We start from the raw sequence: 63889 nt of genomic DNA, 5'->3' as shown, positions 1-63889 counted from the left end.
TTCTAACATATAGGATCCTTGCACTGGGCAAATGATAAGAATGTGATAAATGTCTTCGATCTGGGCCTGACATAGGCGGCAATTAGGGGGTAGGCCTAAAAGCATATGTAACATTATTATGTTACATGTGCTAAAAGTGATAGATGGCGCTACTCGTGGATAGAGTGGAGTGCGCCGACTCGAAATTTCAGAATTTGTTTCGCGAAACCACGACTCCCGAACACGCCTATGTCATTCTAGTGGTATTATTCCCAATTCAATGGCCCTTCCTCTCTTTTAACCTCAGACTATAATTTAAGCAGCTTATATAGTCTTTGGACATGGACTGTTGGTTCTTGGATTAATAATAGAAGCTTCGTTCGCTTCTATTATTATTCCAAGGCTGGTTAATACGACAACGGCATAAATGACTGAGTAAGAGAGTTGGTTTTTGGCAGCGGGAGTGTTCAGTTCGTTGCGTTTTTGTCTCCTTTGTTCCTTATAGATTAGCTTGTGTTTTCTTTAGTTTTAGGCCGCTCCTATTCTCTGAACCTTTGTACCGACCCGCGGCCGGTGCGAGAAGATAACAGTTCGTACGTTTTATTAACTTCTTTTGAGTTCTATCTGTGTTCCTGTCTATTTGTATTTGTTTTTTTGACTTCTCTTTTTCTTTTCCATCCCGGAGGGGGCTGGCTTATGGCGCCATGGGAAAGCATAAAGTCCGTAAAAATTCGGCTCTCTCGCCACCACCGAAGAAGAAATCCACGATTTTTCCACATCATTCTAAGCTTTTTTCGAATTCGAATTCTGACGATGCTATTGAGGTGGATGAGACTCCTCCTATCTGTCCAGTGCTTTATAACGGTTCAATCCTCCAGTTCTGTTGAAGTTACTCCAAGAGAGACTTGTGTGGCGTTCGTCACAGCCAACGTGGGTAAGGTTTCTGATATCCGTGTACTTTCAGGGCCGTGTTTCGATTGTGCCTTCTGATGAAGCGCAGCGACAGGCTATTCTTACAATTCCTCCGACGATCGACGATCTGGTTTTCGTTGTGTCCTCCGCCGATTCCCCACGTCTATTTCGGCGTAAGATACTTGGCGTCCCGGTATCGTATTCTCAGGAGGATTTGTCATCTGAGTTGGACAATGGGGAGAATGATTCTCTTAGGGAAATCCGACGTCTTGGCTCTGCCAGTAAGCTCATCCAATTGGGTTTTTCCTCAGAATCGAACATTCCTGATTATGTCTATATCTTCAGTCAGCGCTTTGCGGTTCTTCCCTTCGAAGAACGTCCACTGCAATACCGTCAATGTCTCCGATTTGGACAGTCTGTTCGTAACTGTCGTTCGTCACGTCGTTGCTCCCGTTGTGAGACTCTCGTGAGTCTGTTGGGTGCACGGCTGCATCGCATTGTGTTAATTGTAATGGTCACCATTCCAGTACATCCCGTTCTTGCCCGGTATTCCGGAAAGAAATGGAAATTAAACAGGTACAGTCGGAACGCCGGATTTCGTTTCCCGAGGCTAGGGCTTTTGTGTCTTATGCCTCGGCAGTTTCCTCGCGGCAGCCGGCTCCGAAGGTTACGGACAACAACTATCCCACTCTCCCAAAAGTATCTGGAACACCTGTGCTCCCTTCCGTCTCTTCAGTATCTCCACAGCCCCCCCCCCCCCCCCGTGACTCCGTCTGGAGCTGCTTCAATCCCTCCGGTCTTTTTGTCGACCCTTATCTCATTCCTTGGCGCGGTTCTCATGGAGAACCCGTCGTCGGGTGTTCCCTCGAATAAAGCCATGCATATCGCTGCGTGTGCGGATAAGTATCTGCGCCCCTCTCCGTGGGGTAAGCTTCTTTGGACTGAGCGTAATGCTGTTTTGTTTCCCATCGACTACACCTCGGGTGGGTCGGCTGACGGTCTTTACGTTTAATTATGGACGGTTTCCCACTATCAGTGTTGGACTGGAATGTGGCTGGAATTGGTACTCTTTTCCGTGCTCTGGCCAACCTTGTCTTGGAGGTTTCGCCTACTGTAGTGGGGTTACAAGAGACTTATCTCCACAGCACGTCTCGGTCTAATTTGAGTTTTGCCATGTATCAAGTCTATCGACAAGACCGCCCACAGCGTACGCATGGCGGGGTGGCTCTCCTTGTTCATAATCATTTCCCGCAGTACCGTTTGTCTAGCCCCCTCTTCAGAATCTGGAGGTGATTGCGGTTCGAGTCCATTTCTCTTTCGGCTGGTGTACCATTGTTAATGTTTACAATCCTCATGGTACCGCTCCAGCCGCAGACTATGCGGCACTGACTCCTTTCTTGACTGGAACGTATTGTGTTTTGGGTGATTTTACCGCGCACAACTCCTTTTGGGGAGATCTGCAAGATGATTTAGCGGGCCGTATTCTAATTGATTGGTATCTGGTCCAGAACTCCATGGTGCTCCTCAACAACGGGTCCTTTACCCGTATCGGTCAACATGGTCAGAGAGATTCTGCCATTGATCTAACGTTCGTCAGTAGCGATCTCGCCCCTCATGCTTTTTGGAAGCTCTTGCCGGCCTCTGGCAGTGATCATTTCCCGATCTCTGTTACTTTTGGTGAGATATCATCTCCAGAGTTATCCACGCCATTGCGTTGGGACTTCTCTGGGGCCGATTGGGTACAGTATCGGTCTCTCCTTCACGCAGTGGACTGGTCACCAATATTGAATCTGGAGTCCGATCAGGCGGTGAATTGGTTTACCTGTACGCTCATTGGGATGGCAGAGCAAGCTGTCCCTCGTTGCGGGGGTGCTTCTCCGTCCGGCCGTCCTCGCCCACCTCCCTGCTCTTCGCAGCTGCTCGTCGTCGCGTTTCCCGTTCTCATAGTGATGCGGCTCTCCTTCTTGCTCGTCGTTTGACAGCCCGAGCTAAATGTCTCGTCCGAGACGCTCGTACTCGTTCCTGGCGCACGGTCTGTTCCACAATGTCTAGTACTTCTCCCCTTCCAGTCCTTTGGCGTCGAGTTCGTTGGTTCAAGGGTGCCTCCGTCCCTCAGTCTCCCATCCCGCCGCTTGTGCATGATGGCGTTCGAGTCGTTTCTGCGGCGGCTGCCGCCTCGACTCTGGCTGGTCATTATGAGCGAACAGCTTCGGCGGATGATCCCCGCCCTCCTCCTGTGGTTTTGTCGGACGGCAGTCCGGAACGTCCGTTTACCCCGTCGGAGTTCTCTTGTCCTCAAACGGCTGAAGAACACTGCTCCGGGGGGAGGACATGGTTAAGGCGTTACTATTACGTAATCTCCCGTCGTGGGCTCAAGATGCCTAGCTGTCTCTGTATAACTTGTGCTGGCGTTCAGCCTATATGCCTTCCCGCTGGAAGTCCGGAGTGGTGTTGGCGTTCCTCAAACCCGGAAAGGATCGTGGAATGGCGTCATCATATCGCCCGATAACTTTGCTCTCTGTTCTTGGTAAACTATTTGAACATTTGCTTAAAGCTCGCCTGGATTGGTGGTTGGAAGCTACTGATAAACGTACGCCGTCAAAATCGGGCTTCCGTCGCGGCCGTCGGGGAGCTGACAATCTCATGTATCTATTCCACACCGCTCGCCACTCGGTCTCTCTCAAGGGAGCTTGCTTGGCAGTCTTCCTGGACATCAAGGACGCGTTTCGTAGTGTCCGGCATTCTCATCTTCTCCTCAAGCTTACGATGTTAGGACTTTACGATCACTATCTTCGCTTTTTCGTCTCCTACCTGACCGATCGGTCGTCTCTGGTCCGGGTGGCTGGTACTATGTCTCCTGATTTTGCCGTCACCCAGGGTGTTCCGCAGGGGGCGGTTCTTAGCCCTCCTCTCTTCAGCTTGCTACTCGATGACCTTCCTGAGGCCCTCCCTGATGGTACTCTGATTACTATATATGCTGATGATATTGTCTTGTTCCTGACTGGTTTCTCTCTGTCTCTGTTGCGTAGACACATGAAGGAAGCTCTGAATTGTGCTGTCTCGTTTTTACATGCCTTGGGCTTTGTCCTGTCGCCTGATAAATGTGTATGTATGTGTTTCTCGAAGAAGCGCGATATCTCGGAAGCAGGTCCCTTGCGTATTTCCGGTGTTGCTCTCCCATTTACACCTCAGTGCCGCTACTTGGGTGTCATTTTCGACAGTCATCTCACTTGGCGCCCCTATATTGATGACTTGAGGGCTCGTTGTCTTCGACGCCTGTCTCTTCTTCGCACCATTGTCGGGGCTCATTGGGGACCTGATCAGGTCACCATGCGGTTACTTTATTCTGCGTTGATTCGCAGCCTCCTTGATTACGCTGCAGTAGTCTATCGTACAGCTTTGCCTTCTGTTCTCCAGCGTCTGGACGTTCTGCAAAATGCGGCGTTGCGTCTGATTTTCGGTGTCCCGCGGTCGACGGCAGTGTCGGCTTCGGAAGTGGAATCGCACATCCCTCCGCTTTCTCTTCGGTGGGATTCGCAGTGTTTGCAATACGCCTTGTATTGTCTTCGGGCCCCACCTTCCCATTTGACTCAGAGCTGGTTTCGCGAACAAGCCTTGCCGTACATGCATATTCGGGGTACTGTCACACTCCTGGCGCAAAGGTGGGACCTGGAGGACCTGTTCCACAGCGTTGTCCCGCAGTCTCTATGCTCCTCCTGGCCTCCGGGTACACAGTCTCCATTCGTCCTCGATATACGTTGGTTGCCAGGGCCAAAAGCAGATTATACCTCCCACTCTTTGGCTTCAGCCTTTTACTGTCATCTCGATTATCTTCGTTTAGAGTGGTGTCATGTATATACAGATGGCTCCTTCGTCCCGTCCTCCAATTTTGGTTGATTCGCATTTGTTATTCCGAGTCGGGGTGTTAGCCATAGAAATCTTATACTCCAACCTAGAATGCTCCCGTTTACGGGAGAACCTGACGCCAAGTCATTTTGTAGCAACGACTAGTGATTATATAGTCTTTGCTTAAGCTTCAGCCAATCAGCGGCCATTAATTGACTGCGGCAAGCCGCTAGCGCCATAGCACGGCGGTTAAAAATAGTAGAATCTCAAAGGATGTTTACAGGATCCATCCGATACAAGCTCGCAGAATTCCCATAGGTTTTTGCTGGAGTTTTTCACATGAACCACTTCAACGTTTTTGGATTTTTATTTACTGAAAGTGTTAAGATTTTTTGAACTTTTAGTTTTGTTTTCATATTTACTTATTATAAGGAATATTTAAATTCCATTGTGAGGGAGATAAATAAGATTTCGTTTTGGCTAGGAGGATTCAAGTGTACCTGGAGAAGAAATTGGTATTCCCCCGACCAATGCCTCGCGGCTCGGCTACAGCTGTCGCCTGGTGTGTCAAATACTTGGACATAACGTTTTTAGCGCCACCTACAAAGCTTCAAAGTAACCTAGGAGCTACCAAAACATTCGTCTGCTAGACAGTATTTCGAACTTTATCGGTTTTTAGCTTAGGCCACGTCGAAGAAATTTGCCCGAAAACTATATAATTTCAAAGAAAGTTGCAATTTTAAATTTAATTATGGGGAAATATTGTTGCTTTGACAACTGTCGTAGCGATTCTAGGTGCCATAAAAATATGATCTTTTATCCAGTTCCTAAACCAAACACGTGGTCATAGTTCACATTTTCCCCACTAGATGGCTCCGTTGTAGTTTTATGTTCAAGGGTTTGAGGCTTTGAGCAGCCTCTCCCGTGGCCCCCCGAATTCTTCTCCAGGTACAGTTGAATCCTCCTAGGTTTTGGTTCGCTTTGAAAATATTTAAGCCTAGGCCTGACATAGGCCTAACTTTTAAAATAGCAGGCAATGTCAATGGCAGTTTTGGGAGAAGCAGTGACTGAAGGTCCTTAGTATTAACCTTTGTATTTAAAGGTTATTTCACATTTAAAGTAATTAATATTATATTTATTATTATGTTTGTAGAAACTTAGATAAACAAAAACCTTATGAAAGAGTAATTATATCCCAGAAAAAATACATTACACTAACGAATGACAATTATGACGAATTGACGACAGTCATTGAATTAAACAGCAACAATCATACCGATAATTGTCTTCTTTTTCAAAACTTTACCTTCTATTTAATAATATGCTTTTAGTCTTAGAAGCTTAGCCAAGATAAATGTCTTGCACTCTGCTTAAATTCAACATTCCACTGTTAAACAACATAAGAGATAGTACTCAACGAAGACCGATATTTACAATGTTAAATAAAGTGTTTTTATAAAAACGGATATTGTAGTAATTATAGTCCTGAGTTTTTGTTCCACTAGGCTCACTGAACTTCCTGAAGTAATTTTTACCAAGTCATCAATTTGAAAGCCCGCCGTTTGTTAACATTTCAAATTGCCTAAGGAAACTCAAACTTTTACCTGTACAACGACACATTACCGTCCACCGCAAATCGTTTTCTACATGTGGAAATGAAACATCGAGGAGCCATAACAACAAACAACGCAATAGTTATCCAAAACGTTTGCATATAAGAGAAAAATCTTTACGAGTAAAGAAACAGTCTACCATGTTTAAAAACTACATTAAAGTAGTAGGAGCCGCTCTGTTCAAAAAGAGTGTAGTTCAACTACGGCAATAAAAACCTTTAAACCTTTAAACATTAAACTCGATCACGGCCCCCTGCACGCGCTCACGTGAGCGCGTGCAGGGGGCCGTGACTCGATTGACGTGGGCCAATCATATGCGGGTTCTTAAGGTGACGTAATCTAAAATCAAATTATTATTTTCAGTAACTCAAACTAGATGGAAACGAGTCGTTGCCGTAGTCACTCTTTGAATCGTGATTGGCTGATAATGACGAAACCTCCGAAAATGTAATTGGCCCATTTTGTATTTATACGGAATCATTCTATGTTATAAGATTTCTATGGTGTTAGCCGTCGTTATCGTTGCCCCTCCCACTTGGCTATCTTTCGAGCCGAGCTGTGCGCCTTGTACATGGCGGTGTCATGGCTTGTTGCTCATGAGATTATATTCTCGGACTCCCTCTCAGCTTTATCTATCTTTGTGGACGGCTCTTCTATGGATCCCTTGGCCCAGAATATGTTGGGGAAGCTATTGCCTTTTCCCAATGCCCGTTTTCATTTATTGTGGACGCCTTCCCATGTTGGTGTAACCCATAATGAGCAGGTGGATGCCCATGCTCGGGTTGCTTCTAATGACACAGCGGTTCCTCTGTATATTCCGCCCCCAGACACTTTGACTATCCGTCGGCGATGCTTATCGGCGTTGCTCCGTTTGTGGCCGCGTGATTGAGCAGACGCACAGACGGGCCGGTTTCTCTTTTCCGTGCAAAATTTTCCGGCCCGCCCCCAGGTTTGGGATTGTCACTTGTCTAGGTTCCAGGAACGCCTCCTTTCTCTGGCTCGGGTGGATCGCTTCCCTGTTCCAGCGGTGTTGCATCGGTTCGGATTGCGTCCCTCTCCTTCTTGCCCGCTGTGCCGGGAAGAAGTGATCAGGCCCACTTTGCCTTCTCCTGCCCGGGGTCGGCGGTCAGTAGGTTGATTTTTCGTCGGGCTCTCCGTGAGGTTCGCCTGCCTGAGTCTTTTGGCCCAACCTTGCCCTCTCTGTTGACTTTTTCCACCCTTCCCGAGGGTTGTTCTCGCTCGGGCCATATGACGCTGTTGTCCATGTTTCTGGTACGCTCCCACGCTTTTAACCTTGTCTCTGTCAGCTGTTTCTGCGAGAGTCTCAGACTCTCTTCTTAGTAGCTGTGTTTTAGTATGTGTACCTGTAACTTACTGTGTGTTTGGTGTCTAAGGCCTCGGGCCGACACCACATTGTAAATATAAATAAAAAAAGGTTGGTTAATACTGGTTCAGTCCATAGAAATAGAAATTAGACTTGAAGCACGATTGCATTGGGCGGGGACGTACCAGCTAGAAGGCTGCCATCAGAGTGGAATCGCGATAGTCGCGCCATCTCATAGAAACAATTTGTACTAAATAAGTAAATATGGTCACGTGGAATAACAGATCGTAGGCAACGTATTAAAAACTTTTTTATTTATCTGACATTATATTAAGTTATTTAAACAGCTTTAGGAAAATCATAAAAATCTCAAGAATCTACTATATCTACCGTGTCACCCTTAAAGTAACACCTTAACTTTGCGCAATCATTGTAAGTCTGAAATACCACAAATCATCACAGTTTAACTAAATTTTAATTACTTCAGTGTGGTTTAAAATATGCCTACATGAGATTCCAAAATCTTGGTTTCAGTGTCTTTTAAACTATCATCAGTATTAGTCAAGTCAAATTGAGTGGTTTCCGGTAGTTCACTTTTTCCGTAAGTTTTCTGAAATAACCTCTGATAAATAGGGAAACTAAATAACAATTACTAAAATCAATAAATTGACATACTCTAGAAGATGTAAATATGCTTTGTTCTGGAATATATATTTTTGGGAGCTCTTTCAAATTCTTGTTTTAATAAAGAAATTATTCATATTTCAGTTTGTTTTTTATTTCAGAATGTATAGGGTCATTTTTACTTGTGTAGGTACAGCATTTGCTTTCAAATGGTGCCTTTTATTATGAAAGTAAATTTCATCCGTGATAAAATGTTTACTACACACAAAGTCATATGAAGTAATTGCAGATTTACCGCTAAAACCTATTCAGCATTTCTCAGAGGAAATCTTAGTGTAAAGAAATCTCTTATTCCGAGATTATTATAAAATATTTACTATAATATTACATACTTATGAAATGAGAATTTTATTTCTTTCCGAGATCTCTCTTTACAATGTGAAAAAGCGCAGTTTTTAACCACATTTGCGGATATGCTTTTAGACGCAAAAATTTAAACACGAAAAGACAGCCGCTGCGCAGTGGGTCGCCTTTTTTTTTCCTCTTCGAAATTCGCGTCGTAGCCATGGCGACAATGTTTAATGCGTTTGTCAGATGGCGCGTACATCGCGATTCCACCCTAATATCAGCCTTCTAGCTCGCCTGTTTCCCTTGGGATTGGCGGAAAGGGCAGAGCTTCTAGTCTAATTTCTATTTCTATGGTTCAGTCTAGGAATATGAATGACCCGGGCCGTATCCATCCTCCTCAGTATCGAATACGAATAATGTTTACAAAAGACCAAAATAAATTAATAATAATAATTAATTAATTAATATAAATTGGGGATGAAGCTTTCATTCTTATTGTTGGTATGTAACATTGGCCTGTTTAAAAATAAAAAAGACGAAGAATAACCTTTTAAAGAAGACATTGCTTGGAACAGAATTTTTTTCATTTTAGGCTCAGTCTAAAACAATAAAGAAACAATTCAGAGGTGGATTTTTGGATAAACTAAGAGTGTATGTAAGAGGTGGTCCAGGTGGAAGTGGGTTTCCCAAATTTGGGGGTGTGGGAGGCAATGGTGGGAATGTTTATGTGGTGGGTCAAAAGGAAGCGATTTTGGGAGACGTTTTAAAAAGATTCCCCTCTAAAAGAATAGTAGCGGGAGCTGGTGAAGCTAGCAGGTATATTGTTCAATTGTTATGTACACAATTAAAATTTGATAAAAACTCTTAACAGCTTTTTGTATGTAAAGAAATTATAGAATATTGGGAGGGCCAGGAAATGATGTCAAAATTGTTGTTCCACTGGGTGTCAGTGTTGTTTCTGATGATGGAATTGTGTTGGGGGAAATCAATTCAAAAAAAGACCAAGTACTTGTTTCTCCAGGAGGGCAGGGTGGTAATCCAAATAACCAGTTCAATGGCCAAAAAGGATTTCCACGTTCTATTACCCTAGACTTAAAACTGATTGCGGATGTTGGATTTGTTGGGTAACTTTTGCGTTTTTTTTTAAAATTGCGATAAGTTTCAATCGCACAGAATTTAAGAAATTTCTTTTTCAGTTTTCCTAATGCTGGTAAATCAACGCTGTTAAAAGCATTATCAAGAGCTTCTCCCAAAATTGCCAGCTATCCTTGTACGTTATCCGTAATGTTTAATCCTATTAGAAAATTTTCATTTGTTATAGACTTTGTTACACAGTTACAACAATTAAACCCAATCTTGGAGTTATGCAGTTTGATGATTTCAGGCAGGTAAAATTGACTAATTCATTATATGTAATTAAAGTATTTAATAGTTTAATTTGATTACAGATATCTTTGGCTGATCTTCCTGGTCTCATAGAAGGTGCTCATCGGAACTATGGAATGGGTCATAATTTTCTGAAACACGTTGTACGAACAAAAATTTTGCTTTTTGTGATTGATATTCACGGATTTCAGTTAAATCCAATGGCAGGATTCAGAAATGCCTTTGAAACCATACTACTTTTAAACAGAGTAAATAGATTACTTGTAAATTTAAATTATTGCCATCATATTTATGAAATTGAATCTATAGGAATTGGAGCTATACAAAGAAAATGTTATGGACAAACCTGCAATTTTGGTTTTAAATAAGATGGACCTGGATGGTGCAGAGGAAAAACAGCAACAATGTTTGGACTGCTTGAAAAAAATTGATCGTGAGTATACCTTTATTCAGTCAAAATAAAGCGGTTGGTAAAACATAGTAAAAAATTGGTTGTAGAGCTTTTGGAGACGCTACCGGAAGATCTTAGGCCCAAAAGGATTTTAAAATTTGACAAAGTCATGTCCATTTCTGCTAATAATGGCTATAACATTGAAAATTTGAAGAATATTATAAGAATTACAATTGATTTGAATTCTGAGTATACTGAGACTTCATACGTGAGTCTTCAAGATTCAAATGTTAAAAAGGACTTGAATCTTATGTAAAAAATAAAAATACATGTAGTTTTGTGTAAATAACATTTTGGTTGATTAAATGACCGGACTTTATGTATAAAGATTGTTGAATTGGTCTTCAACTCCAAAGAACCTTAAAGCATTTAGCCCCAACAGTTTATCCTAGATTAATAGTTTACATTAACCAACTTAATTTATATGTGTACTAAAAATTTTATCCATTACCTTCTGCTCTTGTGTAAATGAGGGACAGTTTTCTATAAGTTTTCCAGGATTTTCTTCACCCAGTGGGAAAGGATAGTCGCTTCCCATCATTATTTTATTCTAGATGGCATCAGGGTGTAATGAAACGTTATTCATTTTCATTAAAAACCTTTTACCTCATCGAGCACGGTTGCCAAAAGTTTGAGTGACTCTTCACTGTGAACTAACGAGTCTGCATAGATTTTATTCAGGTACCTAACTGGATCTTGAACTCTATTAACATTACAGAGGTCTTTTCTGACCTATTAGGTATTGCGATTAGAAAACTATTCAACTATAACCTTAGTAAAATTTTATTTATCTTACCTCATACCCATGTTGAATTCTGCCCACTGTATATGGGAAAGATCCTGCTCCGTGAGCAAAACACAATTTAAGATTAGGAAAATGGTCCAAAATACCTCCAAAAATTATGCTACAAATGGCAGTTGTTGTTTCAGATGGCATGCCTATATAATTTTAAAAATACATTCATTTATAAATTAATAATAATAATAATAATATTAACCGTAATTGCATATACCTACAAGCCACGGTAGCCAGTACTTGGACATTCTACCACCTTGTGCCATATCCCATGGATGAACCACAATTGGACAGTTCAAATTCTCAGCTGTCTATTCATTTTTAAAATATTTCATTTAGGGTAGGAAATAGTTTGGGTCAAGTTACTTTGTAAAACGGAAATAGGCTTGGATTATCCAAGTTCCATTCATTGATATGTGAACCAATTTGAACTCCTCTTAGACCAAGATTGTTAACGCATCTTTTAATCTCTTCAACTGCTAGCAAGGGTGATTGCAATGGTACTGTGGCCATGCCTATAAATTTTTGTGGCATTTGGTGTACTACTTCAGCAATATGATTATTTAAAAATTGAGAAAAGTCGAGGGTATCTTCTGGTTTGGCCTTAAAAGTTTTCAAATAATTAATCATTTAATTTGGCATTTAATTAGCTTACCCAATAGCTGAACATAACAGGTACTGTTGAAATCACTTGCACATCAACTCCTATTGCCGTATTTAAAATTTCCGAGTATAATATATTTGTCAAAGGGGTTTATTAAAAACTTATGATTAGACCAGTTTCATTTTAAATTACCATGATGTTCCATGTCTGGGAACCGATGCTCAGGAGACCAACAGTTTTTATCAATTTTGCGGAAGAATTCTCCATTATCCTTCATCATGTTGCAAGTGCCATTCTCGTGGTGCATTTCAATCCATCCACCCTATCCATATCGCTTAATTAATTTAGGGCTATTAGGTAAACTAATACTTTAAAATTGACTAATTTAGACACACTTCTTTCAAATTTGGCCATTTTTCTGGTAGTATATGAGAATGCGTGTCAATTTTAACAGGCATTTGATGTTAGAAGCTTCCTTTACGACAAATTTCTATTAGGTCTTGGGATATGTTCCCTTAAATTTCCTGTAATATATTTTCTTAAAATTATTTTCTGAGAAAATTCTGATAATCATTCATTTTACTTGGAATAGGAGTTTTAACTTTCCAAATTCTCAACTACTGGTTTGAACTTATTTTATGATTAATGGATTAAATTTTGCAATAGTATGGTGTGATTATGTGTGGGATGTTGGAATCTGTGTTAGATAAGATTAATTATACTTGGAAAGTTATCAAATTTAAGAGTTTTATATCTATATGCATATACGTGGTGTTTATCAAGTATTACGTAACAATATATAATATCATTTGATTTGTTTATGAATATTTAATTAAACTAAGAGACATATGATGCTTGGGTGAGATTACAAAACAAAACTGTTTATTCAAACTGGATATTTTTTCTTAAAAGATGATTTACGCATTTCTGATACCTAGAGCTTGCTCTAACTCGGCTCTACGCTGCTGTACTTTTCCATAAAAGTAGCGACAAACAGCTTCTTGGGCCCAAGTTTGATAATAGAAATCAGATTTTCTCTCCTCTTCTGGGTTGCCTACCACATCGGTAATTGTTTTAAGATCCCTAGTTTGAGACATCAACCATTTGTCAATGAATTGTTGGGGGTCTTTTGCGAAACTTAAAAAGAATTCACGGTTGGTCTTCAACTGGTTGATAGTTTCAACAGTCTCATGAATCTAAAAGTTTTGAATTGTTTAATGTAAATTAACTCCTGAAAAATGGTCTGGGGAAGGGTTAAACCTTATTATCCAGCGACTGAATTTCCTGTTGGCTCGATGTACATAGTAAGAAGTTGTTCATTTGAACTTTCAAAGCATCATCCTTCAAAATATTAAATAGAAATGTAGTTCGTGAGATTTTGCAATAAAACTAAAAATCCCTCACCACTTCCACATCAATATCATAACAGGCAGTCTTCTTGGTATCAGGTCCTTCAACACTGGAATTACTACAAATACTCAGATTAGAATATGCACCATAAAATATTTTAGGTGTAAAATTTACCTGATGGTGTGATTGATCACTATTGGATCTGGTGGGTGCAACAATTGGTGCAAGCGCTGAGGTACTTCAGCGAATTTCATTCTGGAACACTGGAATATCTGTTTCCAAAAGCTTTCTTTGGTTAGCCATTTTAAATCTAAAGTATCATTGAGGTATGTTAAATATTACTTGTTCTAAATATTTGTCACAATTGACGTATTCTCTTTCATGAGGGTCTTGAAGTTTGTGAGTTTTTATGTACTGCCACAATGCGCTTATGATCATGGGTCTTGTCTGAGTGTGGATACCCAACAGCCGGGCTAATCTCGGATCCAGTTTGAATTGCAGGGGCTATAGATTTGATTGCAACGTTTTTATTTAAATAAAATGCTAAGGAAATGAGTAATTGGCAAGGTAATTACTTGATAATCGAGCAAGAGCAAAATTGTGCAGCGCACATTCTTATCACCGGGTCTTTTTACTTGGAACCCATCAGTTTCAGTGGTAGTTGGTGTTCGGTGCCACTCAACTAAATGATTGTCAGGACCATAGAGGTCCTTATCTAGCTCAATGACCAGACTCTTAAAAAATGATGAAAATTTTCTTTTCCCTTTGCTTTGATCAGCTTTTGGCGCATTTGGCTGCAGGATTTATAAGCAAATTAACAGCGACTTTAAATGAAAAAAATTGTTAACTCCTTACATCATCCAACAATCTTCCTTCCACTCTTAACTCCCACGATGGTACAGTAGGCTCTTCTGTGCCATCCATTTCAGGTTTTCCAGGATAAAAGGTATTGGATATAAAAATTCTCAGCTTTCGTTTTTGCTGTGGGAAAATCATTACCATATATTTATAGTTAAGGAAAGTTGCAACTTAAGAAGAACAACCTTCATTGGTCTTTTAAGAGCTTCTTGTATGTCCAATCTTTTCCTCATAATGGTAAAATCTAATTTCCTCTCAAAAGCTAAAAGATCCATATACGCTTGAGATTCAGGTACCAAATCTCTAACTTTTTGGGGAAGAATCTTTTCAGACATTTTCTTTTTCTTTTTGCTACTGTTGCTACTCAGGCCAGATGGGACACCAGTTCCAGAGCTTCCCATTCCTGGAGTTGAAGGATGGGAAGTTCCAGAACTCATAGCTTGACCGGACTGTGCCATTGGCATCCTGGAAGTGGTTCTAATACTGAGATTTCAAGTTAGTGAAAGGAAGGTTCTTTTACGCAAAACTCTTTTATACCCTTTGGCAGGAGGACCTCCTGGAGGTCTTCCATCAGGTGCTGGTCTTTTTCTGGAGTCCAGCCCCATAGAGCCTTGATGAGGCATCCTTCCAGGGTATGGGTTGGGTGGAGGGGGCATACTCTGATGCACTCTGCCATGTTGGTTGGGTGGAGGCGTTCCTTGCATTCCTGCATTGGGATAAGGAGGTCTGGGGCCCGAACCTTGGTATCCAGGCTGTGGTCCACCGTATTGTCTCTGCATCTGCTGGCCACCATGTTGCATCTGGGGACCCATTGGCATTGCCCTATCTTGAGTTCTTATGCCTTGTGGGCCCATGACTGGAACTTGCGGTAAATTGCCTCCCATTCCAGGTCCAGGAGGACCCATTCCTTGGCTGGAGGGTGGAATTCCTTGAGATGTTTGAGGTACATTGGGTCCCATCATTGGGCCTCCAGGACCAGGTGGTACTCCACCAGGACCTGTTGGTGGTAGCATTGAAGGGTTTTGTGGATTGGGCATGGATCCCATGACTGGTGGACCTCCTGGTCCTGCTTGAGGTGGTGGTCCTTGACCAGGAGGTCCAGGAGCATTCGGCACTTGACCAGACGAGGGAGGCGGATACCCTCGACCCATCTGATTTGTCATTTTCATTTTGCCCTTTTTCTATAACAAAGGAAATTAACTAGTTATATAAATCTTTAAACCTAAGGCTTAGGTTTCTAATGAAAGTTAACAAATTTTCAAGGGACAATACGACCAGAGGTACATACCTGCATTATATATATTTAAGAGTTAAGGCTGTTTTTAATCGATACTGGCTTAATTTAATTCCAAATATATCTTTCAATTTACTAAGGATTAGGCTCTGACAAATTCTTTAGTTTTAGCGGAGTAAGCAGACAACTGTTTCATGACATCTTTCACTGAAATTTTTGTAAAAAACAGCGCCATCTGCGCTTGCATACAAATAACCATCACAAAAAACCGGTCACATTTTTTTGGACGCGTGTACCGCGAAGTTCGCCTTCAATTTTTCTTCCGGTGGGATTTTTTTTACTTTGATCCAGATTAATTCGCGCTTCCCTCAATGAAATTTATAAGTATATTTCGTCAAAACAATACTTGGTAAGTTAATTATTATTAATAATTTTTGAAATTTGACAAGGTTATAGGATTAGGGAAGTGATCTTAAGACAAGGCAGTTAAAGTCGTTCTATTTACCTACTCATTCGACTTTTTGATGGTTTTGGTTATATTCGACCTCTTTTGGAGTTTTTTCCTGTCAGATTTGGAATATATATTTATCTTCAGATCTTAAATTTTTTTATGATAAAAATAGTAGCTTATCTGAAAGCCCATATAATTTAAAGTTAAGGTTAAATGAACTTAAAATTATATTTATCCCTCATCCTTACCATTTTTGTTTGTCTACTTGTTTTCTTAATCTTATTTATTTCATAAACTGCGTGGACAAAGTAAGGATGACCTACTACTTTGAAGGGAGAAAACTAAACTTTATTAAAAGTGCCAATAGTTAATTTATAATTGTATTATAATGAATTTAATCAAATTTAAATTATAGGAAACAAATTCTTCAAAACTATCATAAACACTGCAGTGTAATTCAAATATGTAATCGTCAACATCAGTCTTTGGTCCCCAACTTGGGCATTACAAATGAAGATCTTTCGGCCCTTGATCCCACTCAATTGCAGCTTTTAGAGGAGCAATGTATAATTGTTGATGAAAATGATACACCAATCCGTGCAGGCTCAAAGAAAGAATGCCATTTAATGAAAAACATTGATAAAGGTACATAATCCAAGATTTCTTCACCACAATGTGAACCACAAAAATGTGAACATTTCAGGTCTGGTACATAGAGCGTTCAGTGTATTCTTGTTCAACATGAAAGGGGAACTATTAATTCAACAAAGATCAGACGCAAAAATTACATTTCCAGGCTACTTCACAAATACCTGCTGCAGCCACCCACTCTATACAGATCTGGAAATTGAGAATAAAGATGCTCTAGGTATTAAAAGAGCAGCTTTAAGAAGATTAAATATTGAATTGGGAATTAATCCTGCGCAGGTTGTAAAACGATAAATATATTATGATGTATAATATTACAGAAACCTTATCGTTTAATAGCTGGCAATTGAAGATCTAAATTATGTGACTAGGATTCAATATAAAGCCCCATCAAATGGTCAATGGGGAGAAAGTGAAATTGATTATATATTAGTGGTCCAAAAAGATGTAACTGTGTATGCTAATCCCAATGAAGTTAAAAGCTATTGTTATATTGAAAAATCTAAATTTCAGTCTTTCATTAGTAAGTGAATTTAAACTTTTTGTGCTTTATAATTTCCATACAATGAGTTTTTTTAATCTATTAATATTTATGTTTTTAGAATCAATTGAAAATGAAGGTCATAAATTTACTCCATGGTTTTTGCTTATCACCAGTAACTTCCTCGACAACTTATGGAATAATTTGGGTGATTTGAACAAGTTAAAAGAGCATGAAACAATTCACAGAATGTGAAATTTAAACGATTGATTATTACATGGGTTTTATGAGAATGTATTTAAATGTAAGAGTATTTTAATTTAACCATTGTTATAATTTTTTTATTTGTATATGCTCCATAGAAATATATTGTGGCCCTTCATTTTTTGTCCTTTTTTATGCAATTTCATATTTAATCATAATCAGCTAGGCTAATAACCAAGGCACCATCCTAGGCCCAAGTCATCTAATGACATTTATTGCCTTTAATTCAGGTGGCTGGATTACAATGCTCAGGAGGTGGTGGAAAGCCCTTCATGCCACGCGAGCCAACAGCTCCCTACACTTAATATTACCATTTACCTCTACAAGTTTTTAGGGAAAGGGAAAACCAGTGGGGAGATAACTTGCAAACTCTAAGCAGAAGGAATTGTTTGGAGTTTCCACCCCCTCCAACTTTTTTGTGGGTTCGAAACTTAAAATTGTTTGGGCAAAGTCTTTATAGTTTTGAATGAATATAGAGTAGTAGCACTCCGTAGCTTTGGCCATGGCCGCCATTATAGGAAAGAGCATGGGTGACGTACTAGGACGTCACAGTGCCATTGATCAAATTACACTTAAAATTATTTGGTTTTAATAACAAACTTGAATCTATCAAAAATTTCTAAAGAAAAAATACTAAATCTTCATGAACGATTTTTAATAACCTTGCTAAATCTTGATCATTTCTGGCTTTTAAAGAAAAACAAGAAGGCACGGGCTATAATAGTATCCCCATCGCCGACCCTCTCCCACTAGATAGGGCCACCTAATGTGCACTCCACCTCTAAATTTGATAAGCCCCAATTGCCCTGTTAAGAGCAACAACTTGAGAAAACCCCGATTGTGAGGTCTCAATATTTCCTATCCATTATTATTATTGAAAGGGGTGGAATTTTGTAAAGCCGCGCACTTTGACCCTAGGTCCATTGTGCAACCCCCTACAGGCCTTTTCACACGAGCCAACTTTTCAAATCAAAATGCTGAGTCAGCAAAAATGGATCAGTGATCCATTTTTTACTCGCGTACTTTTTTGGTGGATCAACTCATCGAACTTTTATTCACACGAACCAACTAGTTGACTCAACTCAAGTTGACTCATCTAGTTGGGTCAAAAAGTTGGCTCGTGTGAAAAGGCCTGTTACCTGTGACTAAATTTAGGTAAAAAGTCCTATTTCCGACACAAAGTTAAGAATCCGCTTGGCCAGGATGTTGAAGAAGTCATGCGTCTCCAACCGATGCATAATGCATACCGAGATGATCAAACCTTTTAGCCGCATAATAGTCACAGCTACAAGGAATGTGAGAGGCAGTTTCCTCCTCAGTTAGACAAGCCCTACAAATTGGCATATCACTGACTCCAATAAGATTTAAGTGTCTGTTAAGTTGCAATGACCTGTAAGTAGGCCAGTTACCAGCCTTATATTCGTCTTAGAGAGCGAGAGTAGCTCTTTTGCTCTCTGCCTAGAGGGGCCTGGGATAAATTCTTTGGTCTGCCTTTGACCATCCATCTCAAGCCAAAGCTTGAGTTGACGATCTGACATATACTTGGAGACTACCGAGGCCACGGGGGATGGGTAGAGCAGGTTTTTTGACCCACTAAACCCAGCTTATTGAACTTTATTGTGCGTCCCAAGATCAAACAGGAGATCTAAGCAGCTAAGAACCAGTTTAGAAGTGATACTATACTGGTTAAGAGCATTAAGAGCAGCCTGACTTTCATGTAGATTTGGATGCTTCTTTTTCAGACAATAGTCGGCACAGAAGCATAAGGCAGAGATTTCTGCTTGGAAAATGGTAGCGTACTCAAGTTGTTTAGTATTATCGTGTGCCATAATTTTCATGAATTTGGCCGAACTGGGAACATCTGATATGTTCTCACAGAAGTTCCTCCACGAAGCTTTTTTAGCATCGCGGATGGCCTTATGGTAGGCAGTTAGGGTCTGCTTATAGGCTGCCCAATCTCCCGACCTCTTAGCTTTGTTGAAAAGCCTCCTAGTTTCTTTGCGAAGTGACCGAAGTCTACCAATCTCCTGATTCCACCAAGGAACTAGCCTTGGCTGGTTGGTAGTCTTCGCCGGACAGTTGCGGTGATAGGAGTCGATAATGGCATGTTGCATGCGATCAACAGCCAAATCGAAATCCAATACCGATGAAAGCTTTGGCTTATCATTCTTAAGGAAGAAATTTAGATCTTCCTTATAAACAGACCAATTTGTACTTCTGGGATTGCGAACCTCAGTACAAGCCACTATGGGTTTGACTAGAATGTTAAAGCATATGTGTCTGTGATCCGACAGAGACGGTTCATTGGACACATGCCAGTCAGTAATTGCATCTGTGACATGTTCTGATTTCACTTCTGTTAATTGTAACAAAAGTTGGTTAATTGTTCCAGTTAAGAATATTAAGCTTGGTGCTAACTAGATATTAAACAAGCTCATTTCCACGATGATTGCAGTCTGAGCTGCCCCAGCTGTCGTGGTGAGCATCGGCATTACAACCGATGACCAACCTCCTCCCCGTCCGCTAGCAGTGGTTGACTAGTCTGGCCACCTCCCGTGCGGGAGGGGGAAGAGGATCGTCATATTAGAAGTATGCTGATGCCAAAGTCAGCTCGTGGTAAGTTTGACCGTGGCAATATCCCTAGAGTTGTGTAGTGAGAGCGGAAGGGCATGTATACCCTTGCGTGTCAACACACAAGCTCTGGGAATAGCAGAGTTATTGTCTTTGGAGTCCAAGAATTTTGCCATTGACAACCCAAGGCTCCTGAATGAGTGCGACTCCTTGGCAAACCTTCTGCAGAGTACTGCAGAAGCTGCCTTGCGTGGTGCAAAGTAATTTGCAGCACCTTCATTATCTTCTTAGATAGGGATAACTTGGTTACCAGCCGGATCTGCCGAACCGTCTCCAGTGGTAGGTGTGAAAATCACACCACTCCCACTGGCCCTGTCAGCGTCCCCAACCGGTCCCTCCGATGTTCCCTCCAGTAGAGCGTCCTCTTATTTCTCATCAATGTCCGACAATTCAATGGCTTTTAGGTCCTGCGTGAGAGTATCCTCCCCAGAGTCCCCGCAAGCCAAAGCCTCATCTACAATTTCTGAGACCTCCGAGTTTTTCATTTCTGGAATATTACCAGATACAGGGTCAACCCCGCCTTCCTCGGCCTTCGGAATCGTTTAGCTCGGATCATGGAGTACCTTAAAGATACCCCTGTCCAAGCCCGTTTCTGCCAGGAGCCCAGCTTCCTTGATGGCCTTGACCGACTCACCATCCATCTGGAAAATCCAGCGGATGGTAGTTGGTTCTTCAACCTTAGTGCCGGTTTTCCAACATATTGCGTGTTGAGCCCGCTGTAGAAAGTACTTCACCTTTTTAGAAGGATTTTAGCGTCCTTCGTGTAAACGTCCTTGGTGTGGAAGGCGACCTTGAACGGCTTTGGTAGGTCATTACTGATAGCCATGGCCCCCAAGAACCGGTTCATTCTGGGCGAAAACACCCCTCAACCAGTCTGCTGTAAGTTCATCCTTACAAAGGTAGAGAACGGCCCCACCACTCAGCTCGAAGTTCCAGAGGTAGAGGGTCACCCGAAGGTATCACGTCTATACGTTCCAGAACACCACGCTAGATGGTGCCCATCTCTTCTACCGAGATTACAATCACTGGAAAGCCATCTTTGACAATGGCCATCTATACTGAGTGTAAGACTTCGCTAAAGGCCTGTAACTGAGAATCTGGGGAGTCATGCTCCCTGGATCGTTTGTTTGAAGAGGAGGAGGAATCGCCCCCATTGGTATTTTCCTCCAACCTCTTCTTTTCTCGGTGGCGCTGATTCCGCGTTTGATTGCGTTTTTTGCCTGGGGTCTTATCCCCAATGTACCCTTGCTCCACCACCTGGGTCGCACCAGAGGTGGACCCTTGAAGGTTGAGCTGGGTCGCATCAGGGGAATAACAGGGCGGGTTGAATCAGAAGATTTACCCTTCCCTGGTTTTCAGCCGGGTTCTGTCGAACTCTTGCCAGAGTTGTTTTGTGGTTTTTGTTTTTTTTGTACCCATTTTGGTCCTATGAGAAAAGATTAAAATAAAAGGTTACCGCCCTTAATCCTCTGTCCGGGCTGAAGGCTAGTTACAACGGGGTTTCACCTAGTTCCCCGAGGGGATCGTTAGTGATACCGTATTTTCGCTTCCCCGGTATAATTACCCCTTGGCTTCCCCTGTAGCACACGGGAGTCAGTTACTGGTCGATCTTGGGTCGAAAAGTCGTTTCCGGTCAATGACCTAAAGCCGACCCAAAAATTCTTAATCTTAAAAAAAGTATATGTACGTATTTCAGACTTTTTTTAGTCAGGGTACCGACCGAAATTTATAGTGCAATTTCCGACTTAAAAAAGACCTCACGCTGTTTTCTGATAATTGAGATTTTGGGCATCTTATGGGTTTCATGAACCCAAAATATTACAAATAATACTGTGCTAACTTTTTGAATGCGTATATAGATAAACTATTAAATCAATAAAATTTACTGTGCTAGCTTGTCCTATTTTGTTTACTTTTAAATAAAATTTATTGAAAAAGTTCTATGCATTGTCAAATTGTTAATCGAGTACAAGATTAAAGATAAAACGAGCTGGCGACCGTCGTGATCGAAGAAATGACTCAAAATTTTTCTCTTCACAGCTTTCGACTGACTTATTTTTCTTTAACTCTTAAACACCACTCGTCCGGTTCTAACACATTTAAGTACTTTTTGGGTCGAAAATAAGACTTTACCAATGTTTCGGAGTACATACGACGAACATTTAGAGTCGGCAGAAGTCGAACATACGACCTTGGATGAATAAAACAAGTATAATAATAATAATGATAATAATATTTTTTATTAAGACGCCATAAATCGTACAACTCTTTGGAGGCCAAGTGGAAAACCGACTTTTAGGCCTTATAATATTCCATAGGTGTTACAGAGAAAAGATAAAAATATAAACAGAAAAAAAACAAATGTTATACACAGCAAAAATAAAAAATTAAAAAATAAAAAAAGCAAAAAACCGATTAGACCCGTCGTTTGCAATACGTTCAGGAGTATATAAGTTCATATATATTCTACAATAGAACGAGTAATAGCCAATTTTCGAGCGAGAGATTTAAATTTACATATATCTATGTTTGGATCTAGTTTAAGTTCATTGTAAAGGTTAATCGTTTTATAAAAAATAGAGTTAAGTTTAAGCGTAGTGGAGGCATATTCAATTTTTAAGGTTTTAATGTGGCGAACCCCATAGTGACTGCATTGATTTAGTTCGAATGGATTAAAAAAATCTGATTTCCGCACTTTGTAAATTAAAATCAGACAGTAATAGTCATATATTTGATTAATGGTTAAAATGCCTAATGAGGTAAAAATATGCGCCGTGTGTGCCAAAAAAGGCTTGTTATCTATAATTCTAACCGCACGCTTTTGAAGTAGAAATAACCGATTACGATTTGTTCTTGAGGTATTTCCCCATATAGAAATGCAGAAAATTAAATGGGGATAAATCGGAGGATAGTAGAGAAGCCGGCGAATATCATATTGAAAAAAATTTCTGTTTTGATTTAGTAGGTACACACCAGGCCCGGACTGGCCATAGGGCAGATCGGGCAAATGCCCGATGGGCCGGTGTGGTCAAAGGGCCGTGAGGCCATCTAGCCAGCATGACAAGTAGTGTTTTTGTGGGAAGTAGGGGCCGACGTTTCTAAAATGCCCGGGCCGGTTTTAGGTCCCAGTCCGGACCTGGTACACACTATAGGCGACTCTATTTGCAACATTTTCAACGTGTTTGTTAAATTTTAAATGAGGGTCATACCAGATACCCAAGTATTTATATGAGTCAACTTCGTGGATTATGGTACCGTCCAGTTTAATATCCGCATGCCGGAGGCGGGGTTTATTAATATTTGAAAATATCATGTAGACGGTTTTGTCCCTGTTAATTTCGAGGAGATTATTTTTAAGCCACATATTGAGATTTATTAGCGTCTTATTCGCTATGTTAACTAGTTGGTCGACATTAGGGCCACCCAGCACACTCACAGTATCATCCGCGTAGAGCGTGAGGGAGTCATTTTCGTTTGCTGTAATGATGTCATTAATATATAAATTGAATAAAATTGGTGAGAGAATCGAGCCTTGGGGAACCCCGGCTTTGATAGTGTTTTCTGTTGAGAGAGAGTCATTCAGCCTAGTTTGACAGTGGCGATTGGTGAGGTACGATTGAAGCCACCCGTGATAAATCCCTCTGACACCCATATTACAGAGTTATAAAAGAAGGCGTTCGTGATTTACAGAGCCGAACGCTTTTCTAAGGTCCAAAAAATGGCTATATCATATTGGCTATTATCCAGAGAATCGATAATTTTTTTATATACATTTAAATTGGCTAGTTCAACGTTTGAATTCTCTCGGAAGCCGAACTGTTTATTGGAGATAAGATTATATTTGTTTGTAAATTTTAATAGTTGTTGATAAAAACATTTATCAAATATTTTTGGAAATATAGAGAGAACCGAGATAGGTCTGTAGTTTGTAGGTAGAGTAGGGTCGCCTTTTTTAAAAATTGGGGTTATAATTGATTTTTTGAGGCGGTCAGGGTATATTCCACTCATAAGAGATAAGTTAATTAGTGTCGTAAGCGGACTTAAGAGTATTAAAGCGGCACATTTTAAGATTTTGGGTTGTACTTCGTCAAATCCTTCTGCAGAATCACTTCTAAGACTGTTAATTATTTTAAGTACCTCAAGTTCTATTACTAGCAGTATCACCCTAGAGTTCGGCAGATTTTTCACTCAAGAATCGGTGTTGGTAGTGGAGAAAAAGTCATTGAAATTTTGGGCCGTATTATTTACTTTGGGTTTTATCTTCTTACTATTTTTACAGGGGGCCTATTCTGTAAATATTCGAAATCCAATTTTCGATCGAAAACTAGATTTCGAACTTCGAGATCTCGACGAATGGTATTCGGTAAAGATTTCGAATAAGCATAAATCAATGCAAATTGTCGAAGTCGATCTCGACATGGTATAGGGTATCGAGATCGAATTCCCATTCGATTTTTTACAGAATCGCCCCCCAGGAGTTGCGGAGAGCTGCGAAATCGGTTTCGTCAGTGACCGTGAACTCGCGCGCGACGGAGGGGCTCAAACGCGACTAGCGCCAACTGCATATGGAATTTTGCAACTATTCTCATATTATATCATTGTTTTCGCGCCGTGTGGTTGGTTTTATTCCTCCAAACAAATACGAGTCATTTTGGAAAAAGGCGCCAAGAATTTAGAAATGTTTCAAAACAAACCAGACGGCGCGAAAACAATGATATAAAATGAGAATAGTTGCAAAATTCCGTATGCAGTTGGCGCTAGTCGCGTTTGAACCCCTCCGTCTCGCGCGAGTTCACGGTCACTGACGAAACCGATTTCGCAGCTCTCCGCAACTCCTGTGTACTTGTTTTATTCCTCCAAGATACGACGTCCGGCCGACCCTAAATCAAGTAGGACATTTCGACCATAAATAGTGCAGTGGGCAATAGTGTTCGTACGGGGTCAAAAATAAGTCGGGGTTAAGCTATCCCCGAAAGCATGGAAGGTTAAGGAAGGGAGTAAGAAGGTTGCAGTTTATGGAAAGGTTCCTATCCATTAATGTTCCATGAACATTTTCTGGCCAAACGATCTCAGAGAAATAAAATACCCAATTTTATAGGAACCCAATGACCCAAATTGGTGTTTGCCCCGTCGAGTTTGGTATATTTTTTATTGTTTCGTATATCATTTACAAATGCTCTATCTCTCACATGATATGATGAATATAATAGTCTTCAATAATTAATTGATTATACAGTACTTGCTTAAGATTATTACATTCTGGTTCACTTTCCAGATTCCGAATGCCGACACGTGAGGTTATTTACTCGACAATTATTTTACCGACTTTGAGATGGTACCGCCATCTATCCAAGTCTACAACAACAAAATTTGCCCAAACTTTTTTTATTAACCCCTATTCCAAGGGTTTATGGGCCAGTGGAGGCCTTTCACCCCGTCAAGGTACCGAGTAATGCAGATTAAAGTAAAATCTTATAAAAAATTTAAAGTTACAAAAGTCTAATTCAACGCTTTAAAAAGTTCGTCTTCATCAATTAAACCTTCGGTAACTGCTAAAATTGAATTGTTACTAAAATTTTCCTTGGGAGAAATATTTATGGATGGTGGTTTATCATCAACTAACTGCTGAACGCTGAAGTGAAAACAACTACCTGACAGTTAATTCCACCCTTAAATTTCAATAAATGATTACTCTGATCTTTCCAATAAAAACTACTCAACTCGTGGTCTACGACCATGCCGGTATGCCTTAAAATATCTTTCCCTAAAATACAAGTGTAGGGAATATTTGGGCAGTGGACTGCCTCAAATTTTACCAGCTTTCTAGGCAAACCAAAATTGACGGTTACTGCCCCATCAGTGGGTAAAAGGGTTCCATCGGGTTGACGAAGGCCTAAAACAGATTGAGAAGCTGAGTTGACATCTTCCACGAACAAACCGGTAAATTGCCAATATACGCGCAGTAGATGTGGAAATGGGGGAAAAAGTTCTATTTTCGCCGAGAGGGCCACGGGACTTTCAAATCGGAACGACCCCGATCTTTCCCCCCCCCCCTCCGAAATTTGCGGCGGAAACAGAGAGAAAATTTCGGGTGTATTGCGTGTTGGGACAAACACGGCCCAACTCTCAGGGGTGTCAGATTTTGAGAAAATAGATAGTCGAACCACCTCAGTAACGAAGTCAAAGCCAGTCTCGGTTTCCCTCTGTTCCGCGGGTCGCTTTTTCCTCGCCGCCCCGCCTTTGGCTTCGTGACAGACTAAGCAAACATTCCTGAAAGCTCGGACGACGACGACCAACGTACCAAGCGCTCCTTATAATATAGATGACTTTCTGTTTACTTTTAGTTTGGTATATAAACTTACAAGGGCTGCGTTCAACAACTATCAACGGAGAAAAACCGCTGAGTTATCGTTGAGTTCTTTTAATCAACACTACGTCACAAAAATCTAAAACTTGTTGTACGATTTATATCGTCTGCTACCCCTCCTTTAACTTTGTCGAATGACGTCACGACACCGATGAGCAACGGAAAAACCTGCTCCTCCAACCGCTGACTTCGTTGAGCAACATGACGTAGAAACCGGAAGTTAAAAAAAGCGTACAGTAAGCTCAACGCTCATCGCTGAGTCCCGCTGAACGTAGCCTAGGAGACGACCCGAGGTGTTACACACCGATTTTGTTCAAACTCGGGGGATTGGTAGACCTTTAAGTAACATGAAAATTCCGAGGGGCTGATCACTCCGCATAATCGGTGTACAGAGCCGTACCTTTGACTGTACTAATGGGATTACGCGTAATCTTTGAAGTCCCTGCCTTTGGCAGTGGTAATCTTAGCGTAATCCGGTGTACAGACTTTCTAAGAGTGGTTAGCCCCTCGGAAAAATCCTAAAGGGAATTTATTCAATAGGCAACGGTTTTACTATGGCAACGAAAAATGTTTTTGACAAAATAAAATGGAAATTTTCTCATTGAAAATAACATGGGATTTGGACCGATTCCAAGGGTCCCCCCCTGTGAAAGATTTTAAAAAAAATTGAAAACATTTAAAATACCAAAATTATAGAAAAAATTTAAAAATTGACGAAAAAAATCAAAATTGATCAATTTGAACCAAATGGGTGAAAATGAACCGATATGGCTTAAATAGGAAAAATTTCAATATTATGTTGTCAAAAACATTTTTCGTTGCCATGGCAAAACCGTTACAAATTGAATAAATTCCCTTTAGGATTTTTCAAGTTACCAATCCCCCGAGTTTGAACAAAATCGGAGTGTAACACCTCGGGTCGTCTCCTTGTTAGTACATAGCGTACATGGTACCCTAAATAATTTAAAAGTACAATCATGGTAAAATATAAATAGTTTTAAGAACAAATATTTCGGAATTTAATCATCATCTATATTATAAGGAGCGCTTGGTACGTTGGTCGTCGTCGTCGGTCGTACGTCCGAGCTTTCAGGAATGTTTGCTTAGTCTGTCACGAAGCCAAAGGCGGGGCGGCGAGGAAAAAGCGACCCGCGGCACAGAGGGAAACCGAGACTGCCTTTCGCTTCGTTACTGAGGTGGTTCGACTATCTATTTCCTCAAAATCTGTTACCCCTGAGAATTGGGCCGTGTTTGTCCCAACACGCAATACACCCGAAATTTTATCTCTGTTTCCGCCGCGAATTTCGGAGGGGTGGGGGGTTTCGGGGACGTTCCGATTTGAACGTCCCGTGGCTCTCTTGGCGTACGCATGGGCCAATACACGGCTTCGTTTTGATGGCGGTTTTAATGCCGCGTGCCCGCGTGAAATGTTAATTTTCATATTCCAACATATTTAAACATAATGATTTAAAACGAACAAATCTTCAATGATAAAAGGTAAATAATATAGTTGGCTTTCATTTCAACCTAAGTTTTGTCACTTTACGGTATTTTTACCTCTCCGAGGGGACTATGTCCTCTAGGAGGGGTTATACAATCACCGTGTCTGTGTGTGTGTTTGTCTGTCTGTCTGTGTGTCTGTCTGTCTGTCTGTGTGTGTGTCTGTCTGTGTGTCCTGCGAACGCGTTCGCAGTTTCGGTGCAAAGTGTAAACACTGCGTTCGCAGTTTCTCGAAGGGTTGGCCAAACCACCGTGTGACGGTGAGCGTTAACGGATTAATTTGCGATTGGTTTTGGTTTGGATGGTTTTTTTTCATTAAAGCTCACCGTCGCGACGGTTTTAACTCAGTTTGATTGTTGAAATGTTTATGTGTAGGGTGTGAATGTGGAGTTTGTGTTATGACGGTTGTGGGTGTTGAGTTTGTTGTGTTTGTGTTATGATGGTTGTGGATGTTGAGTCTGTTGTGTTTGTGTTTGTTGTGTTTGTACGGGCGTTTTCTCTTCGACTTCTTTTTATACACTTTTGGGAAGGACCGAGTGCTGAGTGTTATGGCAACCTCTCAACGTCCAATGGCAGGGTTTCCACCAATTGTTCACGGTATTCGTCTTAGTATCAATTTGCGATTTCTTGGCGCCGCCCGGGAATCGAATAATACATTTTTAAATTTTTATGTTAAATGTGTAGGGAAGAAAATAAATATAAATATGGATACCTTTGTGGGCAAAATTGGATCAAAGATTTTGTGTTAAAAATTGGGAGAACAGTGGACTGAGATTTGAAAGGTGGAATGACGTCATTCTGTTGTTCACGGGAATATTTTTTAATACTTTAAATGAATTTGACATATTAATCAACAATCAAAATAATATACGTCCCTTTATGGCTGCACATTTAACGAGCTCTAAACTGTTTTTTCAGTTCGAAGAACTGTTTTTGTTATAATCAATTTACTTACCTATTACAAAGGTTGCAAGTGCCCGAGTAATGGCGCAAGCAGACGTTACTTTAACATGTCGGTAAAATAATTTTTCTAATGCTATAATTTGCTATTGCCTTCTCGACTGAGACTAGACTGACGACGTTATTTAATTAAAGCGTTTCTTTGGATTACACTAACTCAGTAACTCACTGAGTGAAACTTAATAACCATGTTAGATCAGCTAATTTGCTTTGGCATGAGAAAAAATAAATACACCTTTGATTTAAGCTAATATAATTTATATTTATATAGTACTATAGACTAAAATATTAAAAGGGTTACAAATAAAGAGCTAAATAACAATGTAATTTTCGAATATATTAATTGACTCTTTTCTACATTTCTATTTAACAAATGTATTAATAACATCGTTAAAACACACTTTTCCGTTTCAACTGATTCGATGTGTAGTATTGCTAAATTGGCCAATCGTTCTTGCCCAGTAGAATTTCGTAAGTAAGATTTAATTATCTTTAGCGCAGTACTGACAGCATATGTAACAAAATTACTCATAAGTATGCTACTAGCTCTATTCCTTCACTAAAGGTTTGTTTAACAGATATAGCGTCATCTGTACCATACGTAATATTTGACGTCATCGAATCTCAAATGCCGATTATGCCGTCGCACAATTAGCTCTACGTCTGATAAACCACGGCCAACTTTGATCTCTCGCGCTACAGCGGCCATCTCATTCGTTGACGTTTCTGTGTTAACCTATGAGCAAAAGATGTGTATGACGTGAGCGCCCCTAGCGGATTATTATTTTTAGAATAGTTTTTACATTGAAGACAATATAACAACCGAGCGTGGCGCGGAACTCCTACACGTTATAGTACAGTTTATAGGGGGAAAATCCTTGCTCGCGGAATTTCGACGAATGTGTTGGCCGCTGTAGCGCGAACAGCGCGTGATCAAAGTTGGCCGTGGATAAACCAACGGCCATTATTTTAGTAAACAAACCGGGTTGAACAACCAAGGCTTAGGAACTAAAACGAGCTACAATATGGGCTACGTTCAGCGGGACTCAGCGCTGAGCGTTGAGCTTACTGTACGCTTTTTTTAACTTCCGGTTTCTACGTCATGTTGCTTAACGAAGTCAGCGGTCGGAGGAGCAGGTTTTTCCGTTGCTCATCGGTGTCGTGACGTCATTCGACAAAGTTAAAGGAGGGCTAGCAGACGATATTTTGTTCGTTAAGTCAGCGAAAGTTATAAATCGTACAACAACTTTTAGTTTTTTTGTGACGTAGCGTTGATTAAAAGAACTCAACGGTAACTCAGCGGTTTTTCTCCGTTGATAGTTGTTGAACGCAGCCATAGTGTGATTAATTTGCAAATTAATGAAGTTCTCGGAGACTCACGTTCTAAAATAAATTTGCATTGTCAAATAAAACAAGCAGGTTTATTGGAAAAATGGTTGAAATTCAGGTTAAGCTTTTCTGGGGCATCTACAAGGTTGGAGTCTTTGCAGATTCTTTTGAGCCTAGGCCTAACAACTCTTCTAGCCTTCTAGGCTTGATATGGGTTTTAAATTTTTATAAAATCCCACTTCGACGACTTGTTCCATTTTCGGAAAGCGATCACTTATTGGTCATTTTCCCCAACCTTTTATTTTTCTAAACTACTCATTACTACTTATTGCATGGAAGGGCTCAAGAAATATGGGTTAGAAGCTCAAATATTCAACCAGCAGTAGATTCCTAAAAGACTGGTGTCAGATCGACTGGCGTTTGAGTCTTTAGATAGACGGCTAAGAGAAATACAAGAAATTTTTATCTTTAAATTTAATAATTAAAATCGTATCAATAAATTAAAATTTGTCTTCAAACTCATTTTACTTCTAAAAGGTCATTTAAGATTAAGGGCTGTGTCCGGTGTTTTGGGGTAGTTTTTTTGGGAGCCCATATCTCTGAAACGAAGCACTTTAGGAAGAGAGGGTGATGTCCATTCGGTGAATGAGAATTTAATTCTCATTCACCGGATGGACACAAAGCTGTTGCTTGGCTCCCGCCGTTCACCCGCGCCTTTCCCCCCATTGCGTTCCTACCTTAATCACCAGAATTTCTAATCACCAGATTCTCTCCCGTTCACCAGCAGTTTTCCCCCACCCCCCATTCACTGGATACTTTATCTCTCGTTCACCAGCTCCTTTCCCCCATTGCTTTCATCCCTTCTAATCACCAGTTGCTTTACCCCATCCCCATTATCCAAAATTAGTTTTGCTCGTGCAGATATCTGGAGATTAGATTTTTACCCGTTTGCTTATCGCTTCCGAAACCCTTAATTTCTAATCTCTAGGCAATAAAAACAAGAAATATACATTTCCAATTTTATTTTACTTTTAATTACATGATTGCGTAAAACAGGTTCTAATATTAGACCGACAATATAAATAATGCGTTTAAATCGCATTTTATCAATATAAAAAAAATTAACTCGATCTTCGTAAGGAATATGTACAATTTCATTTAATGGGCTGAAACGAACTACCTTCTGCAAGTGCGGTTTGTATAAATAATTTTATTAAAAGTTCTACCTCACCACGTCTGACCGGAATAGATATGAAATCGTCATCCTCCAGTGCCGCTGCCCTTGGTGGTGCCGGGATCTCCCATTCTTGCGAAAGGTACTTTTTTTCCGATGGTGAATTATCCCTCGACGGACAGTGTGGAAAGAATCTAGCATGTTCCCATTCTGGTACGTCTCCTGATTCCCATCCTTCTAATACGCCGTGGCACTTGTAACATCGTACTTCATCGCCCCGCTGAATATAGTAGAATCCAGCCTTCGCTAGTTGTTCCTTAGTAACGTGCGGATTTCTCCAGTGACGAAAAGTTTCAAGTCGATACGCTTCGATGTCCATACTGTAAACTGATAGTTTCTATAAGCTATTGTCAACATTCTTAAGCCTAATTGGTTAAGCCTAAATTTCAATAAATGTTTTTCTATTTATTTTGGTTAGACTCTATGACTATTTGACTAGAATCTAAGTCTATTTACTTCAATTTAAACAAGGCCTAATTTCCCTCTACAGTAAAATAATAAAGTCACTTACTTTTACGGAAATCCTGAAGCCTTTGCCTGTAAATAGAGTCGAGAAGGCGGGGAACGGAGCGCGAAAATCTACGTGTCTCTTCTCGATGAGGTCCAGGAACTAAAAGAACGCTGAGTCGTATATCTAGAGATCAAATAACACTCGAAACTTCAAGTAAATCCTGATTTCTCATTGGCTGAAACCAATTGACGTCACGGGAGATTGTAAAATGTAACCAAAAATAGAGGTTACTGCTCATCGGTTAGCGATAAAAAATTCGTCACGTGTTAAATTAGGCAAATTAGAATAGCTGAAAATACATTGCGCTTACTTCGCACTAATTTACTTCTGATACAACTTTGATAAAAATTAATCCTGTTTCGGGGAACCCACAGGAGGAAATCTTAGAGACTATTAACTCGGTAGAATACACTATTTTAGCAATTGCAATTGCATATAATCCTTGTTATTGTAATGTTTGATATATACTGAAATGATTATTGTTGGATAGGAAAATAAAAGAATCGTGATAAATGTTAATTTTTTTATTATAAAATAAATGGCACGATGAGTAGTATCCTACTGGAATGTATATCGCCCTCATCGTCCCAATATAATTGATGTTCCCAGACCTGAAGAAGCATCCTGGGCTCTCCAACCTCATGGCTAACAGAACAATACATACAATTTTAACTTTAGTACAGTATAAATAATTCGTGAAATTTAATTTATTACCTTATTCTAATCTCAAATTTAATAGATTCATCGCTCGTACTTTGAATTACCATCCCCTTAATTTCTTCAATTCTACATGAAGAAAATTAAAATCTAAAATTTTTGTTCTAAAAGTTATTTAAATCTTAAAATAATATTTACCTCATTTTTGATTTCGATTTAGTTTTGCTCCGATCAAAGAAAAAAGGTTGGAATAATTTGTTCTAATTTTTTTACCCCGTTTCGGCGTGTTCAAGTTCTGGTACGTCTCCTGATTCCCAGTGTTCTAAGATTCCATGGCATTTGTAACATCGTACTTCATCGCCCCGCTGAATATAGTAGAATCCAGCCTTCGCTAGTTGCTCCTTAGTGACGTGCGGATTTTTCCAGTGACGAAACGTTTCAAGTCGATATACTTCGATGTCCATAGCTGATCTAGACCAAATACGTTCTATAGTTTCAAATGATACATTCTCTAAGCCTACATTTACCCCTAAGTCTACTAAACCTAATTTTATCAATATGGTAAAATTTCTACGCTAAAATTCTCAATATAAACGCTTTTTTCAATATGCAAATTGTTTTAAATATGTCTAAAAATATAGTCTATTACCAAGAAAAAATAGTTACTTACTTTACGGGTAGAAATCCTTTGTCGAGCTGTAGAAAAGACTGAGCGATCCGTCAGCAGGTCTTTACTCGTCAATGCGTCGTAGAGAAATGACGCATGGAAGATTAATTTATTCCTATCTTGTTGAGAATAATTCATCACGTGATCTAAACTTCAAATAACCCTCAAATTCTATTGGCTGTCTCTCTCTGACAGTTTAAACTGCCTCTAATGATTGACGGCACATATTAACCCACTTGAGTATTTGGAAAAAACCCTTTGCTACTCGAAGGAGAGTTTTGGAAATACCACGTTGACGATATCAAAATCGAGCTCTCACTTGAAAATGTTTACGGAAAACAATCCTCTTGGAAAATTGAGTTACGTAGAAGATTGCTAAAAAATGGCTAAGTGTTATGTTTTTTTCAGTAATGAGTCTTATTTTTTACATTTTAAAGTATTTATTAAGAGTGAAAAATCCCATGACTACACTGACGGCATATCTTAAGTACAGGTGGAAAAAATCCATTGCTCAAAGTTCAGTTATCTTATTAAACGTGCGCGTGCATAGAAAAATGAACGAGTCACGTGATAGTAACTTAATTTCTACGTTAATCTTACCCCTACTAGCCCTAATTTCTGTCTAATACATTTCCAATATATATATATAAAAGAATGCCTAAAAATTTTATTTTAAATATAATAAAATAGCCTAGCTGATTATTATTATTATTTTTATTATAACTTACTTTTCAGCGTGACCTTCAATGACTATTCCCAATGCTAAGACTCTTTATTGAGATAACGAAAACTGTATCTAAGAATTGATTCCCATGACTACACTGACGGCATATCTTAAGTACCAGTGGAAAAAAATCCATTGCTCAAAGTTCAGTTATCTTATTAATCGGGTGCGCGCGCACAGAAAATGAAAGTCACGTGAGAATCGGTACGTCACTGAAAATAGTGGAAGTGTCATCACTAGAGTTCTTTTATCAATATATTTAATTAAGGATTATTTCAAAGTTTAGATGGCGCCATGGTTCTCAAAGCAGTGATATTAAAAGATCTCAACGGGTGGAATTGGAGAAACGCTACAAATATTCTCGACATATTCATTCTCCCTGAGTATAAATAAATAAATAAATAAATACATTCTTGGCGTAGTAGTAGGATTTTAAGAAAAAAATTAAATACGGAAAATCAATTATTTTATTTTAAAGGTTTTGTGATTTCCCACCAAACAATTTCAACATCTTCAATGTAGGCTATCACATCAGGGGTATCTCTAAAATCTTTTTCCTCTGATCTCCTAGTTTCTGCCTCTGTCTTTAGTATTTATAAATATTTTTCTATCCATAAACCATTTCCTAACTGGTGGACTTTGATAACACTAAAATTTTACTTATAATAATATGCTGAAATACATTTTCCAATACGCAAAAAATTAAAGCTAGACCTAAAAACCTGTAAAGTGTAAATAGTTAAGACTAAATTTCTAAGCCTAACCCATGAAAGTACATTTTCCGTAAATCATATCCTAACATGAATGCCAGGAACGTCATTTCAGGATTTTACAGGAGGGGGCAGAACTATAGAGCTCCGGAAAACCAGTTTTTTAAAAGGACAAAAACCCATCAAATTTCATATTTTTGGGATTTTTAATCGAAATAGTTATTGCATATTTGCTATTGATTTTCAGGATAATAGCGAGAACCAAAAATTTCCCAAGATATGCATGAACATTTTAAGATCATAGAAATCCAGGGGGGGGGGCAATGCCCCCCCTTGCCCTACCCAAATGACGTCCCTGATGAATGCATTTGTTAAGAATAAATGTTTTTTTTTTAAATATGCTAATTAATTTCGTAAACAAGCATAAATTTTAGTTCGCCCTTCCTCCAAAATATCTAATAGAGCTAGTACATTCTCGATAAATATACATGTTCTTGGGGAATAAGAGACGTTTTTTATCAAAGTAAGCCAAGTTTAAAGCTTATTGTCATTGGTTCCATAACAAAAACCACATTGTAACGTGATAATGGCTGCTCACTAATCCCAATTCCATGTGAAACTCTTTCAGTTTCTTTAAGTTCCTTTTGAGTTTCAAAATAGGGTTTTAGAAATATATTTTTCCTATTTCATTAAATATAAGTATTAAAATTGGAATTGCTTCATTAAATTATGCATTTGTACTGTACTGTACTGTACACAATACCTGCATTTGAAATTGTATAACATAAAAACACAGTTTTAAAAAAAAAATATATCAAGGTTTTCAATTCAGTTAAAAATAATTATATTAGATGTATTGTGTTTATATTTTTAACTTAATTGCATTGATGTTTTAAAAGCAAACCTCGGGCCTAAGAAACAGGCAAAGTGTAAATTGCTAAGACTAAATTTCTAACTCTAATAATGTGTAAATCAATTATACAATTATCTATTCATAAGTGTTAGAGACTTTATTACAATGAAATAAAACCATGTAGAAATGTATATGATATAAATTTAAGAAAACTCAAACATTCGACAGACATACCTTTTCTGTTTTAAATCAACAATTTTATTATTCTTTCTTATCATTTTTTTATACAACCATTTGTTTTTATATAGATAACCTGAAGACGGCTATAATATGAACATATACCTAAAAAAAATCGGGGATTAAACAAAAACAACCTTAAGTTTACTATTTTTATATATTTACACGTCCTCAATTATGCAAATTTTATATTAACATTTCTACTATACATATTTCATAATTAATATTTACATAAATAATTATTTTTTATATAAAATCGTACAATTCTATCAGAACTTAAACCGGAAGATTCAGGCATATAATTTCCAAAAACACAAACTACATTTGGAGTACTAATATTTATACTCACACAATTATATTTCGTACTAACAATTTCACCATCTTTTAAACTTTCAAATACTGCCAAGTGTTCGTCGCATATTTTTGTACTTCTCAAGGTGTTAAAGAAAAAGTGGTTCACACCAGAGCAAACTTTTTCAATTGAAAAAGCATTTCACTCCCCGAAACTGTCACTTGCTGACAATGTACAAAATTGGGCTTACGGGATTTCAAGTAATTTAACATCCACGATTTTCCTTCATTTCCATCTTTTCCTATTACAAATATTATTTTTCTGTCTGAGAGAATTAAATGTTCCAATAAACTTTTTTGCCATGGTCTAAGTTCTATATCTTTGTTTATTCGTTTAGGGGTTTTCATTTGTTCCACCCAAGCACTTGTCAAATTTCCAAAGAGATGCGATGGTAGTCCAGATCGAGCAACGGCTTCTGCGCGGACTCGTTGTTTATCAATTTCCGCTTCTACTTTGCCTAAGTTTACTTTGTGTGGGCTTAGACTGCAACGTCTAATATGTCGACTCAGTTGTGATTTAAACGATTTATTGCACGTTGTACACGATGTACGTTTACATTTATGGGTTCTTAATCTATAGCTACGTATTCGTTTCTCGCAACTTGGACACTGAATATATTTGTTTCGACCCATTTTGAATATATTCAAAGGAGACAAACACGTACGTTTTACTCGAACCGAGTTTATTCATAAACTGTTATCGATTTTTGTGGGATCTCCGTATATAAAGTATAAAATGTGGGTTCTGAGGGTAGAAATAATATCAGCCCTATTTTGATTTTCTTCCAAGTTAAGTGTTTCAGATAACGTTTACTTCTTCAACACCTTAATTCCATTTTTTTTACATTAATTTGATATAACCTTGTATCTTCCAACAATTCAGTTTTATGCTATGTACAATTCCCTTATTCATTACATCATTCCAAATTTAGCCTAATTCATACACAGGCGTTGATCTTCTGAAATGGATATTCCAATAAAAACCTTTTCTTATATCATCGCTTCTAATTAATCTGAATGTTGTCAATATAAAAAACATCATATGTTTTATTTAAATATAAAGAATAAACACTGGTAAGGTTAAGGTTAGAGTGAAATGGAATAATTAAGTAAATAAGCATAAATTTTAGATCGCCCTTCCTCCAAAATGTCCAATAGAGCTAGTACATTCTCGATAAATATACATGTTCTTGCGGAATAAGAGACTTTTTTTTCAAAGTAAGCCAAGTTTAAAGCTTATTGTCATTGGTTCCATAACAAAAACCGCATTATAACGTAATAATGGTTACCTCTATCTGTAAACTTATCAAGATAAGAAATGACATATAACTAGATAATTATGTATTAATTTTTTTTAATAAGTTAAGAATCATTAATTTTAGTTGGTCTATATCTCTCTCTCTCTCTCTCTCTCTCTCTCTCTCTCTCTCTCTCTCTCTCTCTCTCTCTTAAAATCATCTTATTGTAATAAGCTTAAAAATTTAGGAATAAACTTATATTATAGAATGAAGAAAAGTCAATAGACATTTATTTGTAAATTATTCGCAATTTTATTTGAACATAACCAAATATTTCCGCCCCGCCAATAGCTGAGGCGTTAACATTCCAGGTACTTTAGTTTAACAAGTCGAAAGTGCGTTCGGTTGTGAATAAATCAAAGTACAATAACAGTCACTTCCAAAGTACCGTAACATCCGATTTCAAAGTACCATAACAACCCATTTTGCGAAGTACCGTAATATCCAATTTCAAAGTACCGTAACATTCGATTTTAAAGTACCGTAACAACCCATTTAGAAAGTACCGTAACAACCCATTTAGAAAGTACCGTAACAACCCATTTTGAAAATACCGATTGTAAAGTACCGTAACATACGATTTCAAAGTAGGATAGCAAACGCTTTCTAGGTACGGAAGAGACGAAAACCGTACGGGATAACCAAAAAATATACGGAATAGTCGAAAAACGTACGGCAGCAACCAATGGAACGAATTTTGTCCGGTTTGGCGTGCCATAGAAGGTGACTTTGGGGGGGTTGTAACGGGGAAAATAATAAAAATGGTAGCCCCCAGTCGAAAGCGCCGCAAATCAAGGAGGATAGGAAGGGAGGCGAAGTAGGAGGGATGAACGCGCCAGCATCCTTGTAAGAAGTTTAGCGTGAACTCAGCCGGAAAATTTCGGAAAAATGGCGGCAACACGTAGCGTAGCGGCCGCAATCTTGCCGCCATTTTTCCGAAATTTTCCCGCTAAACTTCTTACAAGGATGCTGGCGCGTTCATCCCTCCTACTTCGCCTCCCTTCCTATCCTCCTTGCGCAAATTTACGAGCAATTTGCACGCGCGCTAGAGAAACCTATATTCCTCTGGCGACTGTAGCGCGCGCTCGTAGGCTTGTAAAAGTAAGAGACTGTGACGTAATGAATATTTTTTAATACTTTAAATGAATTTGACATATTAATCAACAATAAAAATAATTATAACAAAAACAGTTCTTCGAACTGAAAAAAAAAAACAGTTTAGAGCTCGTTAGAGGTGCGGCCTTAAAGGGACATTTTTTATTGTTGATTAATTTGTCAAATTAATTGAAATAGTATTAAAAAATACTTCTGTAAACAACAGAATGACGTCATTCTGCTTTCAAATCACAGTCCACTAGGGATGCAACGGATAACCGGAACCGAGAAGAACCGAGTAAATTCTAGGAACCGGAACCGATAATATAAAAATTTGATAACCGTATCCGGAACCGGAACCGATATTTGTAAAAAAAATGATAACCGAAACCGAGTTTTTCATGGTTTTAAACGGTTCTATAACTTTATTTACCAACATTAAGCGCATGTTGAAATTTAGTAATTAAACTTCCTAATTTACTGTTAGTTCTTCATATAAGCCCATCTTTATCCTATCTCAGATAACTCTATGTGGGTTTCTACGTAACTGTCAACTGACACAGGGCCTTACGTATTCTCAATTGAAAATGGGCTCGTCCTCCAAATGTTTGCAAAAAAATGGCTTAATCCAGAAATCCGCGATAGTTTTAGTTTTATTTTCTTCAGTCGGAAAACTCGACCCAATTTCACAAATGTAGCAAAGGCCACAAAAAATATTTGTCGTCTACTGCTACTAGTGTGCCTTCCGAGCAATTATTTAGTGGGGCAATTGGCAAGCGTAATTTTTTATCACCTTCGCAACCAACTGGAGAAACAGCGGAGAAGCCAGTGGCGTAAATAACGCCCCGGCAGACTCCGCAATGCAGGGGCTTCCATCGAGGGGCCCCAAAATTGTCTATAGAGTGTTATCGTCTGAAACCCTGCGACGTCTCCATTGTAATTTGCCTATTGATAAAAAACGGTAACTGTCATGGCGGCCACTATTAACACTACAGCTGTGAGTCCCCAGCCTTGGAAATAACGGTGGTCAGGTGGTCAAAGACCAGTTAATTAATTGCTCAGACCAGTTTATTTATTCAAAATTTGGGGGGTCACTGGTCACCGTGTCCAGTTTATTAATTCGAAATAATAACAAAAAAACAGTTTAATAATTAATTCCTATTAATTTAAGGTTTATATCAATTTTGATTTCCCTATTCACTGGATTTATATGTACAGCGACTCCGCTTACAACCGCCGCGGCGGCACGTCGATGTTTTATGTAGAGTCCCTTCGCTTGCATCTCTCGAACGAGTCAAACTGTCTTACCCCCTCTAGCCTCAAACCCTCAATCCTCTAGTCTCGCTTTCCCTGGAGTACGGTAGGCTACCTTGCTACGCGGTAACAGACCGGAGACTCTGGAGTTACGGGGCCTAGAGAAAGAGAGATAATACGGTAAATTACGATGGTCTTCTTGGCTATGGTAGTAGTCTTAGGTGAGATAGTACTATATAGTGACTTGGCAGTGCTACGTCACAGTTTTTTTTATATAGTTTTTATCGTGGGGAGAAAAATATGACCACAATGGCGGCCATGGCGAAAGTTACGGAGTGCCAAGTCTCTATTGTACTACTCTTGTGGTACTCATAAAATAAAGTTAACTATTTTGAATACGTGTAAAGTTAATGTTACCAACATAATCTAACATTCTAACTTCTAAACATGTAGTATAGGTTTTTTAGGCTTATAAATGACATTAGAACATTTTATATTAGACCAGTTTAATAATTCATAAGCTAGGGGGTCACTGGTCATAAGGATCAGTTTAATAATTCATATGCTAGGGGGTCACTGGTCATAAGGACCAGTTTAAAATAAAACCTTATTTCCAAGGCTGGCTGTGACGTTACAAGTTTTCAAAATCGTATCAGACGACAACACTCTATGGGACTGTGTACAGTCCAACCACGCGAGGCCTCGTCTAGTTTTTTCTCTTGTCAGCTCAAGTTAATGTTTTACTTGCTTCAAATATGTCTTTATGTTTCAATGGGCGCGCCCAAAACTTTATAAATACAACCACAATAACCGTCGCATAAATATCCAAACAACGTACATAATGAAAGTAACATACTGAAGTTTGAAAAGTATCGAGACACGTGTTTTATAGCAGATCGTTAAACCTTGTAAATTAATAACTAAGTTGTGTTTCTGAATTTAAAGTTTTTAAGGTAAGGCTAATTTTGTTTGCTGGCCTGGGTAGTTTTTGTCTAGAAAATCGAAAATTTCAACTTATGCATTTGCTTACATTTTACAAATGACAATGCTTATTGAACGAAATAATATGGACTCCATTTAGAACGATATACTAAACTGAAATCAAAACGAGTTATAGAAATCCCGTCTTTTTATTTTTCAATGAAATGAGGCAGGGGCGTAGGAACCAGGGGGCAATGCCCCTCCCTAGAATTTTGTTGGGAGGGGCAACTAATGTTATTTCCCCTTCAACTTTTTGGTCAGTTGAAATCTTCAAAAGCCCAAATTCTCAATTTAAAAGCATATAAAGCTTATAAAAGCTCAACTGTGTCTTTTCCCGCCAATTTACATAGTAGTCAAACAGTAACACGTGCATCGGTGAAGCTACACTCCTTTAAAAATTCCAAACCATTCTCATTTTATTATTGTGGATTTGTGTATCTTAAATTCATAAACGACTCTAAAGACTAAAATACACTTCGTATGATAACTGTTGTTACTGTTAATGCATTAATGACATTCGCGACCGATTACTCACTCTACATCGGGGGCTAAGCTCCTAGACCCCCTTTTCGTTTCTCTTTGCCCCCTCCAACTTCTAAAACGTTCCTACGCCCCTGAAATGAGGAGCGGAAGGGAAGGCAATGTCTCCCCAAAACTTGAAAGTACATCATTCCCCCCCCCCCTCCATCTTGAAACGATGAAACCGTGGGAATTTTCAAACAGAAGATTTCATTTTTACCCTACTTTATTGAATAAACAAATAACGCGCTTACACGACTTCCCTACTAGAGAATAGTAGCAATAATTTTTTTTAATTATTTTACATTAAGTAATCTAGATCGTGATTCTGGTCGGACTTGGGAGTCTGAACTCCAGACTTGCAATTTCTACCAGAACCTTTGTTTTTAATGCTCCAGACGCTGATTGCCGTGATTTATCTTAATCGTTTCACTTAGGGCTCAAAGCCATTTTTAAGCGTTTTATATATTTAACATGCAAGTACGTGTTAAATCTAATTGTAGAAGGCGATACATGTTAGCCCTAACTCTAGATGGCGATAATCGTGATTCGGCCTTTATGATTATAAAGGACCCCAAAAACAGTTTCGCGGGAGGACCCCAAACCCATAGCTACGTCCAGGGCCGGCGTTTGGGGGTAAGCGGGGCTAAAGTACCCCGGGCCCGGGCCTCCGAAAGGGGCCCGCCGGAACGGGTGCCTAAATAAAATTATTTGACTACTTCCAAAAAACCAAATTTTGGAGTAAAAATTACCTGCGGCCCGAAAATCCTAGCGCTACTATTTTTAAAATATAATTTATCAAAAACAAATATTATATTCTAAATAAATAAATGTGGTGGATTTTATTTATCTTTAACTTCATTTGAATTGCTTGTGTATTTAACTTTAATTAATACTAAACACTAAATTTTGAGAACCGGAACCGAAACCGGAACCTATAAAGCAAAAATTTAGGAACCGGAACCTGGATAGTCCAAAAAAGTGGAACCGTTGCATCCCTAAAGTCCACTGCTCCTCCAATTTTTAACACAAAATCTTTGGTAAAATTTTGCCCACAAAGGTATCCATATTTATATTTATTTTCTTCACTACTCATTTAACATTAAAATTTTAAAATTTATTATTATTAGTTTATTTTTTGTTGTCTCCTCGATTTTTCAGCGGTGTTTATTGCATTAAACACCAGATTAACAAATTTCTGACTTTCATAAAGTTACACTACTCTCCCAATGGAATTCAAAAAAAGTTATTTTAGCTTGCCCAACTTGTCACTTTTTCAAGTCGTATTTTGTCAGTGAAAAAGACGCGCCAACGTTTTCGGTGACGCTCTACAATTTTCTCATTGACAATTTTCTTATAGCACCTAGCGGTTAAAATTTAAATTTTCAAAAAACGTGAAAATATTATTCGATTTAGATGCAATTTTGGTAGAAAGTGTCCCCCGGCACGTATAATGTACAGTACAAATTTCAACTTTCTAGAAAACATAGTTTTTGAAAAAAATCACTTTTTCGACAAAAAAAAAACACCCTGTAGGCTACGTTCAGCAGCAGTCAACGGAAAAAAAACCCGATGGATTTGATATTTTCCACCGATGAGCTTTTTCGTCATAATGACGTCGTAAGTTTCTGAACGCTTTTATTCAGTCATCGGTGTTTTTTAAAATGCCGTAGCTTTAATAGTAGTTTTACGTCAAAAATGACGTCAGTCATCGGAAAAACCGACTCCTCCAGCCGATGACTTCGGTGAGTAACCGATGACTATCGTGACGTCAAAACCGGATACGCGACAAAGCGTACAGTAGGAAACCGATGTCACCGATTAGCTGAACGTACCCAGTAAGTCTCCTAGTTAGTGTAGGGAGCTGTCGGTTAGCTCGCATGACATGAACAGGGCCGGATTAAGACTTTATGGGGCCCTAGGCCCAAGTTAATTTTGGTGCCCCCTTTCAATAGCGAGCGAAGCGAGCTAGGCGCTTCCTCAATTTATAATTGAGAAAAGGAAGGAAAATTCATTTTACTGCCAGATTTAGTATGTCGTCAGGGGCTAGACGGAAGTCCGTCAGAGAATGTGACAATCAAACATTTTTGGTTCATAGGGGTGGACGCATTTACTAAAATTACTCCGGAAAATATTTTGTGAAAAGTAAATGACAAACGTTTTGTACTTTTTCGAACCCTCTTGGTGCCCCTTGTAGGCTTGGTGCCCTAGGCCCAGGCCTATTCGGCCTATTGGTTAATCCGACCCTGGACATGAAGGGCTGGCCACCGCCCTCGAACGCTGTATAACCCGACCACTGGTTAAAAGGCCTTATAAGTCGCAAGTTGACTTAGGCCTGTAGTGGTGGCTTGGGTATTAACCTAGCTGATTATAATTATTATTATTAGGTATAATACATGTAGGCCTATTACTGCCTAAGAATAACACGTTCAGAATTACCTCGAGAATTACAGATTATAGCGGTATTACAAATTTCGGGCGTGTAATACTTGAAATTTGGTGTAATATCGTTTATAGTGTATGGAAAAATGAAGAATATTTATTATATCTGGAAAATATGTAATATCAGGAAGTATATTCGAAGTAACGTGTAATATCTGGAAGTATCGTATCATTTCTGGAAGTATAATACAAGTATCGAGTTCTATCTGGAAGTATATTCGAAGTATCGTGCAATATTGGAAGTAATAATAATATTTGAATAGGCGCTTCAATAAATGCCGCTCTCTATATACTTCCTCTCCTTCGCGCATGCGCGAGTCACTGAATAAAATAGTCACGTTTTTATGTCAGTTTTATTTGTAAGACTAAAGTTGATAGCGCGTGCGCATTTTTTTTATTTCAGGAAGTCCGTGTGAAATTGAACGAGCCCTTCTATGTTGAAATGTTACGCAGCGCGCGCTTTAAAAAATCACGCTTTGACAAGTATGTCCTGGCTTTCTGTATTACTACTTCTAGGCTATCGCTGAACCGGTTTTATTTAACACTCTTTTTCGCGGTATTTTCGACCCCTCTTTTTGGCCGCCCGCTAGTCGGCCATTACCTGGAACCACCGGTGGGGGGTCTAGGCTCCGGTCTTTGGTATCAGGATATGGAGAATGGGGGTTAAGGGGGGTAAACTCAACATGAACGCGCCCAGCAAAATTCCCAAAAAAAAAGAGTGTATAGGGACTTGGCAGTGCTACGTCACATATTTTTTTCAATAGTTTTTATCGTGGGGAGAAAAATAGGACCACAATGGCGGCCATGGCCAAAGCTACGGAGTGCCAAGTCTCTATTACCGAGAATATCGTAATATATTCGTAGTATTAAAGAAATATTTAGTACGGTGTACGTTTCAAATGATAGTCGTTACTCCATCGGCATCAACGCAAGGTAAAGGTAACAAATGTGGAGAAAAAATTGATATATAGCAGCATCAGAGAGAATTTAGATTTTTAGAATGAGATACGAGGCGGTAAAATCGGCTTCATTCTGACTCGAGATAATATAGCAAGTGCTCGGGTAGGTGCTCTATACCCGGACCTTGCTTTTTATATCGCATTAATTGTTTGTTATAGCTTTCTACTGTAATAATATCCAACTTATTTGAATAGGTCACTACTCATAAAAATTAAATGTATAGAATAATTTATAAATTTAGACTTTCAAATATACTTATGTAACATAAATAATATAGTATAAGTTTAAAAGTTTAGTAACAATACAGTCCCTGTAAAAATGATTGAATTGAGGATTTGAGACTAAATTAGCTAATATTTAGCAATTATTTAAAAAAAAATTATTGTCATTGAAGATTCAGAGCATCTTGAGCTCTTTTTTTTTTATTCGGTATTGTAACGTGTGGGACAATTCAGTCCGTTCGTCCCCAACGGGGGGATACGTGGGGATAGGGGTGGGACACCCGTGGGCCATCCACAAATTCTGCTTCCCAGACGCTTGGGATTACAGGAGAACGCAACTACTCCCGGCCTCGGGTGCAATTAACCTCGTTGAAATTTTCATTTCACTAGGTGTCTAGGTGAAGCAGTGGCGATGAAAATTTGACGTCTGCTAAACCCATTGAGTTGGGAATATTAATTTAGAAGTTCAATCCGGACTTCGGATTTCGGTATTTCGCGAAACAAGTTTTGAAAAATACGAATGTGTCGTGATTCGTGACCATTGAATTGGGAATAGTACCGCTAGAATGACAAAGGCGCGTTCGGGAGTCGTGGTTTCGCGAAACAAATTCTGAAATTTCCAGTCAGCGCACTCAGCCGTCAACTCTATCATTATACGGGTGGCGCCATCTATCACTTTCAAAGTACCTTAGTACTTTTAATTCAATTACATAAGATATAGTTCCCGCTGCTAACAGCGGAAGACGCCACCGACAAATGATAGATTTCTCAATTTCGAAAAATTTGTTTCGCGGAAGGCAGATTGAAATTGTCATTCTAGCGGTACTATTCCCAATTCAATGGTCGTGACTGCCGTCTGCTCTAAAATGACGAGGAAACTTGATCATTCTACCCGTATGGTCATCTATCGCGTTCGCCGGCAAAAGATATAAGATCACCACATTAAAAAGCGGATGGCGCCACGGGTCGAATGATAAAGTTGTCTCGTCATTTTAGGGCAGACGACACATTCGTAATTTTCAATACTCTTTCGCGGGGAGCAGATTTGATTGTATCTCTAAATTAATATTCCCAACTCAATGGCTAAACCTACTGCTTTGAAATTTATAGGCCGCGGAAGCCATTTATTTTTTAATTATAAGGTTTTATTTCAGATGAAATTGTGGAATAGTTGAAATAATTATTTATACCTTAATTTATTTCCACCTGCAGTGATTCCCACGCGGGCCACTTCTTCTTGTTCGCGAACGCGTTGGGGCCCCCAGAAGGTCGGGTGCCAGGGAAACCGGTTTGCAAACCCCGTGTGCACTACGCCACTGAGAAACTTTCATGTACGCGATTTTTACCATTGACTCTACGGAGCGATTCATACTTCCCCCCATTATCCACATCAGATATAACTTATTGTCGTAGTCCATTGGCTACACTGTTAAACAAGTCAGCCCAGGCCGTAATATTAGTTCCACATCAGTGTATTCGAGTGGGCAAACCCATACACCCTTAGTAGACACAGGTAGGCAAACAAATACAAAAGCTGTTGAGGCTACGTGATTTCTTATTGTTTGATATATAAAGTGCCATCCTAAGTTAAAGAGTGGATGCCGCCCACCATCAGGAGACCCGGGTGGGAAAACTGATATAAAAGCTGTTGAGCCCATGTGATTTTCTATTGTTTGTTATATAATTTACCATCATATGTTAAAGAGTGGGCACCGCCCACCCTCAGGATACGCGGGTGGGCAAACCAATACCAAGGCTGTTGAGGCCATGTGATTTCCTATCGTTCGATATATAAAATACCATCCTAAGTTGAAGGATTAAAACTTGGGCGCCACCCACCCTCAGGATACGTGGGTGGGCAAACCAATACAAAAGCTGTTGAGGCCATGTGATTTCCTATTGCTTGATATATAATTTACCATCCTATGTTAAAGAGTGGCCACCGCCCACCCTCAGGATACCCGGGTGGGCAAACCAAATTAACCAATACAAAAGCTGTTGAGGCCATGTGATTTCCTGTCGTTAGATAGACCATGGACTAACAAAACATAAAATTTTGCGGCTTACGATCGTTAAATGTGCGCTCTGGCGGCGTTTCTCGGATTACTGAGTCAAGGGGATGAAATCGTTGGAAGGGGAAGGAAAAAAGTTGAGAAACGTGTGAAAAATTTATCACCTTAGTCCATGCCTTAATTATGCTGCCGCGATTCAAGTTATTTCATGGAGTAATTTTTTTAAATAATGAATTTTTCATCCCATACATTTGAAGCTTTGTTATCAATATCCCCGGGAAAAAAAGAAAAGTAAAAACGATGAATTAACGGTTTCTGATAATTGTAAGTAAATGTTTAAACCAAGGCTTAATTCGCTTTGTAAAGTTTGTATATTTTAAATTTATTTTACCCATGGGTCATAGCAGTGTTATAAAAGGCCATCTTAACACTTAGGTAACATTGATTTAAAATATAATAAACTGCGAAATTTAGTCTTTAACCATACATTAATAGTTTAATTTCCTATATTGTAACTCAATTTTAAAGAAAGCCAGCCTAAAACATGCCTAAAGAAACCGTTAGAACTCGACTATTTGTCTCGACTAAAAAAAACATTTTTTGCCGCGGAAAGATGGCAGTACCTTTTTCCGTTTTGACTCGGCTACCTTCAGTCGCGGACAAAGGTGGGCATTTTGTGACATTTTGGTTTTCGTTTCATTCACTGGCTCGAACAATCTGACCTTAAATACCCTATAATGAGACGTTCATCTGTGAGGCAAATCATCTACAAAATACCTGGTATTAGTACAAAGCCCTTGGTTATTACCATCTCATTAATAAAAGTGATCATATATTTGAATACTATTCACTGGAGAATCGGTTTTTGTATGGATCCTCAATCGAGATCAAGGGCTGAACTGTTGGTTTTAAATATTTCAGTACAAAACCTAGGTATCTTTCATTCACGACAGTATTTTATAGGTGAAAACCAATTAATTTTGATTTTTTAGCGAAATAACAACGTACGAATAAGCTATCGGCGAATTTCAACAACGGATATCGGAGATAATATTAGCAAATTATTTCTGGTCAATATTTTTACTCATTTTTTTGCTAACGTTCCATTTCGTAGCTTGAAAAAATATCGTTTTTTAACTATAATCGGTTCGTAAAGGATCTTTTTACTGAACACAGGTATTTTTTAAAAGTGTTGAATAATCTTTTATCAAATCAGAATACTAGAGTAATAAAAAAATGTATCGCTCGTCGTCATTCAGGTTTTATCGAGAACAACGTCCAGCGCCGGTATTCATAAGAAATCGAAATCGACTCTAGAATATTTTAAATGAAATTATTTGTTCTAATAGTTCCAAGCGAGATCGACCTTGAAATACAATCAAGGTTGTTCAAGATATTTATCATAACCTTACTCAAATCCACAAACACTAAACAAGAAAATAATCCAACAACGGTTTGGGGACGTCATTTCTGTGATGGTCTAGTTAAAGCGTTTTCGTTTCTGGAATACTTGACTCGACACAGAAAGCTATCGAATTTTACTTATAGAATCAGAATCGCAACTAAATTGAAACGTTGGTAACTATTAGTTCGGTTGAGTTATAGCTGACAAGGGGAAGGTAAATAATGATAGGCAACATATCCGAAATATTGGGTGTCAATTGAGTCGTTGACCCTTAAATCAATTACTTGGACAATGGGACCCATACAGTAAATTATTCAATTTGATTGGAAATTTCCAAACATATCCGAAAATATTTTCTTTCCTTATTATTGGTTTTTTAATTATTGAATAATTCTTCCTCCCATTTTACTTCCCTCTGGTCGCCTGCCTCTCAGGAAAAATACATATTAGGGGGTAGAGAGTCGTTACCTTAGAAACAATGTTAAAAATACCACTATTTCCGCCAGGAGACACGAAGTAAAAAGCGCTTTGCGCTTAAAACGACGATTGAAAAATAAGAAAACGCTTCTTCGCAAAAAGAAAAATATAAAAAGGGGGGGGGGGGGGCTTTGTCAAATTCGAATGATCTTAAACTATGTCTCCAAGGTCATAAGAAATATATATCGAGACCCGATAACTTAAGGTATATATAGCGCGTACTAAATAAATGTACTGTAGTATCAAACACCTCAGTACGGATAATTTGTGGTGTTTATTTTTTGATCAGCCGAAAGATTTAAATAGAATAAAAATGAACATAAAAACTCAAATCTTTTGAAATTGCGAATAACTTAATATTGAAATTTTTAAAAGAACTCGTAGAGGTCTTCCGTATGACCAAAGTGTTTCATAAATGGAATCTGGAGTAACATTTTTCTTGAAGGGTGAATTGGCCACCTAACAGCTAATGGCATGTTATCAGTAATCCAAAGGTTAAAACGTTAACTAAGACAATTCCAATCTTACCTACTTATACACGCCTACCCACCCATACACGCCTGCCTACCTATACACGAGTACCTATACCTATACACGCCGACCTCCTTATACACGCCTACCTATTTACACACGCCTACCAACTCCCACACGTAAACTTACTAACCTTTACCCACATTATGCATGATATAGACTCAAATAGGAATATACATTTGTTTTCACATACATATGTTGTTGGAAGTGTGTGCGGTAGGTGCATTAAACTTTAGGCTACCTGACACAACAGTAGGACCCTATGATAAGTGTAAATATCCAATCTTCAATTCTAATATAATGCAATCTGAATAACACTAAAATTAACAAAATGTTTTAACAATCAATTCATTGTTTTAACCTTTCAGCCTTAGTAGATGTTTTTATTTTTTTAAACAAACTGATAACATTTACGAGGAGCGTATAGCGGAAATAAAATATTAAAATCCCGTGACAAAATAATAGGTCCAATATTTGTTACTAAACTAGAAACTTACTGTCTGGACCAGTTTTTTAATATTATGGTTCGCCCAAACCAAAAATATTATTATAAAATTATGTATCCCCGATAAAGATTTTCAAGATAACAGCGGTATTATTAGACGAAAAATCTATTTGAAATGATTTCGCCGGGAACGACCTTCACAAGTTATTATAATATCTGATTACGGTAGTAATTTTCAAACTGATCGCAAAATATATGTTCAAACCAAATATATTTCGAAATATCTTTTGATTAGTTAGTGTTCTGACGTAATTTTTCTTAACGAATAGATTTCTAAAGAATATTTGCTAGGTTTCATATCTGGAGATATTCATGTTTTAAATTTAAGCTCGTAGTTTCGGAAGTAAAAAATATTTACTCCCATTATTGGATTTTCCCTGTTCAGATCTTCAGATACAGGTTTCAAAATGTGAATGAGCAGAAAGTGCCCACCTTTGGTCGCGGAGGGGTAAAAAGGGGGTCGACTTTTAACGGAACTCTGACGAGCCTTTCCAAAGCAGATGGCCGCCTGCGAACCGTCCTTACGTTTTGTTAGCCCATGGATAGACAGAAAGTATCAAACGTGAAATAGGTAAGCAAAACACTACGAACACAATTCTTTTAAATTATTGAAATTAGTGGAAATATGATTTAAAGAAATTCTTAAACTGGGATTAAAATGGGTTTATTTTAGGAAATTTATATCAAACATTTGGGTTAGTTTGGGCACCAAAAGTCATGTAAATACGCAAATTCATAAAAAAATCACCCATGAATTTTTTAACTTGTTTTTTTCGGTCACTCTTCCTTTAAGGGGGTTGGTCGAAGGGGGCGGAAATTAACGGCACTGCGTGCGCGTCAAAGAGTTCTATCGAATGAGACCAACTTGTTTTTTTCGGTCACTCTCCCTTTAAAGGGGTTGGTCGAAGGGGGCGGAAATTAACGGCACTGCGTGCGCGTCAAAGAGTTCTATCGAATGAAACCAACTTGTTTTTTTCGGTCACTCTCCCTTTAAAGGGGTTGGTCGGAGGGGGCGGAAATTAACGGCACTGCGTGCGCGTCAAAGCGTTCTATCGAATGAGACCAACTTGTTGTTTTTCGGTCACTCTCCCTTTAAAGGAGTTGGCGAAATTGTCCCCCCTGTTTACCTGACAGACCTGAAACTGGCCATCGGTAAAAGTTGTGTAGCCCCACACTGTAATTCAAACTTCCCGCGCGAAAATCCACTGGGTTGGGGGGAGGCGAAGTTTGAGGTTCACTTGACCTTAAACGCCGTAAATATACGTAAAATCTAGGAGGAGGAAATACTGAAGGGTAAATATCGGATTCATAGGCCTGGCAATGTGGGGAATTCGGACATAAGGTAATAGAGACACCTAGCGGACACCGTAGTCAAAATTTCGTCCGCGTGTTCGTTGGGACTTTGTTAGAAATGAGTGCCGGTTTTAAAATCGTGTTAAAGATTTATTTATTTTGTCTTCAAATTAAATAAACATCTCCGAAAATAGTTTCATCCAGGTAAAATATTCTTGTTTCAACTTGTACAAAAAATCGTTGTGAATAGAATGAAAAGTAGGCAAAATTTATAGAGACAAAAAATTCCACCTATTTTTACGATGGCGCTACGCTCGTATGTCCGTTGCCGAAGCTAAAATAGCGTGTCCGTGATGGGGGAATACAAATTTCTGTTCCAGGTACGCAGTATTATATTCCCAGGTAAAATAACGCGGAAAAAGGAACGACAATTGCGACAACTTTAGCCAAATACAAACTATAAAAGTGTTCAACGCTAAAAGTTCAAGCGTGAAATTCAAGAGAACGGCGTGATTCGATTGGTAAAGGCATCGGTTTTGTAGATTACGCGGCCAGCAGCTATCTGGATTCGAATTCCGGCGTCGCTAATAATGTAAATTATTTAAAATAAATTATTTTTCGCAGCTCCATCTACCATGTCGTCGCTTTCCACGACAAACAAACAAACTACAACACTTAACGACCTTCCGTCCATAGCAATAGTCCCACTTCGATATATATATATCGATGTGGAACTAAAAACGGTATCACATATTTTTGTCGTCCATGTTTTCATTTCATTTTTATGGAAATGATATAGAACCAGGCTGTCCCTCAAAGACTATATATACGCTTCGCTTACTAGACAGGCGTCTCCATACAAAAAACCTATTAAAGGGGCTGGAAAGTGGGGTTTTGTAAAACGTCATCCGTGACGTCATTAACGAAATTTGGCGCGTAGAACTACTTTTTCTCAAGTTCGCGAAGACGTAAACAGGCACCGCTGTGTTGAGATCATTTTTGTATGACGAAATCCAGCGTGGTCTTGGTTAGTGTTATAGCTGAGCTCGTAGGAAGTTTTCAAATTTCATTAATCTTTATTGAGATTTAGTTTAGTGAACAACAAATGTTTAACGAAAAATTCATTTTAGTGATAAGTGTCTTTTGGTAGTAGTGTGTTCGTAATTTTTTAAATTATTATTTACGAGTTTCATCGAATTTTGTAAAAAAACGCTAGATGAATCGAAGCCAATTTCTTAGGGCCTTGGTTTCACTGGAGCATTTTGATAAACCTTAGTACTACACCACAGTTTTTTGCCTTTTCCCACTTATCTAATTCGCCAACAAGAGATATTTTCGTATCATCACGTTTCCGTTTTTTATTTGAATTAAACTCGTTCATTAACATCATTATAATTAAATAAATATTAAAATACTAGAACCAAAACCACGTCCACGAAGGCCCGAATATCTTAGTTCGCGTATGAATACCTCTCACCAGAAGAAAATAGGGGAAGTACGTATCTGTAGCTTTGAGCCGTAGAAGTCGTCGTGTGACCCACGAAAACGCCTTTTTACGCATAATAAACCAAACTGAAAAAGTAGTTCTACTTTTGTTTTGATTCAACACGGCTATAATCGACGAAAGCAAATACGCCTTAACTCAAATAGCAGAGAATGAGAAGGGCAATATGTTACAATTGTTCAATTTAAGAAAAATGACATTTTAAACGATGTATTCATCCGCGATTTCCCGCCAAACCGTTTTGGCGCGAAAATTCGTGAAAAGTGACGCCTTTCCAAAGCTGACTAGAAGCGTACTTCCCCCTATTTTCTTCTGCTCTCACTAGTCTCTCTCTCGGGTCGCTCCTCACTATTTTCAAAACATCTCCGTCAGAGCCAAATTCCTCAAGCGGGGAAAAAAGGAAATAAAGCAGGGTCCGGATTTTTTTGGAGATACCACGTCACTAGACGATTTCAAAACCCCACTTTCCAGTCCCTTTAACACTTTCGAAACACGGGAGAAGGCTTTTGACCAGCCGTTAGAGGCGCCACTAGTAGCACTCCTGAAGCGGGGGGGGGGGATTTTGACCAGCGTCTGCTATCGTACGCAAGTTGAGCCATTGAACACGCCAGTCTATTTAGCGAAGCGTATATATAGTCTTTGCTGTCCCTAGAGCCCCAATCCGGATTGAATCACAGCTTTCTCAGATATTTACTCCATATTCGGAGCCTTCGGACTTTGGTACGGCTCGCTTCGGTAAAGAAAAACGTTTGAAATTTCCCGCCAAAAGATAGGTCGAAAGCGACCTCCAGTGAAGCTTCTGTACTCCAATGATTGGAGTCCATTGGAGTCAAATCATTTCAGAAATTTAAAACCTTTAAAAATCACCATGAACGTTGTTGTTCCAGTTTCTAACCAGTTTTTGTTATTTTTAGGCGTAGGTTTTTTAATTACTTTTATAATTTTACCACTTAGTTATTTCTTAATAATATTAATAAGTTCTCTGAGCTATTGTTTTTGGTGCTGGTACAAAGAAAACTACAAGGATTTCGATTTCCTTAATTTCCCTAAGCCTTGGCTTCGCAAACCGAGAAGTACTGGAAATAGTAGCGCACTTTATTCAAATGGAGCACCATTCACGAAAGATGATATGAAAGTTATGAATTATCCCAAATTAAGAAAGACTGTATCTTCAGCCTCCGAAATCGCGAATAAGTTAAACACTTCTACTAGGTCACCTACTGATCCACATTTAGATCGATCCCACAATTTGTCCATGACGCTGCGTCAAAATAAAACCCCAGCCAAGTTCAAAAACGTTCAAGCCGCAGGTGGTCCATTGCTTTATCACGAAGAGGATAGCTTTGACACTTCTGCCAGGAGTTTCAATACATTGTCAATGTTTGATAGCAGTTTCAATAGTCGATATGGTCATAGTCGCAGAAATTACAAGTAAAACCATTATTTACCCTTTTGTTTTAAGTGCGACTATTAATTACCTTTTTATAGTGCCGGAAGTGGTTTTCTTGGTGACGTGAACCGAACCTTTGTAATGCCACGTAGGAGATATCCAACTCATCAGTCAAACTATGTTTTTCTTGGACAATTTCCAAGCGTGCATTTTAACAAAGCTGATACTCATATCCTTGACATGAACAAAACCACTCAGAACCGCGTTACAGTTAAGCTTGCCCCTCCACAGGTCTTAACTCAGAGTCAAAGGTAAAGTATAAGAATTAAATCAAGTTTATCTTTACCTTTCAGCGCCCTTGGGCTAAAAATATCAGGTGCCCTTTTTTCATGTGGCTGGTTTTTTATTGAATACTTAAGAATTTAAAAAAAATATGTTAAGTGCCAGATGGCGCCCCTTCAGAGCATAGCGCCCTACCTAGCCCAATGGTAGAGATGGGGTGTTTTAAATGAAATTCTAGCATGCACAAATTAATTTAACCTTTTGATGTAGAATAAATTTTTCAACTTCGTTATCACCACCCACAACATCTCCAGGAAAGTCTTGTTTAAACGAACAAAATCCTTGCGATACCAAAACTATATTAGCTGCTTTAAAAGACAACAACAGGTAATAGGAAAACGATCGGCAACCGATCAATTGAAATTTTACTTTTTTCTTTGTTTGTAGAAAACGATCTCGCAAAGACATTGTCATTGAAAATGAAGCAAAACGGCGTAAGCAAGAGACTGATTCAGACAGTGATTCTAGCATAGTTGCTAGTTCAGGAAAGAACATGGATAAAATGAATGAAAATAGTGAAAGTTTGATGAAAACTCTACAAGGAAAGAGACCTGCCACACCATTAAATCACAATGAGTCATCTCCCATCCAGTCTTTACCAAAGAGACACAAGAACGATATTCTTACAATATCATACAGCTCATCCAAAAGGAGCTATAAAGAAGACTCTTTGCTCATTCTTCCGAAAAAGAGACAAGCTACTAATTTCTCGCCATCCCCTGTCAATAAAGTTTCAAGAACAAGAGAAAAGTACAAATACAACTAATTTATGTTTTAATGAGAATATGGATTTTTTATGTCTGTTTATTTTCAGTAGTATATCCGATAATGAAATTGATTTAACTTCAAATGATTCACTGGATAGTGAAAATGTATCTCCCAGCCACAATTTTAAAACAGTTGAGGAAGAATTGGAACCTGTTCCAAAAGAAATTTCATCACCCATACGAAAAGAAGGACAGTCTCATAAGAGAACTTTATCTTGTTACGCAGAATTGGGGAAAACATCTTCAAATGTATTTCAGTCTGTCTTGTGTAATGTATTACAATTTAGTTTTAACATCTTAAACTTTCAATAGGTTTATAGCGTACCCCAATATATACCTACCATGGATGATTGTGAAGAGCATCAGAAAATAGAGGAAGATCGGGTTAGGAAGTTGTTAGGCAGCCCAATAACATGTAATTACTGTTGAATCTATGGTATGAAGTATTGGAAGCTACAATTTACTTAATAACTATTATTTTTGCAGTGATTTCTTCTACATCTTCTGAATTTAAAGTACCTTCTGTTGCACTTCCTACCCCAGATTCATTTTGTGTGGATGGTGCGACGAAATCTTCAGAGGAAATTTCAACCACAGTTACGAGTATCTCTAACGACTCTCACACTACAACAACAGCCAATAGTTCTCCATTTTCATTTGGAAATGCAACAAAACCTATTGTTTCAAAAATGACACTTCCAGTCGCGTCAAGCTCAAGCGAAGCTCTAACACCCTTTAGTGTTGTGTCAACAACCTCAGCACCAACTAGCAGCTTCTTCAGTAACTTGACAAATTCCATACCAACCTCTCAAACCACATCTTTCACTGTTACAAATCCACTAGCAGTCTTCAGTGGTAAAGCTACTGATACACAGGTGGATGTCACAGACTCCGCAATCTCCAACTCTTCTACCAAGACTTCAAATGTAGAGTTAAGCTGCAGTACTAGCACTATTCAAACTGAGCCTGGAAAAATTCAAACAAGTGTTTTTACCCCAAACATTTCAAATGCACTACCTGCTATTACCTCATCAACCTCCACAAACGCTGCACAATCTTTTACTGAAGCCTTCAAGTTTCTATCTAGTCCCACTTTAACGCCGTCTTTGGTGAAATCACCAGCGACAACCTCTCCATTTAATGGCTTTGGCTTAGTTGGAAACTCGACTCCCATCTCCAGTACCTTATCACCGTTTGGAAACCATGGAACAACTTTATTGAAACCATTGTCTGATGTGTCTAATTTGGATCAAAATGCAGTAGCAAGTACATTTCCAACAGTTACTTCACTGACAAATCCCACAAGTCTACCATCGTTAACAACTTCTGGGATAGCAACTTCAGTGCTAAATCCAATATTTTCTTTTGGATCTTCTGAAAATATGCTGAAAACTTCCACTGGTGCTTCTCCATTTACTTCGGCTAGTGATTCGTCTAATACTTTTGCAGCTCATTCAGCAGTGCCTGGTTTGAATATAAGCAAAGCTCAAGCTGAAGATAAGAAAACTGTTAGTGAAGCAGCGAAAAGCGGCTTATTTTCGCTTACAAGCTCAACATCAAGTGTTGTATCAAATCCACAGCCATCATTAGCAACTCCTGTTGCCTTCCAGTTTTCTAATACTGTATCCGCTCCATCATCAACATCAGTTGTAGTTCCTTTTTCATTTGGAAACTCTACTTTAAAGGCCGCAGCTCCTGTTAAAGCGAATGATTTTTCTTTATCCGGAGGCACCACTTCCCTCGTTATGAACAAGAATAAGACTTTTGAATTTAATAAACCAAATCAAGACAACAAGGTGACCAATTTTTTCAGCACACCAGCTAGTACGGGTTCAAATACTTCGGTATTTGGATCAGTAGGTGCTCTACCTTCGTACTCCGAGGCCATGTCTGGAGGAAATGTGTTGGGACAAAATAATATTGCTGGTGTATTTGGCTCAAACACCCCTGGAAATGTGTTAGGACAGACAAATAGTCAAAATACCATTGCAAGTACTATTGGTGTTTTTGGCTCAAACCCATCTGTGTTAGGACAGTCTAATAGCCAAAGTTCCAATGCAAACACAGTTAATGTTTTTGGGTCAAATACTCCTGGGAACATTTTAGGGCAACCTAGTGGTCAAAACACCATTACGAGCGCTTGCATTGGAACATTTGGCTCAAACCCTTCAACAAATATATTTTCTCAGTCGGCAACAGACTTTTCATTTGGCGCTACTCCGACACAGGTCTCAACGGCTATTAGCAACCCTTTCAACACCAATACAGTCAATAACAATCAAACCACCAATGGGTTTGGATCAACTCAGACAAACACAGCATTTGGAACCTTGGGAAGTGCTCCTCTTAGTTTTGGTAATAACTTAGTTGCTGCACCATCAGCAGTTCCAATCCCTTTTGGCACAACGGATGCCACAAAGCATGTTGGCAATTTTCCGTTCAACACCTCAATGGCCAACCCACCAAGTTCATTTGGAGCACTGCAACAAACAGTAACACCAGCATTTCAATTCAATTTAGGCTCAAAGAACTTCAATTTTTGTAAGAATTCTTATTATAATTATTATTATTATTAATATTATTTATCAAATATCTCTTCTTCTTTTTCTAATAGCAAGTACTCCGGCTCCTGAACAACAACAACAAGCTTTTGGAGCACCACAAATAAATCAGCCATATATTTTTGGAGGAGGTACTCTTCATTTGAATTAGTTTATTTAGAGAAAAGTTATAATTTTCGTATTATTGTAGGATTACCAACTCAGGAGTCTGTACCAGGATCTCAACTCTTTTCAATTGGATCAGGAGTGAGGGAAAAAAGAACCGCCGCAACGCGAAGGCGGCACACTAGAAAATAAACTTTCATATTAGGTATAATTTAAAAATTGTTAGTTCAGTGATTTTTCCCTTCATACAATCACTCAGGGTATAAAAAACAAAATTTTCATTCAAGATTGTAAAAATTTGGCTTAAAAAAAAAGGAATGGTGCAAAACTGGTAATCTGTTGACTTAAAAGAAAAAAGTATCAACATTTTAGTCTTGAAAAATTTTATATTTTTATAAAACATGACGAAATCTAGTTAAGGTGGTTCTATAATTTATCAAGTCATTTTTTCCTGCTCATTCTTCTTTGACAAGCCATTGGGCATTTTTTTCACATAATTTTATCATTAATCCATATAAAGTACATAACTAAATATTTTTTATTTTTGAGCGATTATGTAATTTTAAATATTTTTAATACAGCTTGCTCGAGATAATGAACTTGTCATAATATACATTTTATCTATGGTCCTATGTAAATTTAAAAATGTCACTTAAAGAGTGCCAATGAATTATTTATTTAAAAAGAATAGGTGAACTTTATATTAAATATAAAGGTTTTGTTAAATTAACTCTAGCAAGCTAACTATATTTGGAAAAATAAAGATTGTGATGACATTTAATTTTTGGTCAATCGAGGAGTCTTCGTGCGTAAGCGTAACAACTCCATTTGCGTTATCCTTTAGTAGCTCCACCTCTTGACAGTGTAATAGAATGTATTAATAGTACACGTGCTAAGTATGACGTCATTTTTCTGAGAACTGGAATCTTTAGAGGTTGCCTACTTTATTGTAAACGCCCGTGCACGCTTGCTATGGAAGTGGATATAGGCTCGAAGGCGTTTTCTGCCGAAGTTAGTCTTAATTTGAAAGTTTCAATAACATTACCGCCATCTATCGGTTTCAAAAATTTAACACTGAATAAGGCAGCGCGTTCTTAAAACAAGTTGGCAAGCCAAAATATACCTCTCCTCGGAAGTTTTTAATTTTCAGTGAAACGTAACTGTATCCGTGGTTCTGCGGTAGAACGCTCACCTGTCGTTCAAGAGGGCTCGGGTTCGAATCCCGGCCGATTAAAAAATTATACTACACCCAATGACAAAAAGAGGGCGCTTTTGGAAAAACCTTTCACTAAACTGCGTATGCAGTGATTACCCTTTACCTCGAAAATGCGAACGCAGGCCTGACAGACAGACAGACCCAAGTTCCTTCTCTTGCGCAGACGCGAGTGATGTCACTGGGCACTGGCTGTCGCTTTCTATTTAGGGAGACCTTTTCGGTTTACCGGTATTTGTCTGTCACCTCCGTAGTCACGTCGCAGTCACAAATATTAGACCGTTATTTGGGAAAATTTTCAAAGTTTAATTTTTTAATTTGAATAGATTAAACATGGCATACATAAAATATTTAGCTTTGTCTTAAAAATTCTGAGACCTATTTTAATTAGTTTGGACCATTTAAATTAAAAATAAAAACATGTTATGTTGCCAAGACCATGTGTACGTTAGATACTAGGTTTTACAAATTCTACGATAGTAAAGTAAAATAAACACATCCAATCAGCACCAGGTTTTAGCAACGCCACTTTGCAATAGTTATATTATTAGTTTCAAAATAACTTGACTTCTTAAGCAATATTGACTTGATATACATAATTAATTGTAATTATTTTTAGTAATAACCTGCGATTATTGATAATTCGTAACCTTTGCTAAGTTATAAGATTATTTTTAATTGAATATATGTTGAACAATTCGAGTTATGAAGCACATTAATTTAAAAATAGATCCAAATAGAAAAAAAAAGTTCAGACAGATACCAGTAAAATTATTCAAATGATCATTATATTAACTTTGAAAGTTTCGGTTAAGAAATATCAATAGGACCAATCTACAGATTTTAATTCAATTATATTTAATCGTGACTTAATAATTTGGAGATTTTTCTTAACAAGGCTAAATATCTATCAGCCCATAAAATTTAGTAACCCTTGAACGATACTTTGGCCTTTTTCAAGTTAATAAATTAATTAATTCATAATTCATTTACCAAGTTAAATTGATGTATTTTTGATAAACGTTTTAAGTGTAGAATGTTATTTTTATTACATTTTGACTTAATTACAACAATACTAAATGCACGGCTCCTGTAAATCAAGCCATAACGGCTAAATTTTAAACTTTACACTTTCTTGGGGCTAACAATTGGGACTTGGCAGTGGTACGTCACAGTTTTTTTTCAATAGTTTTTATCGTGGGGAGAAAAATATTACCATGGCCAAAGCTATGGAGTGCCAAGTCTCTATAGAGGCAGATGTATATCTATTGAAATCGGTGACAAAGAACTTTTACATTTCTGAAATTCCGCTGTCAAGTGACCAGTGCTAGAAGTATCAAGAGCACCATTGTAAAGGAATCCCCCCTGCCAACAGGTTTTAGCCTCAGCAAAGAATTTAGACCCCAGGAATGGAAACTGCAGCTCCACCTAGTGTAATTTGCTTGTCCCTAGCCTCCAAAGGCATACCTAGGTTGACAGGCTTATTTCCGGTTCTATTGATTCGCCTAGCCGGAAGCTCTCCCGTCAACTCGAAACTGAGACATTAACGGTTTTTCTTTCCATTCCTGGGGTCTAAATTCTTTGGCCTCAGTGTGGCTGACTCGCACGTGCGCAGTCAAAGATTCAAATTCTTGTAAAAAAGGAACAGGGACGACATGTTGTCTGACATCCAGTGACGTTTCTTTCGGGGAATAAATCGATGTCTTTCCCCTTTTCTCTCCTTCGCGAGTTTTTATATTTTCTCGTTTGAAAAGGGGCTTTATGCGCCAGCCTAATTGTAAGCTTTTTTCTAGGAACCTTGATGAGGACCTACCAATAGTTTGAAAACAAGTGATGTAAAATGAGAGACGCGGCGACGCCGAGCGGCGAAAATCTGCAAACTAAAATCACAAAAAAAAACCCTACAAAATAAGAGCACGGGCTTGGATCAAATAGAATATTCTTTGCTTGGATAATAACGTAGGCAACGCTTCAGAGTTTGGCGCATGTCTAGTGAAATAGTCACGTGAGCGCGCCTTACGGGTGAAGCTGAAAGAAGTGTTAATTAATAGCGATAGAAATTTTAGAAAATGGCGGTTGTTGGTTCTCCCGTTGTCGCTCCTACTACAAATGATTCACAGGGAAATGTACTTAAAAGTAAACTTCGATATGGGAAAGTAATTTTATTGCTAGAAAATTGTATTTTACCTCCCGAAAAACTATCGCCGACGCCATCGATGCTCGATGGACTCGATGTAGAATCAGAAATGGACCTCCGAATTCTTGGATGCGAGTTGATCCAAACCTCGGGGATTCTTCTGAAGCTGCCGCAAGTGAGTTGTCTTTTTGCCGTTATAGAGTAGCATCAAAGGAAAGTGGGGTTATAATTCGGGCCTCGGTTTTTTGGAACGTGTTGCATTGGAAACTTTGAGTTACTTCGAATTATATTTTGGGATTATTCTACAAATAAACTGTGGATAGAGGTTTTAATTATTAGCTAAGCAAAGTACAAAGTTTATAAATAGTAATGAAGCGTTATGTATGTGGACCTATTATGCAAGTATATTTTTCCCATATCGTTTTTAGCTCCACCCTTAGTAAATAATTGTTATTACAAACATAGTCTGATTAATGAAAAATTAGTTTGATATTTTAGGGTAGGCATAACATAAAACATGGCTTCTACATGTGAAGTTGCTAAATGGAGCAACATTGGGAGCCTTGTCGGGTGTGGGGATTCCACCATGTTAAATCCATATTCAGTGCTGCTGTGGTTCTGTAATAAAGAAACAAATGAGTAATTTTCCGCAATCTGTTCTATTTATTTTTGTAAAAACGAATTAATTGGTACATATATAAATTAGACCTAATTTAAATTTTATCCATTTTCATTCCCAGGGGGTTAGTGTACTGTCAGTATTAATAAAGTGAGGGGTAGTCCAAATGGTGTTATACTTTGTGTAATTCAAATGGTGTTTTACTATGTGTATTTCAACTTATTTTTGAAGCAGAAATAGATGAATTCTTTGTAACAAATGAAAACTGAGTAGTGTTATTGTTATTTATAGGTAGCTATGGCCACTGGGCAAGTTTTATTCCAAAGGTTTTTCTATTCCAAATCGTTTGTGAGGCATGGTATGGAGGTAGGCATCTTTTGTGTTTTTATACTATTTTAAAGACTGGGTAGTAGTGTTACATTTTTATTCTTTAGATTGTTGCCATGGCTTGCGTAACTTTAGCTTCTAAAATTGAGGAATCTCCTCGTAGAATACGCGATGTAATCAATATTTTTCATCACATCAAACAAGTCAGAGCAGGAAAGTGAGTATCATTGTATTTTCATTATGCCACCTTTTTGGGAAGTTTGTTTTTAGGGGAAACGTAATGCGATATAAATGTAGGCAATTTATTATGATTATCTTTACCATAAACGTGATACTATGAAAATATGTTTGTAGTTTACTTTGCTTTAAACTTAAAATGTATTTTAAATTATACTGAAAAGAAGCATAGTGGTAGCTGTGTTATTAAATTTAAGGTACGAAAAATATCAGTCTGTGTTTCTGAAGAGCAAGTTACTGGATGAAAAGAAAAATATATTTTGACAATTATTCTGTAAGGTCTAAAGTACCTTGCTTGAATGAAAATCAACCTTTTAATTGTTTAAATTACAGTTCCGTGTAAAAATTTCACTGGACTAAGTTTGTGTAAAATAGTAAAATAATCATTTTACACAGACTAAAGACTAACTTTGACTAACTATAAAGACAAAAACTAAGATATGAAGTCCACCCTTTAATATTATGTTACAAATTTTTTTTTGACGAATGGTTTTGTTTCATGTGACCTATAGCTTGCCCATCAGACTTCAGTCGTAAGAGCAGCCCTGTGGAGCTCAGGCAAACTCCTGCCTTCCAGTCTGCCTGGGGCTGCCAACTTGTACTCTCACTCGAGAGCATCTGCCTTATAATACAAGTATAAATGGTTTGTATGGTCACCGGTTGTTTAAATTGCTAAGCAAGCTTTATTGATTTTGCTTAGGTCATTAGGCTGACTAATTTTAATTTGCGGTTTTAACTTTTCCATACACCACAATAGAGTTTTGTTTCTTAATCACTTAGTTGTTTCGTATCTCGTGTCAGAACCAACAAAGTCTTTAAAGTTTTAATTCTTTGTTGGATTCTCTGTGATTAAATATTCAGTTTTACCAAGCTGCGTAAACCGTGCTTTTTGTCTAATGAGGTCGAATAATTGACTTTGGTATGTATGATTGCTCTTACTGGGAAATCCAAAATAGGCCTACCAAATGATATTTTCGAACCTTAACCTTAAAACACTACCATGGATATGCCATTGCCAATAGTATATATCGAAATCTCTGGCAAAAGTTTACTTATAATTTTAAGTTTTACTTAAAAAAAAGTAAGTATTGAACCTGTCTTTATTACCAATTAAGACCATTTGTTAATGCCTTAATAATTAACGATTAATTTTTTCATTTTGTAGAAATATCTCTCCACTCATTCTCGATCAAAGTTACATTAATACAAAGAATCAGGTCATAAAAGCTGAAAGACGCGTTCTAAAAGAACTTGGCTTTTGCGTTCACGTTAAGCACCCTCATAAGGTAAATCTTACATTTTATACTATTAAATTTTCAAAGTTTTCAAAGTTTATTTACGAATAGATTTAAACTTGTTACTGAATTTTGTTCTAGATTATAGTAACACTTCTGCAGGTTTTGGAGTGTGAAAAAAATCAAAAACTCATCCAAACTGCTTGGTAGGTTTTCATTGGTTTTCATTTCTACTTTTTAGCTATTTTATTAAAGTTATTTTTGGGGAAATTTTTATCGTTGCTCTCGAGTAGTGTTTAATAAAATTAAGGGTTAAGCTAGTTTGTTAGTTTGTGTATTTAACGTACGAGGTATTAATGCATTTTCTTTGGATTTCCACCTAACAGAGCTTAGGTGAAGAGCAAATTGGTAAGTATGCGGGAAGTGAAACGCAACTCTAGAAAAACTCCCAAACAAATTGTCTCCGCCAACCTGGATGATTTGGCAATTCCAGAGAAGGCTTTCTGTCGAGAGTTTGCTAAAATGGACCATAATGATACGACGTTGCCTGCTCTCTTAT

At 38.4% G+C, this 63889-nt stretch overlaps 6 protein-coding genes and 1 long non-coding RNA gene across 13 annotated transcripts in view; 4 read left to right on the top strand and 3 right to left on the bottom strand.

Annotated features, from left to right (window-relative positions):
- The first annotated feature begins 8999 nt into the window (after positions 1–8999).
- LOC149924837 (GTP-binding protein 10) lies at positions 9000–10787 on the top strand. The gene is made up of 8 exons (XM_090160456.1): positions 9000–9147; positions 9239–9462; positions 9534–9770; positions 9843–9916; positions 9982–10034; positions 10095–10280; positions 10342–10465; positions 10531–10787. The coding sequence occupies exons 1-8, from the start codon at positions 9124–9126 to the stop codon at positions 10737–10739; spliced, it is 1131 nt and encodes a 376-aa protein (XP_090016582.1). The 5' UTR covers positions 9000–9123; the 3' UTR covers positions 10740–10787.
- LOC149924836 (2-amino-3-carboxymuconate-6-semialdehyde decarboxylase-like) lies at positions 10053–12548 on the bottom strand. 4 transcript variants are annotated; one of them, XR_016476925.1, is made up of 11 exons: positions 12467–12548; positions 12279–12407; positions 12076–12217; positions 11935–11984; positions 11646–11882; positions 11497–11590; positions 11280–11422; positions 11090–11215; positions 10935–11033; positions 10379–10871; positions 10053–10268 (listed from the first exon to the last, which is right to left on the bottom strand). XR_016476925.1 is itself a non-coding variant. In XM_090160457.1 (8 exons), the coding sequence occupies exons 1-8, from the start codon at positions 12188–12190 to the stop codon at positions 10800–10802; spliced, it is 936 nt and encodes a 311-aa protein (XP_090016583.1). In that variant the 5' UTR covers positions 12191–12217; the 3' UTR covers positions 10053–10799. The 4 variants fall into 4 exon arrangements, 1 of the variants encoding a protein (XP_090016583.1); XR_016476924.1 differs by lacking the exons at positions 12279–12407; positions 12467–12548 and having other exon boundaries at positions 10379–10615; positions 10692–10871; XR_016476926.1 differs by lacking the exons at positions 12279–12407; positions 12467–12548 and having other exon boundaries at positions 12076–12272.
- Positions 12549–12800: 252 nt separating this feature from the next.
- On the bottom strand, positions 12801–15514 carry Bap60 (Brahma-associated protein 60). The gene is made up of 10 exons (XM_090162005.1): positions 15380–15514; positions 14629–15272; positions 14277–14574; positions 14089–14214; positions 13809–14027; positions 13576–13737; positions 13408–13505; positions 13288–13351; positions 13144–13224; positions 12801–13079 (listed from the first exon to the last, which is right to left on the bottom strand). The coding sequence occupies exons 1-10, from the start codon at positions 15383–15385 to the stop codon at positions 12801–12803; spliced, it is 1977 nt and encodes a 658-aa protein (XP_090018131.1). The 5' UTR covers positions 15386–15514.
- Positions 15266–17287, top strand: Idi (Isopentenyl-diphosphate delta isomerase). Its single transcript, XM_090162006.1, has 5 exons — positions 15266–15734; positions 16192–16421; positions 16480–16703; positions 16764–16947; positions 17027–17287. The coding sequence occupies exons 1-5, from the start codon at positions 15697–15699 to the stop codon at positions 17158–17160; spliced, it is 810 nt and encodes a 269-aa protein (XP_090018132.1). The 5' UTR covers positions 15266–15696; the 3' UTR covers positions 17161–17287.
- A 13771-nt stretch (positions 17288–31058) lies between these two features.
- Positions 31059–33824, bottom strand: LOC149924833 (uncharacterized). Of its 2 annotated transcripts, XR_016476908.1 has the most exons (5): positions 33754–33824; positions 33029–33400; positions 32416–32829; positions 31702–32346; positions 31059–31517 (listed from the first exon to the last, which is right to left on the bottom strand). It is a non-coding gene; the product is annotated as an uncharacterized LOC149924833 (long non-coding RNA). The 2 variants fall into 2 exon arrangements; XR_016476907.1 differs by lacking the exons at positions 31059–31517; positions 33754–33824 and having other exon boundaries at positions 32211–32346; positions 32416–32487; positions 32557–32829.
- A 19322-nt stretch (positions 33825–53146) lies between these two features.
- On the top strand, positions 53147–57837 carry LOC149924832 (uncharacterized). 2 transcript variants are annotated; one of them, XM_090160179.1, is made up of 9 exons: positions 53147–53828; positions 53886–54098; positions 54340–54456; positions 54517–54879; positions 54947–55145; positions 55209–55311; positions 55383–57437; positions 57511–57588; positions 57648–57837. In XM_090160179.1, exons 1-9 carry the CDS (start codon positions 53266–53268, stop codon positions 57752–57754), a joined length of 3798 nt encoding a protein of 1265 aa, XP_090016305.1. In that variant the 5' UTR covers positions 53147–53265; the 3' UTR covers positions 57755–57837. The 2 variants fall into 2 exon arrangements, with proteins under 2 accessions (XP_090016305.1, XP_090016304.1); XM_090160178.1 differs by having other exon boundaries at positions 53148–53828; positions 54944–55145.
- Positions 57838–60755: 2918 nt separating this feature from the next.
- LOC149924831 (cyclin-L1) overlaps positions 60756–63889 on the top strand; it is a 5718-nt gene continuing 2584 nt past the window's right edge. The window contains exons 1-5 of one of the 2 annotated variants that reach the window (XM_090159963.1): positions 60756–61087; positions 61823–61897; positions 61966–62075; positions 63261–63381; positions 63472–63536. In XM_090159963.1, the coding sequence (XP_090016089.1) occupies positions 60845–61087; positions 61823–61897; positions 61966–62075; positions 63261–63381; positions 63472–63536 (614 nt within the window). In that variant the 5' untranslated portion in view covers positions 60756–60844. The remainder of the gene's footprint in view (positions 61088–61822; positions 61898–61965; positions 62076–63260; positions 63382–63471; positions 63537–63889) is intronic. The other variant, XM_090159962.1, reaches the window with a different exon arrangement.

This window comes from Leiobunum rupestre, chromosome 10, assembly GCF_980474605.1.
Source record: "Leiobunum rupestre chromosome 10, qqLeiRupe1.1.hap1, whole genome shotgun sequence".
Lineage (NCBI taxonomy): Eukaryota > Metazoa > Arthropoda > Arachnida > Opiliones > Sclerosomatidae > Leiobunum > Leiobunum rupestre.
This window is presented reverse-complemented; position numbering and strand designations above follow the sequence as displayed.

Bases quoted from the DNA above. Each gene is read 5' to 3' on its own strand.
- LOC149924837 (XM_090160456.1), top strand. From the start codon at position 9,124: ATGAAGCTTTCATTCTTATTGTTG. The intron at 9,148-9,238 runs GTATGTAACATT...TTTTCATTTTAG, and splicing joins AGCTTTCATTCTTATTGTTG to GCTCAGTCTAAAACAATAAA. The intron at 9,771-9,842 runs GTAACTTTTGCG...TTTCTTTTTCAG, and splicing joins GCGGATGTTGGATTTGTTGG to TTTTCCTAATGCTGGTAAAT.
- Idi (XM_090162006.1), top strand. From the start codon at position 15,697: ATGAAATTTATAAGTATATTTCGTCAAAACAATACTTG. The intron at 15,735-16,191 runs GTAAGTTAATTA...TTTAAATTATAG, and splicing joins TTTCGTCAAAACAATACTTG to GAAACAAATTCTTCAAAACT. The intron at 16,704-16,763 runs GTTGTAAAACGA...ATCGTTTAATAG, and splicing joins TGGGAATTAATCCTGCGCAG to CTGGCAATTGAAGATCTAAA.
- Bap60 (XM_090162005.1), bottom strand. The intron at 14,215-14,276 runs GTTGTTCTTCTT...ATTTTCCCACAG, and splicing joins CTCTTAAAAGACCAATGAAG to CAAAAACGAAAGCTGAGAAT. The intron at 13,080-13,143 runs GTTTAACCCTTC...CAAAACTTTTAG, and splicing joins TTCAGTCGCTGGATAATAAG to ATTCATGAGACTGTTGAAAC.
- LOC149924832 (XM_090160178.1), top strand. From the start codon at position 53,266: ATGAACGTTGTTGTTCCAGTTTCTAACCAGTTTTTGTTATTTTTAGGC. The intron at 53,829-53,885 runs GTAAAACCATTA...ACCTTTTTATAG, and splicing joins CATAGTCGCAGAAATTACAA to TGCCGGAAGTGGTTTTCTTG. The intron at 57,438-57,510 runs GTAAGAATTCTT...TTTTTCTAATAG, and splicing joins CTCAAAGAACTTCAATTTTT to CAAGTACTCCGGCTCCTGAA.
- LOC149924836 (XM_090160457.1), bottom strand. From the start codon at position 12,190: ATGCACCACGAGAATGGCACTTGCAACATGATGAAGGATAATGGAGAA. The intron at 11,423-11,496 runs GTATATGCAATT...AAAATTATATAG, and splicing joins CTGGCTACCGTGGCTTGTAG to GCATGCCATCTGAAACAACA. The intron at 10,872-10,934 runs GTAATGGATAAA...CTATTAATCTAG, and splicing joins CATTTACACAAGAGCAGAAG to GATAAACTGTTGGGGCTAAA.